The sequence below is a fragment of the Dipteris shenzhenensis genome, chromosome 29 (genome assembly GCF_047967505.1).
Source record: "Dipteris shenzhenensis isolate YYH24624 ecotype China chromosome 29, Dip_SZ_1.0, whole genome shotgun sequence".
Classification (NCBI taxonomy): Eukaryota; Viridiplantae; Streptophyta; class Polypodiopsida; order Gleicheniales; family Dipteridaceae; genus Dipteris; species Dipteris shenzhenensis.
Window position 1 is genome coordinate 9,713,214 of NC_141624.1, and position 72,089 is coordinate 9,785,302.

At 41.7% G+C, this 72,089-nt stretch overlaps 1 protein-coding gene across 2 annotated transcripts; it reads left to right on the top strand.

The window, feature by feature from the left end:
- The first annotated feature begins 11,955 nt into the window (after nucleotides 1–11,955).
- LOC147882411 (uncharacterized) lies at nucleotides 11,956–48,087 on the top strand. Of its 2 annotated transcripts, XM_087400853.1 has the most exons (15): nucleotides 11,956–12,340; nucleotides 12,866–12,964; nucleotides 13,100–13,158; nucleotides 14,147–14,208; nucleotides 14,408–14,463; nucleotides 15,104–15,175; nucleotides 15,347–15,412; nucleotides 15,592–15,656; nucleotides 18,725–18,760; nucleotides 19,476–19,552; nucleotides 32,985–33,043; nucleotides 33,210–33,280; nucleotides 46,425–46,521; nucleotides 46,899–46,996; nucleotides 47,503–48,087. In XM_087400853.1, the coding sequence occupies exons 1-15, from the start codon at nucleotides 12,275–12,277 to the stop codon at nucleotides 47,654–47,656; spliced, it is 1,137 nt and encodes a 378-aa protein (XP_087256979.1). In that variant the 5' UTR covers nucleotides 11,956–12,274; the 3' UTR covers nucleotides 47,657–48,087. The 2 variants fall into 2 exon arrangements, with proteins under 2 accessions (XP_087256979.1, XP_087256980.1); XM_087400854.1 differs by lacking the exon at nucleotides 19,476–19,552 and having other exon boundaries at nucleotides 18,725–18,765.
- The last annotated feature ends 24,002 nt before the right edge of the window (nucleotides 48,088–72,089 follow it).

Genomic DNA, 72,089 nt, shown 5'->3' on the forward strand with positions numbered 1-72,089 from the left:
CTCACATTTGTGATGCTTCAAGAACATTTTTAATTCAGCACAAACCTTGCATTTTGGTATCAATTGCTTTGATGGTGTTTTCACATTACCAAATTGTCTACCCTAAATTTTATATAAATAATAAAATAGAACTTGAATATTTTCTTTCTTCTCCATCTTGTGGAGTTCTATGAACATTCTCTAGCACAACCCTCTTTGTCATTCCTAGAGAAAGATAACATTGGCACATGATATTTTCATTTATCATTGTTTGTTAAAGATGAAATCATGCTAGTGCATTATTATCTTCAAATATTTAAAGTCATGAATTCATTCATGGTGCTTCTTTGTCCTTTTAACATGCATACATTTCCATGAACTTTATAACTCACTTGTCTTTAACCCTGCCCAAATTGCACTAGTAGGTACCAACAATAATCTAGTTACTCTGATATCCTTGGTTACAAATGGCTATCCCATTGACCATTGGTATCAACCATTAACCATTGGTATCAATTGACTTTGCATGGTACTATCTTTCAATTATCTTAATTCTTGAGATTGTTAAAGGAATCAAGAAAAAACTTGAAGAAGGTGATTATGTCTATTTGGACCTATCTTGCTCCAAATACCCACATGTGTAGCCTCACAAATCATCTTTTTTTTAACACTTCTAATGCAAGGTTTCTTTAAAAAAAGTTCATGATAGTTTATTATATGATATGTTCTAAATAGCATTACATGCCACTTTGGTTTGGAATTTGGTTCCATAATTCATTGCCTCTTAACACTTGCACACTTTCTTTTTTAGCATAGTAGTTGGATGAAAGCATGGTTAGGTGGTTCGAAAAGCAGTGTCATTGACATTCCTTTGTCAAGTGCTAACAAGTAGTGGTAAAGGTAATAATGAGCTAGTAAGAAAGAATGTTATGAATTTGGAATAAAGGATTAAGTAGATTTATGGCCAAACACTTATCATAAAATTAACATTGTTGTTGGGGACCATTATTTTAAACTCTCCTTCCTACTCCCTTTGTTATTTTACCATGCAAAGTTGTTATTATCTTGCAATCATGGAGATTTATTGTCATAAACTCATCCACTTCTCTCTACTCATATACAAAATAGTGCTGAAGGCCCGAGCAAGAAGTGGATGTATGGTTAGAGGACCAAGTGCTAAGCCAATTGGTTATCGATCGGCTTTGTGCACGGGCTTGGCTTTTGTTGGTGGTTCTTGATCCGGTTCCTGATCCACTGTGTCCTCGCTATCGTTTTCCTTTGCATTGGAGGTACCCTTCACTTTCTCCCTCTCCTTGGGGGTGCCCTTCTTGCTATTTTCCCCCTCATCATTTTTCTCGGAGGTGCCCTCATCACCATTCCCCTCTAGATTGTTGTTGAGATATCGAGCTCCACTTGTGATATGCCAGGGTGACCATTGTGCATTTATGTCACCAACTTGTTAGCTGCAGATTCGGTTGGTACACCGCCCATGAATAATAGCTGGATGATAGTTATCTTTATGTACTCTAGTTAGTGGCTCACTTAGTATGCCACCTAGGTTAGCTGAGTTTAGTTTGAGACCCACATATAGGGTTCACCTATTCCTTTTGTACTTTGAGAGAGTTCTTTTAGCTTTCACAACTAAGAAGAGAAAAATTGTTTTCAGCCTCCACCTTTGTGTGTATTCCCCCATTGTGTATGTGAGAAAGCTGCAAGTGAGACTCCTTACTTCTCTCCCACTCTCTTCACATGGTATCAGAGCTTGGTTCATGGTAAGGAGCTCAAGAAAGAAAACCAAGTTCATGGTGTCTTGGTAAGAGGATCAGTGTTGCTTTCCTTTTTTGAGTTTGGGAGCAAATCTCTACAGGTAGCACAATCGGAAAGTGCAAGAGTGCACTGAGATTGGGAAGCCCTTCGTGGTGTGGCGAGAGGGTAGTATATGCTGCAGGACAGGGCAAAGCCCTAGGTGACATTATTTTTTTGATTCGAGGCCATTTCAAGGCCCATTTTGGTGGCGGAAGTTTTCTGCAGGCACTCAAAAAAGTCCCTTGTTTTTGTTGTGCGACCATTGTTCCGCAAGTTGGTGAAAAGTTGTTGCAGAAATTGCATCATATGCATGTGCGCAGAGATATTGGGAGTGACAAAATCATTCTTATTGCCTGTTGATGCAAAATTGTCACTGGAAAGTGACTGTGTGGTCAAATACCAATTTCGTCAGTTTTGCAGATTTGCCCTTGTAAGGCAGAAGTTGTGTTTTTTGCAGTGACATAATATTTTTGCAGTGTTCTATAATGGCATCTGATGCTCTTTTATAGATAGTCACTGAAAAGCTTGACAAGAACAACTTCCAAGCATGGAAGTTTAGAATGATGAATTTCCTTAAGGGAAAAGGCTATTGGGAGTTCATTACTGGAGCTGAACAAGAACTAGTTATTCCTAATGTTCCTAATCAATAGGAGTTACAGGCATTTAAAGGATGGCATGCGAGAGCCAGAAAAGTTATGTAATGGCTGTCTATCAGTATTTCAGATTCTATGATTATGCATATTCAGGATGCAAGCACGCTGAAGGAGGCATGGGATATTTTGACAAAAATGTACAGCACAAATATGCAAGCCAGGAAAATGTAGCTCAAGCAGGAGTTGCATAATGTGCAGAGAGAAAATATGAGCATCAATGAATACCACATGAAGGTGAAGAAGATTTCAAATGCACTTGCTTCCATTGGGTCACCAGTGGAAGATGATGATTTAGTTTCTGTGACCTTGAATGGTCTAGGAAAGGATTATGCACAATTCCGGACATCCATTGCCATTCGTGAAAAATTTCTTGATTTTGAGGAGTTTATTGCTCTTCTAATTTCTGAAGAGCAGAGAAATGGTGGTGCATCTTCTTCAGGAGGAACTTTAAAAGAAATTTCTTCTACTCAAATGCTAGAAGAGGTAGAGGCCAAGGTAGAGTAGGCCGATCTGGAGGCCGTGGCAGAAATCAGAATATGTAGCAAATTCAAGAAAACCAGTCCTATGGAGGAGGACGTGGTAACTTTAGAGGCAGGTGGAGCCAAAGAGGTCGTGGTGGATGGCAGAGAGGCCAAAATGCAAACATCAATGTTGAATGCACTCTTCTTGAGTCCGATGATTTCGGACAAAAATCTACAAGTCATCTTGAAGCCTTCATCCTTCAATTTATTAATGAGATAGCCTTGTGAAGATGAGTAACTCCTGCCTCCTCAAAGAACACATCATAGCGTTTAGCATCTACTATCTTCTTGGGGTCGGGCTGTTGCTTCATCCGAAATGCCTTTTAGAGGAGCTTAGAGATAATCTAGACATGAATGTCATTAATGACGAGGTTATGGCCATCCTCGTTATACAAATCTAAAACTTCTTCAGCCAACTCCTCATCGTAGATGTCTGATTTGATGCAAGAACTCCGATAAGACATCGTTTGAGAAGTCTTCGATGGGGTGTAGAGGAGAAATGCATGAGCTGCACTTCCTCTTTTGGTAAGCTTGGCAATCCTCCATCATAAGGAAGTTGACAAGGCTAGATATAGAGATAGAAGGCTATGAGGAATACTATAGACGTAATTGTTGGAGACAATGAAGATGATAACAATTGCGTGTACTGAATTTGCAAATGGTGGATCTTTTGATCAACTGTAATCATTCAAAATTCATGACTGTAGCCCCCATCAAATCAATAGTTGCATGGACCTCCCTTACTTTAGCATGATGTCTCAACATTAATACGCCCTAACGTTAATCATGCCATGTGGTGACACACGATGCACTTGGTCCACCACAATCAAATAGCTAGCTAGCATGCTGGCCTGCGAAAAATTCACCAAGGCATTGTCAACTGAGTGATTTACTTCCAAGTTTCCTATGTGTGATGAACTCGCTACTTGGTATGGATTAACTTTGCTTCCATTGAACAACTCAAGAAACACATTACCTTCCAAGCCTGTGTGTTGCATTGTTCCATTATCAAGAACTTCTACCAATCGATAGTGTCCATTCCACTCCAACTTAAAATTGGTTTGGATAGGCCGCAACTTAGTAGTATAGAGTAACATGAGCATTCCCTTCTTTAAATTCTTAGGCACACTATGTCAATTGTTATAGGCTTTCCTTCTGCACTGTATCACCATCTGTGACCATGCAACTGGTGGAGATGTATCTCATCCGCGGGTGGCCAATCATCCTTGATTGCTTCTAGCTCACCCGAATGATGCTTCATAGAGCTACTCGATGGCTCAAAACCTCAAATTCTAAGGGAACAACTGGTTCTATGCCAAAAGCCATACGAAAAGGTGTGTGGCTGGTAAGTACCTTGTAACCCATTCTATAAGCCCACAAAGCTGAGTATAAGTTGATGTCCCATTCACCTTTATTAGATTGCATTATCTTTGTGAGGATGAGCTTCAAGGTCTTGTTGGTTGACTCGACTTCACCATTATCACAACTATAATACCATTCACACAACACACACACACACACACACACACATGCACACATGTACTCATGGACTCTTACACATATACATGTTTGATTCTATTATGAATATGAAAGAATTAGATATTTACTTAAAACAATAAATACACATTTGATTCCACCATGAATACGAAAGACTTTTACTTAAAATAATAAATATACATCTACTCCAAATTTTGGCTTTACATGTCTTGGGTTTTGCATCTGTTGCTCTAGACTCCTGCATTTGGGTTCACCTATGTCAAATGTGGGTCCTAAGGTCTAGACTTAGTTATTGAAGATCCACGACCTCTTGCTCTAGATTCTCAAATTATGGTTCATTCTTTTGAGCTAAAATATTCTGGGATTAAGTATCCACATCTAAAGAACACTTTGTCTAATTAGTGAGTGATCACATACAAAGATTACTTTGTCTAATCAGTGAGTGATTTAGTTAAGGACCCAAGTCCAAATATTTTGGTTTGAAGGTTTTAGGTTCATTCATCCCAAAAAACCACTTTCATATTCCAATATAAACTTGTTCCAAATCCCAACACTGCTTATCCTCCTGGGGTAAAGTCAATTTTGTGTTCCATACTCACCTCGTTTGGGCTTGAAATAAACCATGTTATGAACCACTAGCATCACTATACAAGGATCATAGGCTCCAAGTTTGTCCAACTTCATAGTTTACTTCCTTTAAGATTATTATTGGGTCTTGAAATTCATGTCCCAATTTTGGGGCTTTTATCATATCACGTAGATGATTTACTCTAAGGAATCCTAATTTGAATACACTCTTGATGCAATAAGCAATTTATGATTAGTAGAGACTAGTTGTTATGGGGAAGGATAGTCAAATCAAGCAATTGAAACTGATAAATTGGCAACTCTAGTAGAGTAAGACAAGTATATTGAGGAGACAACCAGACTCTTTTGGAGTTTGAGACAAAATCAACTTTTGTAATGAAGAGCCTATATTCTACTGATGCACACATGCATAGGAAAATTACCTTTTAAAAGGAAGAGCATATATTTTCCTTATGCTCACATATGTGCACATGCATGTGCTTGTGCAAATGCACAAGTACGCATGTGTGTACACATGCCCACACACAAGGATGCACTTTCATGCACGTGCACATGCACATGCACATGCACATGCACATGCATACAAAGATTTCACCATGCACCCCACCCAAAGTGTATGTTCCATATCAAAGGTTGCAATGTCAAAAATTATGTTCCACATAGGGTATGGGACCCCCATCTATGAGAACACATAATGGTCTTGTTTGAAATTTCATTTGTATCCTAAAAGGTTGATTTAATGGTGGAACATAATTTTTGACATTGCAACCCCTGTTGTGGAACATACAACTTGGGTGGGCTGCATGGTGAAATATTTGTATGCATGTGCATGTGCATGAAAGTGTGTGTGCATGTGTCCATCAGTGCATGCTTGTGTGTGTGCATGTGTACACACATGCGTGCTTGTGTGTGCACGAGCACTCCATGTACACATACATAAGCATAAGAAAAATATGCGCTCTTCCTTTCAAAAGGTAATTTTCCTATGCATGTGTGCATAAGTAGAATATATGGTCTTCATTATACAAAAGGTGAATTTATCTCAAACTCCAAAAGAGTCTGGTTGTCTCCTCAATATACATGTCTTACTCTACTAGAGTTGCCAATTTATCATTTTCAATTGCTTGATTTAGATTATCCTTCCCCATAACAACTATTCTACACTAATCATAAAATGCTTTTTGCATCAAGAGTGTCTATTTAAATTACGAGTACTCAGAGTAAATAATCTAAATGATATGATAAAAGCCCCAAAATTGGGACATGAATTTCAAGACTCAATACCAATGAATCCAATCTCTAATAATCTTAAAGGAAGTAAACTATGAATTTGGACAAACTTAGAGCCTATGATCCTTGTACATTGATGCTAGTGATTTATAACATGGTTTATTTCAAGCCTAAAAGAGGGGAGTATGGAACACAAAATTCAGTACTTGTACCCCAGGAGGATAGGTGGTGTTGGAATTTGGAACAAGTTTACATTGGAATATGAAAGTGGTTTTTGGACTTGGGTCCTTAAATAAATCACTCATTGATTAGACAAAGTAATCTTTGGATGTGATCACTCACTAATTAGACAAAGTGATCTTTTGATGTGGATACCGAATCCCATAATATTTTAGCTCAAAATAATGAACCATAATTTGAGAATCTAGAGCAAGAGGTCGTGGATCTTCAATAACTAAGTCTAGGCCTTAGGAACCATATTTGACATAGGTGAACCCAAATGCAGGAGTCCAACACAATAGATGCAAAACCCAAGACATGTAAAGCAGAAATTTGGAGTAGATGTAAATTTTTTATTCAAAGTAAAAGTCTTTCGTATTCATAGTGGAATCAAATGTGTACTTATTTTTTAAAGTAAAAGTCTAAGTCTTTCATATTCATAGTGGAATCAAACGTGCATATGTGTAAGAGTGTATGAGTACATATGTGCATGTGTGTGTGTGTGTGTGTGCATGCATGCACGTGCATGTGAATGCATGCATGGATGCACGCATGCATTGCTAATGACAAAAATAAGCCAATAAACATATAAGTAATAAGTGCGAGTGGTGTGAGAGTGCAAGAAATAAGAGAACTATGTACCCAAGGTCCAATGGTTGAGCTGGTGGGGGTTATCCATGTTCCACCCTTCAAAGTAGTTGGCCCGTGTGTGTGTGTGTGTGTGTGTGCGATGTTTGCATACTACATCCCCTACTAGCTCGGCATTCATCGTAGCTTCTTGGTCATCCAACTTTTGCCAACCTCCTTCTACCTTGCCCAGGTGCTCTTCTCTCTTGGTTGCATATCTTTATTGCCTAATTGAGCATGTTTCCAACATTGTTTAGTTCTTGAGTAATGTAAAGGCATCCTGAGAACAATCCTCAATCCATACACCAGTCGTCAAACAATGCATAGTCTAAGTAAGTTGAATTATCAAGTGATTGCATTTGACCGAGCCTAGAGTTTAGGAAATGCTTTCTTTGTCTTCTTTGTTAGTGAGGTGCTTGCAAATTTTGGACTAGGAAGCAAATGTTGATGCCAATGCTTGAATGTTGGTCCATTTTGTAGCATCTTGATTGATTGATCACCAAACAACCCTTTGTAAGTGCCTTTGATCCAACTTTTACCAAGAATTACTACTACTATTACGGTACCTGCAAGAGTTACAAAAACATTGCAAGGAACAATGTGATTGTCCATGGAAACATTTATAAGCATTAAAGAACAAACAACTCTAATTTTGAGGTACCTCCTATGGATTGGATTTCTGAATCACATACTTCAAGGATCACCTAGCCGAGATGTTTCGATGTTTTCCAAAACATGAGGTTGTTGCATGTTACAGAAATTATATTTCTAATATATATCTTGCTTTGGACATTATTATTTTAGTCAAGTGTGACTATGGCAAAGTACTCCATAGGAGCGCACCGGACGCAGTGGGGGTCCTAGTGGATACTTTGTGTGGTTAGTTGGGGACGCTTGACTAGCTTGTGTTTTGCCATGCTAGATGGTCGGTATTGAGGGTGATTCCGTGTTAATACTGATGTCGCTAGTGTTATTAGTGTTGTGCTTAATTATTGTGCTTTGAGCGCAATTATGTTGGGATCGGTTGATTCGGTGATTTGTTCAATCGATTGTTAATAACTAATGTAATTGGTGGCTTGAGTACAAGTGATGGAACTCATAGCGAGGATTGGAGTTAGTGCGAGGGTACCGATCGAGGTGTTGCACATCGCATTTTAGATGGCCATGGGCCAATTTTGTATTTGCTTTATTATTACAAGTTTGAGAAATATATTTTGTAATGGACATAATTCATTTTTGGGCCCTAAGATGGCTATGTAAAGCAAATCTCTCATTTTGGAAGAGAGGGATAATTTTGGCTCCTTAGTGCTTTTATGAAATATCATAAATACTCTAGATGAGGAAGCGTGAGCCACTCATCTAGGGGGGGAGATTGTACCCAGTCTGCTATCATTTTCGTGGAGTGATTGTGCTATTCTTCTCCAATTGATTAAGTGGTGAATTTGTGTTGAAGATAATTACCTTTTTGTTTCAGTGGTATCAGAGCTTTGGTGACACTCTGGTGAAGGAAGAAAGAAAAGAAAGTCTGAAGCTCCCTCGTGTGGAAATTGAAAGAGAGAGAAGTTTTGTGGAGATTTCTAGAGAACGAGTTCACTTCTATGTAGAATTAGAGTTCGTGGAGAAAGAAACTCCCAAAAAAAAAAAGATTGGCCGTGCGTGTGTTTTGAAGGCCAACAAAGCCTCGTCTGTTGTGCCTTGTATCAAAATTTTCAAGAAACTCGAAAGCTCTACTAAAGGCTAAAGACTTTAACTCTTCTTTCCCCACGTGCCGCGTCATGGGACGCCGACTTGCATGCCTTGTTCCTTGAACTCTGCATGCTCGTGATAGTCGCCTGCAGTCTACAACAACTAAGGAGCCTAGAGCCCTCTACTCTAGAATGTGCAATTGAGCGGCTCTATATCGATTCCCACTGCTTAGCCTACTCCGCAACGTTCAGACTAAACCTCTGAGCCATTGAGCGCCCACGAACTACTGTTATTTGACCAACCAAAGTGCATTGAAGTGCAGTCACCTCTAGATTCAGGAGTTTCTCTCTCTGTGTGCTCGTCTCTATAGACCCACAGTCATTGTAGACCAATATTCCAGCCTTTATATGCGCGTAGTGCAACCCTGAGCCATGCACCCAAGCAGCCCCACTACCCCAACATCAAGGCAGAGTCTCTGGCCCTCTACCATCGCGGACAGCAAACAGCAGTAGCGCAGTCCCATCAGAACTTGAGTATGGCGCCTTAGACCACTCGGCCATCAGCACTTGGTCTTGGTGCTTACTCCTTAAATCCGCGCGCATGCTGTAATGAAGCATTGAGATCTCTCTGCGAGACTCTGGCCTAACACTCTGGTCCTCTGTCTTCGCGCGCAGTGCCACTGTGCATTCAGGCAACACATCAAAGGAGCCATCGATTCCACGAATCCTCATGGTCTAAAGGTACTAAGGTCCATATTTTACTCCTTTAAAAAGAGAGAGAGAGAGAGAGAGAGATTTTTTTATTTTTTAAAAGAGAACTCTAAAGTTCAAAAAAATAAGTTTTCTTTTTGGCGATCTACAACACAAAATGCGAGGCCACTCCACCGACCAACAAAGGCGTTTTTAAAAAAAAGGAAGCAAAGCAAAATCTGAAGAAGCTCGAATTAAAAAGGCGATTGGAACCGCGAAATCACCGAGCAATTAATTGGAGATTGGTTGAGCGCAAAAATGACTACAAGCGACATCATCAGTCACATATCTCCCACTCTAGTCTTTCTACTTCCGATCAAAGAGCGAGATAAGTGATTTCTTTTGCTTTATATTTCATACACTTAGTATCTTATACCATCCATTTCTTACCATACACTCGAGTCACACTTTTTTATCCGTTTAATTTTTCATACACTTAGTATCCTTATTTTTCTCCGCTCCACTCTACTAGTATTTATCGCATTATCATGGCACATCAACCACAACCACCCGCGCTTCAAGAGCAATTAGATGCACTTTAGGCACAGTTGGCCGATGAGCGTGAGCATAGGGAGGGATTGGAAAAGAAAGTCAATGGTAAGAAAAGGAAGAGGCATTCATCTGACGATGATCCTATTATCACGACAGTCAAAGCCGCACTGAGAGCACATAATTCAAGGAAGGAGAGTAAGATAAGTAGAAAAGCTTTCTCATTTCAAAATTTTGATGGAAAGAAAGAAGCACGCACTGTCTTGTCCTTGATTACTCAACTAGATTATTATTTTTCAGGGGAGAAATTCTCTGAAAAAGATCAGATTAAATGTGCTGCAAATCATAGCCTCAGCAACTACATTTTCTTTTCCAGGTTGATATTGAATCATGGGTTGAAAACTCTGTATAAATGATGCCCATTTGATGTCCCTATTGGATATAAGTGGCTGAGTCAATAAATGCTTGATACTTTGCTGATTGGTTTATATAAGAAACTCAGCTCCCATCAACTAGTGTTTCCACATTCATAAGGCATGCACAACAGCGGTTAATTCTTTATCATATGTGCTATAATTGCATTCCACTGGTTTTAATTTTCGGCTCTCATATGCTATTGGATGTCCATCTTGCATAAGTACGACTCCAATTCCATATCCACAGAGCAATGCATGCAAATGCCATCCACTAGTGTTACTCTAGTGACTCCCAGCTTGTTGCGATTGTGAATCCATAAGTAGAAGAAGAGGAAGGGGAGTGGAGAAGGGAGGGGGGGAGAAGAAGGGACGAGGAGAAGAATGAAAGGCACTATGGAGGAACAAGAGACAACTCCATAGAGGAGAAAGAGAGCTTGTATTCCAATGTATGCAATCAACAAAGGAAAGACCAAAGTCAACCATTTGGCGCCACCTTTTAAAGGAAGGGCGAACCCTATTCTCTATATACCACTCTCTTCCCTCATTCTTTATAATCAAATTGGGCCCATTTGGCTCCAAGGCATAATCCTAGCTCCATGGACTCGCCACTATCCACATCAAGTGGCATTAGCAACCGGTGGTGGCACATTGTTATACCAAATTGGTTGACACTTTCATAAAATTGTGAGTGAGCAAAGCCCGTGAGCATATGAGGGGGAGAGGCACTTTTTGGGCCTTTCAAGGCTTGGGGAGGTTCTCATGACAAATAAGATTACAAGGTTGATTGTGATGATAGAATCATTGGCATTGAGACACTTATGAATGTGACAGCATGCCTCATGATCTGCATCCTACCATTACAAAAGGCTTAAAATTAGACAGTAGAGATTGAAACTCCACTGACCCAAGTAGTGTTTGCAAAAAACATTTTTCTCAACAAATCACAAAACTTGGGGTTTCGAATTTTCGAAGGTTTGTGTTGAGAATTTACATAGTTTAAAGCTAAAATATGAGAAAATTTAATGGATTTTGCAAAATCGAGAAAATGTTTTCTACCAGCGGTGAAAATGAAAGTGAGACAGGTAAGTTGCATATGCTTGGAGGTTTTCCGTGAAGACGGACTTGGGAGGGGGAAAAGTTGCAAGGTGAGGATAAATGTGAACATATACGTGGGAGGGGGAAAAGTTGCGAGGCGAGGGTGAATGTGAACATACATAGGAGAGGGGCGGATGCTGCCAGGTGAACAAAGTGAACACACAACAGAGTGAACACAGACACACACAAATATTTTTTTGTGGGTAATTCCACACACACACCCACACACAGGAGAGAGGGGGCAACCTTTGATAAAATGGGAACCAAGGTAAGGTGACAATTTGTGAACTATGGCAGTAAACAAACAAAGAAATAGGAAATGCAATGCAATGTACATACTACAGTTATAAAATGGCAAGGCTTCTCATCTCCCATCTCGTTTTTCCTTTGAAACCCATGCTTTGCAACAGAATTCTTCACCGCGTTGCACGTTCCTGATTTCAACGGCCTTCGGAACAGACATTTTTGCCGACATGCATCTGCGAGCCTCCTCATTCGTCATCTCCACCGTCTCTGTGATTGGAACGGCATCTCTTGGGAGAATCCTCTGCAAACAACGCGTTGCATTCGCGATTTCCAACGCATCTTCCATCTGAAGACCACTTCTTGGAAGAGATTTGGCCAAAGCCATGCCCGCCGGGACTGCATTCTCACAGACGGACCCTTGTTTTCCTGCTTCCCTGCGATTCGAATCGTCTTTCTAGTCAGCTGGTGCTACGATGAGCGAAGAGATTGACAAGCATGTGCTTCGCAAGTATCATGTCTGTCAAAAGCTCGGAAAGGGGGTAATTTCTGCACACAAATGACATTGTCAGTCGAGACGTTGCTTACCTTCATATCCAACCTTGAAAATTTGAAGTTTTGTCGAATTTTCGTTGAAGCTTGAATCCAGGAAACTGGCCTATACAAACCGTGTGTGACGACCGCTTATCTACTTATCTCGTATCACTCTAGCAACTTGTTCTTGTAATCGGATCAAGTATTGTAAATCAAGGTTTCCTGGCTCTACCACGTAAAGAAGTCTGCCCTTTGTGCGCAAGTGTTTTAATCTGCATGGAAAATGTTACCTGCTAGTCTCATCAAATTTGCAGTTTTTCAGCGCAAAATTGTAGTGTGAAAGTCATCTGCGCCATGTAGTACATGCGAAGTTGAGTGCAACAGGTCGACGACGTTCACTACGTATATCTTTCTCACTTCTGTAGAGGTCTCGATATCGAGTCGGTTGAATTCGACACACTAGAATACAAAGTAGTGCGACGCCTTTCCAAATCTTCTACGGCACGAACATTGATCACAAAATAAACATGCAGGCTTACGGCATTGTATGGAAGGCTATCGAAAGGAGGTCAAATGATATAGTAGCTCTGAAGAAGATTTTCGATGCATTTCAGAATTCCACTGATGCTCAGGCAAGTTCTTAGTTTGCTAGCAAAAGCATCCCGTTGAGATTGCCCTTCCCTCATATTGAAGGTTCAACGAACTAGAAATAGTCAAAGTTGAGCAGCTGTTTCATTTATCTAACTTCATGTCTTGGTTTGGCGTAGAGAACTTTTCGAGAGGTGATGTTCTTGCAGGAGCTCAACGATCATGAAAACATAATAAAGTACGTTATGTCTCAAATCCTTTCAAGACGGCAACTCATGGCGACATATCTTTTTGTTGTTATCAAGAGTACTAAAATGCGCTTTGCTTGGTACCTTGAAACATGAAATAACGAAGAACCGGAACTAGCGTAGGGGTCATTGCAGTAAACTGTCTGGGGCATGCAGCTTATAGCTAGCTAGCGCTTGCAAGACAGCTTATCTGACAACTGCCTGTATATACACGTAGTTCTTCCTAAGTTTCCTTCCATCATCATTGCCGTAAAATGCCTAGGACATACATCTTGTAGCTAGTGCTCAAGACACGGTGTATCTGACGCCTGCCTGTATATAAACATAGTTCTTCCTAAGTTGCCGCCAACATCGGGAACTGAGCATCTGCTCATTGACGTGCCGAACATTATCTCTGGATAGGGGTCATTCACAGTTATTGCATCAAACTGCTCATCTAGCTATCACAACCTTAGGGTGTTGAATGGCCATGCATATCTACGTGAATTGGCAGTATCCCATACCCAGGCTTGGGCCTAGTTAACCAGCGACATGGGTGCCCATTTCAATGCGGGTTTCATGGATGCTTCCACCAAACTCCTTTAGCTAGACCAAGTGGTCACCTTCAGCACACCTTCCCATTGTGGGAAAATGGAAAGGGAAAAGGAGAGTGGCACGGGAAGGGGTGTCGGGGAGAAATTAAAAAAATCCTTCTCCAGTTCTGTCCATGTTATGTTTTCGAAGCATTCAGGTCCTCTGGAGGAAAATGTATCCACTTTCTACAACAATGGTGGGTCTATCTTTTTTGACATCATTCTCCTCTCTGGACCTTAAAGCACATATGTGTTCCCTCTTTTGTTTTCCCCTCCTAGCATGGTGTTAACTAGAATGCTTGTCTAAATTCTAGCTGTGACTCTGTTCTGGACATACATGCATGTGTGTGCTGATCATTCCTATACTGTGTAAGATTATGAGACTAATGTGTCTTTTGTTTTGCAGGTTGCTAAATGTTTTAAAAGCGGAAAATGACCGTGACCTCTACCTCGTATTTGAATACATGGGTCAGTCTGTGCTGGCTTTCCATAACAGAAATTCCATACAGCTATCATTGTAGTTAAGATAGGAAAGGTAATCAGCAGATGCTTTGCTAGAAGTTCATCCACATCAATCAGTCTGCACGTGGTTATGTGGTGCCAACTTAATTCTAGCAGTTTATTTTATCAAAGGTTCTGAGACTAGTCTATTTACATAAAATTGTAGAGACCGATTTGCATGCTGTTATCAGGGCCAACATTCTTGAGGAAGTTCACAAGCAGGTGAAATCTCATGGCAAATGATGTGTTTCTTTGTGCATTTCCCATACTTCAGAAAAAATATTGATCTTTCTTTTGAGGGCAGGGGCATGGTACTGGGGTTCTATCATATTGTGAAGGACTGCAAATGTTTAGTAAAAGTCTGTCCTGGGTGGATAATGTTGCATGCTTTTCTTTGAATTATAGTACTGCCCCATCACACCTCCTGCAAGTAAAAGGGAGGAATGGTGAGTGATGAGTGCATGGATTTTTTAATAGGAAAGAATTGTCTGTACATCCTACAGAAAGTGTCCAGTACAAAATAGAGACTGTTCAGTGTATCCTGTTGACTTTTACTCAGTACATACTGGTGACCTTTCTTCGGTCTTTTGTGAGTGTCAAGTACAGACTGGCTACTTTTCTTTGGTCTTTTGTGAGTGTCAAGTACAGACTGGCTACTTTTCCTCAGTCTATAATGGTGACTTTTTCTCTGTCCTGTTTATGCTGGTCAATCTTCCTCTAGAGTACATTAGTTCTCAGAATCCGATTTCAATCTCCCAACTTGTTATTCAGTGGCATGTTTCTTGAGAATAGAATTTGAAGGAATTTTCATGAAAAGACAATGTTTTTAAAGAAAGATGACTCAATTTTATTTCTTTGGCAGTTCATCATGTACCAGCTATTTAAATCTCTGAAGTACTTGCACTCTGCTGAGTTATTACACCGAGACATAAAGGTAAATTGACCTCTTGATGAATGGGGCATGTCTTTAGAACTTTATTTGATAAAGAATTTGCATTAAAGTTTCAAGCTGTAAAATTAGAAACAGTACTATGACTTGTTACATCACCCTTTTCTTCTTAACAGGATTGATTCATATATAAATCCTCATTTTTGAACATTTCAGCCAAGCAATCTGTTGCTGGATTCTGACTGCCAAGTTAAGCTTGCAGACTTTGGCTTGGCGCGCTCTGTAAGCCCTTCACTTGATTTATGAAGCCTCTTACTTGTTCGTCTGATATTATGCTGGAGGTCGTTAGGTTGTTCAATGTAGCAGTCATTACAAATTGTGTAATCAAAACATTTTCTTGAAGATTATAATTTCTCACCTTGAGTGAATAAATTAGTGGATTGGCATGGCAATGAGTGTAGATAGCTCAGTTGAAAGATGACACAGGCCAAAGCCCAATTTTGACTGATTATGTGGCAACTCGTTGGTAAGTGCTTAGTTAACAATTTTCAGCAATAATTCTTCCATTGACATGCTAAGAATGTAATTTCAGGAATCTCATTTTGTGAAATTATATGACCTTGGATTAGATGTTATAAAAGACATAGTAGTTCGAAAGTTTCCTTCAAATGTTGCTGAAAATCTTGAAGCCTATGGACCCACTTCAAACCTCTCACCGCTATTCCGCCAAATTGTGTTAAAAGATGACAAGAATACACAGGCTGAAACATTCATTCGCATTTCATAATTCAAGGATACGTGCAATTCATGAATTCCCACCATTGAAGAATGAAAAGATACAACGTGAAAAGGTAGTTTGAGGAGTTGGGAACCATGAAGGTCCACACCCCTTCACATCTCATATGTGAATAGACTTTAAGATTGACCACTCTCAACCTTAGAGTGAGTGCACATTTGCACAGTATTTTGGGGCATATTTAGGTCCATTTTTGGCCGGTTAGCACCTGGCCCTCTTGATGGATAGGAATTTGGACTAAATTCTTGGACCTGAACCCACCATATTATTTTATTCAATCTAATGGAAATTAGTAGACCCTCTTCATGATGCAACATCTCATCAATCCGAGACCATGCGGTTAATAGGTTGAAGAGCTTGGTGCAGTACCAAGGTCCAAACTACTCCCATACATAGCTGTCTATAAAACCACAAGAAAGAAATTATTATGCACTAAAGAAAAACTAATTTATAGTGCATGTCATAACCATGTGAGTGGAAATACATTGCTACCATGTTATGGCTACATGTCAAGGATGGGAACCTATAAGATAAAAATGCATCCATGCTATGCAGAACCATGCATGAATAATCAAATTTGTACTCCATGTGCACGGATAGAAATATGTGCATGAAGATATGTTCTTGTAGACAGTTGCAACTGAACCATATGTCGATGAAGCAATATGAAATAAATTCTTAAAATAGGGCAATAAAAGCATCAAGAACTTTTGAATAGCTGAATCTTGTACATTCTTCTTTGGTTCCAACACTTCACTTTTCTGAAAATTTTGATCCTCCTCCGAGATCCCATCATATGTCATATCATCAAGATACTCATCATGAACATGAAATAAAGCATCAAAATATATGCTGAGCATTGATAAAACATAAAGGATATATCAACAACAGCAACCGCTTGATGTCCTTTAGATTTGACCTTGATCACTTCATGCTTAGTTGCCTAAATATCCAAGTTGACTTCTTGCATTTGTTTAAGGCTGGATTCTTGACTTCTCAAATTGATGAAAGGCATGTCAAATCCAAAGTTCTGATTATAGGCTGAAGCAAGCAAGACTGCTTGAACATATGAAAAGTTGGAGATCATTTGAACATGTATTGACCATGAACATCTAACACACCACAAATTCAATTTGCTGATTAAGATTACTGGTTCAACAGCATATAATCCACAAACATGATTAAGAATTCATCCATGACCAAAGCATCACTTTCCAATGCATAACTATTAGTTTTGGCATGCTGAAAATTGTTTTTCTGGCCCAAAAGACGCCTTCGGATCAGTAGGTTAGACATATCCAAATCAAAAACTGTTTTGGGTGGATAATAGCCACATATAGGAATTCCTTTTTGCCATATCACATCATCATCCATATCAGTCCATTTGACCCGCTTTTGAAGCTCCTCAAAATTGGCAACCGGCAGATTGCAGTGTTACTCCCAACCAGGCTTGCATTTTGGCATAGATTGAAACACACCCAAATTATATTCAAAATAAGATCCAAGTTATGAGATTGCTGTCTATACATTTGTCTTGGAATATTCAAGCCCACTTGAAGAAACTCCATCAAGAAACATCTAAATCAGCCTCCTGATATAGGTACCGGCTGCAAATTGCTTGCTTATGGCATATGGCTCAATGATAATGAGGGCTAAACTTGATTAGATACATCATCTTCATCCTCAAGAGAAAGTAGATATTGCTTCACCATGTCATGTTCATCAGATATATGCTTATTATGCAAGCATAATGCTCCAAAATAACCTCCTCCTCCACATTATTTATCAATATTGGATACTTGACATCCACATAGCCTGCCTTGATTCCTTGATTATCTTTTTGCTGATTTGCAGCTCCCATAAACAAAGTAAATGCAATATGGAGCATTTCCAAGAAACGTACTAACCTCTTTTGTATGAGATGTTGATCTCTAATCTTGGCTGCAACTCAATGGGACTGATTTGCATGTGGTACAAGGATAGTAAGGGCGCCTCTTGACTCTCTTGGCTCTCGAGCTGCTCCTTCAAGCTTCCTCCTATATCCATCATCACAATTTTGTCTCCATTTGGTTGTCTTTGGAACTTAGCATCTTCTTGCCTTACAAATCTATCCACATCTACATCATTTTTTGGATCCTTGCTTAAGATATTACAAAAACAGTTAGGAACATAAGCATTATGCCTAATCAGATTTTTCACTAGAGAAAGACTTGAAGTCCACAAATGACATGCTAAACGTCCTCACTTGGGTCGTAAAGAGAATGTGGAGAAGGATAAGGGCCAAGATCTATCCTTGCTATCAGAACAAAAATTGAGAAGCATGTTATTGCTCTAACCTCATTGCAGCTCTATCACAAAAAACAGCAAGAAAATTTCTTTCATAAATCCATATGGTTGCAAAATACAATACATGGAAACCCATTATTCAAAATGATGACTAGACAAACTCGTTGTGGCTGCTTTTCTGATATAACAAGTACTCAGATTATTGATGGGATTTGGGAAAGAGTCTAGGTGTGCATCCTTGTGTATTGATGAGATTTTCAAAAGAGATTAGGTTTAACATCCTAGTATTTCCTATGTGGATGAGTTAAGATATTCAAGGGATGCATTCTCAAATTCTTTGCAAGCTCCTTTATGATCAAATCGTTAAATTTAAATGCAGATAAATCAATATTATATTTGATTCTATGCATAAGAAGAATGTAATCTTTTGGTGCGGTTTTGAATTGCAAGTTTTGTAAAAAGGAAATCTCCAATGAGTAAATTGAATATTTGGTGGCTTGATCCAAATTCAGGTACAGGGCCCCTGAAATTCTTCTTGGCTCAACAAAGTATGGTAATCTGCACCTCATTGCAACTTGATATATCTGATATGACTTTACATACAAACATACATGCATGTGTCTGTAGTTTTGTGTGTGTGTGTGTAGCGAGTAATGGTTGTTTTTTATCTGTTCGTCACTTGGGTTTGCTAGTGGGCAATCTGGACTCTATGAAAGGATAGAAATCATAGAGTCTTTTTTCATCCTACTTTCTCTTTTTTTAGGTGATCCTTGCAACATCCCTCTTGATTGTCTACAAAATCATTGCATAGACTCTGATGTATACTTGTCATATAGTGAGATCTTCCGCTGATGTACTTTGGCACATCCCTTTTTGGGATAGCTACTCAATAATATAACGTCTAAAAAATTTTCACTAAAAAAAAAGTGTGGAGAGAGTAGTAGCTGTCTCACTTTGGGACAGCTATGAATGTACATTCTTCTTAATGAAAGGTTCTTTTACAAAAAAAAGAAAGTGTGTGTGTGTGTGTGTGGAGAGAGAGAGAGAGAGAGAGGTACATATACATATATACCTACATGCATACATATATCGATGTATGTATTTATTTGCATGTACATCTATATAGATGTATGTATGCAGACACAAAAAAACAGTATACTCTGACCACCTTTTCCCATAACATAATATGTTTTTTTATATTAAAGGAAAAAATGAACAACAGATTAGAACGATTAATATGTGCATGTGTTATGATTACAATAGATATACATTTGGAGTTGACATGTGGTCAAGTGGCTGTATTTTGGGTGAGCTTCTAAATGGAAAGCCTATATTTCCAGGTATTGGATGATTACATCTAATCTTTCCATCTCTTAATATTTTGTGTGATTTATGATTGTTGTCACTGAAGGAAAATCAAATTACAAAATCATAATCATACAAACACATACACTTGTTTTCTTGTACTAGGCATTAGATGTTTGAAAGTTAGGAAATGCTAGGAAGAGAAAACGACATCCTGCTTTCTCCCTAAGATGTAATATGCTCTGTCTCATATTATTGATGCTAAGAGGAAGAAGGGTTAAAGTGCTATCCCATCCTGATCTAATATTCAGGAAAAAGAAAGAGGATAGCTGGTAACTCTATCGAAACCCTTGTAACTTGTACTATTTGGGAAAGGAATGAGGGTAGCTTGTAACCCTACCGAAACTTTTCTAAGCTGCCTGGAAGATGGATGCAAAGAAGTCAAGGACGTGGTAGGAGGGGATAATTTCTTTCCAAGATTTTACCTATATGTTGCTACCATGTGGTATGAAGAGTAATGGATGGGTCTTTCTTCATGCCAGAGGTTTTAGGCTTTGTTTCACTAGATAGGTCATAGAATTTAGTGACCTTGACGCTCCACACCCTTCTCATACTAGACTTCCATTGACGGTATGTGGGCCAATGTATTATCGATCATCTTGTGGATTTCTATAATTTTGGAGGCACTAAGCTGAGTTACGTCCATGCAATCATTGTAAAATGTAAGTTTGGATGGACAGATGTGGCCTACTGTGTGCAACACTCTTATTTTCATTTAGGGTTTCCATCTAATTAGTGGAGATTGCCTTGATCTTAGGTGGCACGGACATGTTTCTTTGCATATACTTTTGGGTCTGAAAAGCAGCTCATGATTATTTACACAGTGCGACGAGCGATGTAGGTTTGGCCTGCATGGGATACACCACGCTTGCTAGACTTGAGCGGTAGTGCTTTCACTTCATTTCTAGATCCCCACAGCAAGTCTCTCCTCTTTGGCTCTTTGGTCCGCCCAGCAAGTATGTATGGTAGCCCTTGTTGGGGACCAGATCTATCAGAGATAGATTGGGCTTGAGTGGAGAGGCTTTTGGTTCTCTTCTTTCACAAATGGTCTGCGGTAAGCCTTCGGTCCCACATCAGATAGTAGTATTATAGCTGGATGTAGCATTCCAAGTTATCACGTGCCTCTACCACATCAGGGATTATGCTTGCACTACAGGCTACGATGGTTGGCCCTATCTTGATCCATGGCTTTCATGGCTTTGGTTGCTGAGAGTGACCAAAGGCTTTGCTATGCATGTTCATGCAGATGGTTTGAGAGTCTGGGGCTCCATAGATAGAATTTCCCCCTTTCAACATAGCATTGAGTCCCCCTCTGTCCGGGCACATATCTGAGCCAAGTTATCCAGCAGAATCTCTTATACACATTCAGGACGTGGTTGGCATCTGGCAAGCTTCTTGTGACATTCAGCTTCTACAAAGACCACTGCTTGCAGATTTCAAAGGAGGGCTTCATTGACCCACTAGGATACACATCGATCCATCTCCCTCACTCCTTGAGGATATTGATTGGGCAATTCCATGTCTCATCACATCAACTCTGCATTGAGATTGGATGGGCTGAGGTTATACCTAGAGAGGGTTGCATATGTCCTTATGGTGATGGCAGGAGATTGAGTTAGAGGAGGAATTCACTTTCAAATGCCCTGTATACTATGAGATACGAGCTTGTTATCACTGTCTCTTTAGGGATGGCTTTAGACCCCTATCTAGGTTCTTGTCGTACCCAAATCAAAGATGGCGACTTTCAATTCATGAGGTCATCCGACACAAGGAGCATTTGCTCAGGACACATAGACAAGATCAGGTGTATAGCGAGACTCCACTCAGAGCATGATCACTGAGTTTTTCAGCCAAACAACATGGAGCAACAAGCCTCAAGGAGATGCAGATCTAAGGACCAAAGTGAGAGACATGATAGACTCACCAATGGGCTAAGACATAGATCGAACTAGGGGACCTTCCCTCCATGCTCACCAGATCAAAGGCATGGTTGACAGGGGTGACTGTGGCACTTGTCTGGCACAGGGCCATAGCTAGGAGACCACAATGGTGGACCATTCATATCGGTCATTGCCAATGCTCTATCACAGGCTTTATGCCACTGCCGTAGCCTCATACATCGTGGGCTCTATCTTAGATTGACCCCTCCGCCAACTTCCAGATGATCATCACGGTGCTGCCACATCACAAAGGTTTTTGAGAAGCAAGGGTGTCCGAATAATTGCCGTTCTAGAAGGATTCCTTTTGACTTCACACTCCTCCACATGCCTTCCATACGCTTGGCATCATACGCTTGGCATGTGGCCTCTCTTATATTATTGGAACACATGGACATGAGCCCACCTCTTTATATGACTCACTCTTCCTATTTTCTAAAAAACTCCATAATATCCCATACAGAAATAACTCTCACCCTATACCAAGGTATTTATAATTCATACCTATGGTATTTACAATGAGCCATTCCACTCATTCTCTCAATCCCATACAATATCATAGAAAATAGAAATAAGTGAGAGCCGTTAGGCTATCACTTGATACTCAAACTCTTATCAAACATAGAGGAAAAACAATACCAATGCCAAATTAAAAATATTAATTTTTGGCGTCTCATCTTTCCCCCCTCAGCAGATCCTCTCTAGTACAGAGAGGGTCTGCTGGCCCTCAAGGTGGTTGAGCATAGAAGAATCTAAGGCGATACTCATTGGTGCGTCCGGGTATCACTATGCCATCAACATCCTCAAGCTGATAGGTTCCATTCGTGATATTCATATACATCCTTATGGAGGCGTGGCCAAAGGTAACCAATCTCTGCTTCTGTTGTGGAGTTAACCCTCGAGGAAACATGCCTTCTTCCACATATTTGTGAACATCTTGTAGTTTTGGCCATCCAGTGTCTACCCAAGAAACCACCCCCCGGTCTTGTACTACAATGGCTTAAGTAGCTAACTCATCTGCCCTTTGATTTTCTTTTCTGTTTATATGAACAAACTTGCAAAAATCAAACTGACTACATAGTGCCATAGCCTTTTGATTAAGCTCCTTTAAATGAGGACTTCTTGTCTTGTAATGCCCTTGCATTTGCTTTATAATAAGCTGAGAATCTCCTCTTACTTCCAATTCTTTAACTTGACTTTGAAGACAACCCTCCAAACCAAGAATCAAAGCATTATACTCAGCTGCATTGTTAGTTATGATACCTGGAAGTTCTTGTCCTCTTGCCCATACCTCTTGACCTTCAGGATTCATCAAGACTATCCCCCCGGCTCCTTGTTGGCATGAAGGACTAAAGCCCCATCAAAATACAAAACAAAAGTTGTTGGTGGTGTATCCCTTTCATCTTTAATGTTCTCCTTACATTTCTTTTCTTCTCCTAGATCCTCCCGTCCTGTGAGCAAATCTTGTTTCCACCTCTGTAAGCTGTCAGCTAGCATAATAGATGGGTTGCATTCTACCTGTCTCTCCTTTTTGTAGCAATATAGCACCAACTGAATACAAAGATATACTTGGATTTACATAAAAGTCTTGAGACCAATCAGGGGGCTTCAATATTGGGCCCTTACTCATGGCCTCCTTAAGTTGCTGGAAAGACTCTTGTTGCTCCACACCCCATTGGAAAGAAACTCCTTTTCTTGTCAGCAAGTTCATGGGATGCACTATCTCTGTGAAATCATCACAAAAGCGTTGATAATACTTGCTCTCCTAGAATTCTGCGAACACCAGTGATACTCTCAGGACTTGGCAATGCCATGATTGCTTGAACCTTGTTAGGATTCATTTGCAAGCCTTCTTCAGACAAATATGCCCCAACAAGACTACTTTTGTTTGAGCCAAATGACACTTGCTAGGATTTAGATACCCTTTTGCTTCATCAATCCTAGCTAAGGCCATCTTTAACTTCTCCATGTGATCTATGCACCGAGAATAAATGCAAAATTCATCCAAAAACACCCGTATGAACTTTCCCAAGTAAGGCTCCAGGACTTGACTCGTGAACCTTTGAAATGTAGCTGGTGCATTGGTCAACCCAAAAGGCATCACTCTATAAGCAAAAACTCCCCAAGGTGTGACAAATGATGTTTTCTTTTGATCTTCCTCCCGAATACGAATTTGAAAGTACCCAGAATACCCATCACATACAGAATACATCTCATGCCCTGCTACTTGGTCTAGTATTTCATCTTGGAATGGCAAAGGAAAATGATCCCTCTTAGTGCATGTATTCAAAGGACGGAAGTCCACACAAACTCGCCACTTATTTCCTTTCTTTGGTGTAACAACTACAGGAGATATCCATTCTGAATCATCAACAGGAAAGATGAATCCCACCTCAAGTAGTTGTGTTACCTCTTTCTTTAGTGCCTCAGCGTGGATCACCCCCAATCGCCTTAAGCATTGCACAACTGGCTTGCTTTCTAGCTTTAACTCAATCTTGTGCTCCACAAGAGAGACTGGTCGAACCTGTAAATAGCTTATTGCAAAGAGACATGGAAAATCATCTAGCATATCCAAGTACTGGAGCTTCTCACTACCTGATAGAGAATCACCAAGAAGCTCTTTATTGCATTGGCGTCGTTTAGTGTGCTCCACATCCTCCACATGAAGTGTCTCTACAGGATCTTCTTACACCACCACCTTGTTCCTTCCTGACTCATCCCGATTAGCACCAAGACAAAGACCAAAGGCCACTCCTTTCACCTCACCCTCTGAGTTGGACTTCTCAGAGCTACACCCTGTCTCTTCTTCTTCATCGGTTAAGTCAAAGCTTGAACTCTCTGATGTTGAAGACTTCTCCTTGACAACTTCCTTTTTGTGGTGCATCAGCAAACTCTGCCATCGATTGGGAGATATTATGATCTAACTCAGAGGACTTTGGTATCTGAGGAGTGCCCATTATCTCCACCTTAGAAGTTGAAGCTGTTGAAGACACAAAAGAGGATTCGATTTTTAGAGAAGTTTCTTTCTTGGTTGCAATGCGAAGTGCCTCCATGTATGTTGTTGGATCTTTACTCATTACTTTTGAGCGAAGACGAGGCTCCAAAGCCATAACAAATTTGCTCATCTTTAAGTGCTCCATCCCTGAGAGACTTTGAGGGGCCGATGATGCAGATGTCAGAGCTCGCAAAGCTTCCTTTTCATACTTTGTCCATAGAGTTTCATATCGGATTGCCAACGCAAAGACCAACTCACCCTCTCCTTGATAGAACCAGTCCAACTGCAACATCAAAGCATTTGGCGACTCCACTACCCCAAATCTCTGCTTCATTGCTGCCACCACTTGGTCCCAGTGCTCCTTGGTAGAGTGCGGCACGGTCTCATGCCAACTCAATGCTACACCTTTAAGAAAATCAGGCAAAATCTCCGCCCGATCCTTCATGGACCATCCAAAAAGCCGGCATCCTCGAACAAAATCCCAAAGATAAGACTCCGGGTCTTTCCCTTGGGTCCCTCGAAACACTGGAATCTTTACCATGATGAAATACTGAAAGGAAACACCAAGATCCAAATAATATCCCAAACAAGATCCGAACAAGATCCCACAGAGCCTTAGTATACCAAGACCAACTTATTATGCATAACCACTTGTTGAAAACCCTCCACAATGTGATCCTCAACAAAATCTTCAAAAATAAGTGACCAACCAGCACCATGAAAACATTGTGTATACATGCATACTAGAATCACTCTTCTCACAATAGGAAGTGCACATAAAAGCTTCAAGATATTGTACTCTTCATCATTTGCATAGCAAAAGAAGTTGAAAGCATTAAGAATCACCACTCCACTGTTATAGTCGAAAACTACCCAAAGACTCAACTCTTCTTCATACCAAGTTGCCAGTGCATGGAACAATCCCCAATCTATCATTGTGCCTGCTGCCAGCGTTGTCGATTCACCAACATATTCAACAGTGCAAACATAAAGAATATGATCATGGTGACTGTGCGAATAGCTTGAGCATCACCTTCACAATCTTCAAGTTCTCTTAAACGGGTTGCAATCTCTTCTAACGGAGTTCTTCCATGCATCTTCTTTATCTCATCAAAACACATGCCTCTTCTAAGCATAACATGCAATCAAGTACACCCGAGACCGTTTAGTAAGGTGGGATGAATCCAATACCAAACGTACCCGGCGTCTCCACCAAAAGATGTGAACATGAAGTTGGGGGTAATAAACTTCATGCACCTCTTCACTTCCTGCTACTTTCGAACTGACTGCCAAAGATATTTATCATTGAGAATGGGACATTAGAAAGAAGCTTTTATGCCAAGATACCACACCATACTTTCCTCCCTCAGATGAGAATGAAGATGGTAACATCCCAAGTGATGTTGTAATCAAGCATAGGGAGAAGGAAAGGATCAGCAGAGGCCATAATCTCAGTGAGCCGGTTTGCGCCAAAGAGAAGAGCGATACATTCCGGTTTGCGCCAAAGAGAAGAGCGATACGTTGTTGAAAGAAGATCTTGCGGCTCAACATGACATGAACTGATATATATCGAGGAGTTTGAAGGGGCTGATTGGGTCGGATGGGTAGATTCCGAGGAAACATTGCACCTCCTTCATAGACACCTTTATACTTAGCTCAAAACACTCTACAAACCGTCATTAGACACAGAGGCCTATAACTTTCAGTAGAGACATGATATCAAAGATTCAATCACACAAAGAGATGCGCCTTCGCGCTGATATAAGTTTCATTGAAAATAGACAGACGGTTGAAGAGACATGGACAGTTTACTGGAAGGGGGTAAAAACTGTCATGAAAATAGACAGTCAGACACAGAGACTCATAACATTTTGCAGCAGTATCTGATTCAAGATCTAAGCACCTAGAGCCATGCGCCTCAAAGAAAGCTTCGCGCTGATATATGTTTCATAAGAAACAGAGAAGCGGTTAAAAAGTTATGGACAGTTTACTAGACGGGGGTAAAAAACTGTCATAAAAACAAACTGTCAGACACAGAGAATCATAACTTTTTGCAGTAGTATCTGATTCAAGATCTAATCACATACAAACATGCGCCTTAAAGAGAGCTTCGTGCTGATATAAATTTCATTACAATCGGACTACCGAGCAGAAAGTTATGAGCAAGACACTAACAGGGGGTCAAACTGTCATGAAAACTGCCCTCCACCCAGGCTAATTTCGCCTGAGCAAGATACTCCCTCAAGACTCCACCTTCATCAACGATCCACCTCTCATGGATTTCGCCTAGAAGAGGGTAAGAAGCTTGCATGGTGGCTCGGGAAACAGACTGTCAGACACAGACTGTCAGACACAGAGAATCATAAAAACAGACTGTCAGACACAGAGAATCATAACTTTTTGCAGTAGTATCTAATTCAAGATCTAATCACATACAAACATGCGTACTAAAGAGAGCTTCGTGCTGATATAAATTTCATTACAATCGGACTACCGAGCAGAAAGTTATGAGCAAAACACTAACAGGGGGTCAAACTGTCATGAAAACTGCCCTCCACCCAGGCTAATTTCGCCTGAGCAAGATACTCCCTCAAGACTCCACCTTCATCAATGATCCACCCCTCATGGATTTTGCCTAGAAGAGGGTAAGAAGCTTGCATGGTGGCTCGGGAAACAGATGGACCATGTATGCACAGTGAGCGGCCGAATAGAAAGAACTTTCAAGGCTTTAAAAGAGAAAAGGGACGAGACACTCAAGAGAGAGAGAACCTGAAGTGACCTTCATTACAAATAGAGTGAGAATCCACTCCAACACTATAAACACAAGGGAGAAGAAGAGGTTTCATACATACAAGAGGGAGCGGGAGCTCCAAGACTACTCATAGAGAGAGAATAAACTAGAGAGAGATGGACTCAAGAGTCTACATAAGAGAATATCTACAAGAGGGAGAGAAAGCTCATGGAAGAGGCTTGAGGAGACTAGAGCTACAACAACATGAGGCCTAATGGTGGAAGAGATTGATGAACAAGGGAGAGGAGGGCTCCTTTTATAGAGATTTTGTTACCCTCCTTCATCCATTTATAATTGCTGCCTGTAGATTCCTTTCCCCATCAATCACATAAGCACGTATATCACCATCCATGTCCTTTTTGGCTACTCTTGCCATGTGTCCTATCAAAAGATCTCAAGACTCTTAAAATATTAAGAAAGTGAAGATTCTCCTCACATGGAGCCCATAGGGACCCTCTCTTTTCCACATGTCCACATCCTCCTTATTTCACATAGGAGATCTAGAAGGATTCCTCTTGACTTCACACTCCTCCACATGCCTTCCATACGCTTGGCATGTGGCCTCTCTTATATTATTGGAACACATGGACATGAGCCCACCTCTTTATATGACTCACTCTTCCTATTTTCTAAAAAACTCCATAATATCCCATACACAAATAACCCTCACCCCATACCAAGGTATTTATAATTCATACCTATGGTATTTACAATGAGCCATTCCACTCATCCTCTCAATCCCATACAATATCATAGAAAATAGAAATAAGTGAGAGCCGCTAGGCTATCACTGATACTCAAACTCTTATCAAACATAGAGGAAAAACAATACCAATGCCAAATTAAAAATATCAATTTTTGGCGTCACACCACCCAAAGTGTATGTTCCATAACAAGGGTTGCAATGTCAAAAATTATGTTCCACATAGGGTATGGGACCCCCATCTATGAGAACACATAATGGTCTTGTTTAAATTTTCATTTGTATCCTAAAAGGTTGATTTAATGGTGGATAATAATTTTTGACATTGCAACCCCTATTGTGGAACATACAATTTGGGTGGGGTGCATGGTGAAATATTTGTATGCATGTGCATGTGCATGAAAGTGTGTCAATTAGTGCATGCTTGTGTGCGTGCATGTGTACACACATGCGTGCTTGTGTGTGCACGAGCACTCCATGTACACATACGTGAGCATAAGAAAAATACGCGCTCTTTCTTTCAAAAGGTAATTTTCCTATGCATGTGTGCATAAGTAGAATATATGCTCTTTGTTACAAAAGGTGAATTTATCTCAAACTCCACTGGTTGTCTCCTCAATATACTTGTCTTACTCTACTAGAGTTGCCAATTTATCAGTTTCAATTGCTTGATTTAGATTATTCTTCCCCATAACAACTATTCTACACTAATAATAAAATGCTTATTGTGTCAAGAGTGTCTATTCAAATTACGACTACTCAGAGTAAATAATCTAAATGATATGATAAAAGCCCCAAAATTGGGACATGAATTTCAAGACCCAATACCAGTGAATCCAATCTTTAATAATCTTAAAGGAAGTAAACTATGAACTAATAATCTTAAAGGAAGTAAACTATGAATTATGACAAACTTAGAGCCTATGATCCTTGTATAGTGATGCTAGTGATTCATAACATGGTTTATTTCAAGCCTAAAAGAGGAGAGTATGGAATACAAAATTCAGTACTTGCACCCCAGGAGGATAGGTGGTGTTGGAATTCGGAACAAGTTTATATTGGAATATGAAAGTGGTTTTTTGGTATGAATCAATCTAAAACCTTCAAACTAAAATATTTGGACTTGGGCTCTTAAATAAATCACTCATTGATTAGACAAAGTAATCTTTGGATGTGATCACTCACTAATTAGACAAAGTGATCTTTTGATGTGGATACCGAATCCCATAATATTTTAGCTCAAAACAAGGAACATAATTTGAGAATCTAGAGCAAGAGGTCGTGGATCTTCAATAACTAAATCTAGACCTTAGGTGCTCTTCTCTTTTGGTTGCATATCTTTATTGCCTAATTGAGCATGTTTCCAACATTGTTTAGTTCTTGAATAATGTAAAGGCATCCTGAGAACAATCCTCAATCCATACACCAGTCGTCAAACAATGCATAGTCTAAGTAAGTTGAATTATTGGGTGATTGCATTTGAGCGAGCCTAGAGTTCAGGAAATGCCTTCTTTGTCTTCTTTGTTAGTGAGGTGCTTGCAAATTTTGGATTAGGAAGCGGATGTTGATGCCAATGCTTGAATGTTGGTCCATTTGGTAGCATCTTGATGGGTTGATTGATCACCAAACAACCCTTTGGAAGTGCCTTTGATCCAACTTTACCAAGAATTGCTACTACTATTACGGTACCTGCAAGAGTTACAAAAACGTTGCAAGGAACAATGTGATTGTCCATGGAAACATTTAGCATTAAAGAACAAACAACTCTAATTGAGGTACCTGCTGTGGAATGGATTTCCGAATCACACACGTCAAGGATCACCTAGCTGAGATGTTTCGATGTTTTCCAAGACATGAGGTTGTTGCAGATCCAATGGTCTGCATGGTTGTTAAGACACTCGTGTCTAATGTTAAGACACTTTAGACATGTACTCTCCTATAATACACCTTAAGAGTGAAATACTTTAAAAACCCTAAATTTCTTACTTTGGAAATTGGACTTTGAGCTGATCAAGCCATCTTCTGCACACGTGTGGCACACCGTAGTGCTACTTTGTTCCAAACCCGACACCACATTGGTTGCTAACCGACAAATCTCAACTCTCAACTTTTAGGTCTTGAGTCTTGACTCTTAACTACAATGCTAATGCTAAGTGTGCTTCTAGCAGCTCGCTATGCTAGTAAGGTCCAAAGCTATATACTTGTATACTTTTAGAAGGTTTTAAGATTAAATATGTATTATTATAAATAAAATGATGTGTCTTAAGTATCTTACCTTTAAGACACTTAAGACACCCATGTCTGAAGCGTGTCTAGCGTGTCTCTACAACCATGCCAGTGGGCCAGTCAATTGCAATTGTGTGGGCCAATCCAATATCTAGAATCCACTATTCTTGCACTAATTTCTTGCCATGCTAGAGCCACAGTCTCCAAGCTGTAGTAGATGAATATCAGCGATTCTCCTGCTGAGGAAGGATGGATTGTGATGTATGACAACAGCTAATTATGAATAATGTGATGGGAGCAACAAGCTGTTCAGGCAAGTCTTTCTGTAACAGGCACATGAGCTAACTATTTTCTTATGAGCATGTAAAGACCATCTCATCAAAGCAGAAGTGTAAACTGAACTGAAAGAGAATAATCTCATGTGCTTGCATACTTGTGAATGAGGGTGCAAGAGAGCATCATTGGGTGCAATTGCCTCCAGTCAGGGCATGTTTGTTGTATTAGAATGCCAAATGTTGGAAGTTTGAGTGAAGGCTTGAATCTTTCTGAAGGATGAAGTGGAGAGGGAAGACTGCTTTTCCTCTCCTACAAGGCGTCAATGCAGCTTGCTGACATGGGCTGCTATGCAGCAGCCTGTGCCTGTCCTGCTGCTCTATTGCTGTCCTTCCGTCTGCCCTCTGTTGTTGTACTTGTGTGTCTGCTGCGTGCGTGGGTGATGTGGCAGTCTGTGGCTGCTAATTGCCTGTGTGCTGTTGACTGATGCTGTGGCTTCCCTACAGCTGCTGTCCAGAAGTCTGCTGCTCCTACTATTAGGTAGGCAGCATGTCCACGGGCTGGAGCATGCCCATCACCACTTTAGAATCCGAAAACTGAAAAGATGAGCTCGCCGATCTAACCAAAGAAGATGTCTGGATTGGCTGTTAACTTAACTATGACTGCTCTAGTTGCTGATGTTTCTCTCCTAAGGGAAACCATTTCTGGCTTATTGATTATGCAAACAATATGGGGGCTTTTTTCAAGGCCATAAAGTAGAATCTAAATCGGGTCATCACTCTCCATTGTTCAAAAATCAATGAGGACAGCTATACGAAATGGGTTTGAAAAAGCATCAATTACTTTTACCACTTCAACTCATCGAGGGCATGGCACAGGGGCATTGAAACCTCCTGCATTGTGAATGGTCATTCCAATGTCTGTTAGCTTTTATCCTGAACTTTGAAGTAATTAGTCCCTGGTTCAATCTCTCCCCTGTGAAACCTTGATTATAAATACAAAGTATCATGTAAAAGCTTCTGGAAAGCCTTGGGATCCCACCTGGTGTTGTCTAGCAATCTTCCCTTTTTTTTTTTGGCAAGAAAAGGACTTCTATTAAGTATGGGAGACCCTCCCTAAGAAAACTCAAAGGAGAACAGCATCATGCGGTACATGAAATACACCCTAGAAGGGTAAAAAATAGAATCCTGAACAGAGCAATGAAACAACCATGGTTGAGCCTGAAAATGCCATCTCAACCTTGTAGGTGACTCTGAGAATCTATAGATCTCCCTGACCATTTCAAGAACCCTTATCCCATTTTGAATCCTAGGTGTGCCAGCTACTGAGGTAGCCTTGCTTAGTCTATAAGCCAATATTGTCCATGGGCTGTAGCCCTGATCTCCCCTCTATTGAAACATAGCTAACTGTCTAAGATCATGGATTAGGGGCATGGAACCTCTGGAGCCTTTTTGGGAATATGATAGCCTGATAAAGAGATCTCCCTTGCTGGAACATCTGATGATGGCACATAAAGCTTTGCCTTCTTTGAAAAATTAAGTGGTTTGAGGGAAAGTAGTAGCTACAGCATCTGCCCGGTGTCCTGGGTGGAAAGTTTTAGATCCTCTCAATCCTTAATGAAAGCTCCTTGTATTATTAATCTGGTTTCCATCTGAGTCATTTCCTGCATGGCATGTGGGACTTTGTCAAGCCAACTCCTAGGCTGCTCAAGACCAGGCTGATGTTCGTTAGGATCCATTGGAATTGAGAGTCGTGCAACCAATGGTTCCTGGTTTGCTCAGGCTGTATAAGGATGATTATATACTCAAAGGGAATGACAACAGCTCCTCCACGAACTCCTGGATGGGCAAGATTCTGTGATCTGGTCTCTAAGCAATGGGACATTGCATGTCACAAAGAAAATAAAGAGATTTTCTAGTTTACTCTCCTTCATGCTAGGCATCTTTCAGATCACCTACACTTTGAGCAAAATCGGGAAACGACAACCTGAAATGGCTCTCAGGAAGTCCTTTCTATACAAATAAACTCAATTCTTCTCAAAATCATGTATTTGCAAGTCTGATATGGATCTCTCAAGTTACAAAAGAGAACTCTGTGAAGCTCAAGCTTGCTCTTGATGGCCCCTCCTGTGTCTCAAGTTACTCTTGACTGCCCCTCCTGTCTCCTTCTCTCTCCTCTTGCTACTGCTTCTCCTGCTCAATTTCTTTCACCTCACAAGCTTGATGCATCCTCTGTCCAGGAGACCCCGTAGACAGCCTTGGATATTTAGACATCACCATACTTCATTGCCAAAAGCACAATGATGAGGAGAAGTTCCTCCTAGATAATGAAAGGAACAATGAAACAATATATACTTGAAGATGCCTTTTTTATCCTTTTTAAAAACCTGTTTAAAGCGGTTTTTCGCTTCTTGTAATTTCAAGTATTTTTCTCTGAGAAGGGCATCTTCTATGAGGAAACTTATTTCCTTTGAATATTTCAGGAACATCTACAATGAACCAGATCGAAAGAGTTCTGGACTTGCTTGGGAAACCTGATCCGGTATTCATCTACTTCTTCTTGAAACTCTACATCTGAAATGTGGAATGAAGTTCTAAATAAAGTTTTTGTAAGGCCTTGAATAATTTTTTGATGGTGGCTGAAGGTGTTTTCCTGATGATGCTAAAGTACTGTTTGCTTTTTTAATGGTTTTGATAATGGGACAAAGGAAGACATAGCAGCATTGGAGTCTCCTTTTGCAGCAACAATGCTCGAGAACATGAATTGTGGCAGTGCAAGGTATATTTTCTGGGTATCCCACATATCAAGGTGAAAATGTATCTCTTTAATGCTTAGTTCAACAATGTCGAAAGTGATAATATAATCTTGCTTCATTATTTTTATGAGGAAACCCAACTGATTAAGTTTCTATAAGGTTGTAGTTTAGCAAGTTCCAGCTCTCTTTGAAACACCTCCAACCAAGTCAAGTGATGTTTGATATAGGTGAGGTACGAACTCAAAGGTTTGTGTCATCTGCAAACTCTAAGTCCAAAAGCTCCTCCTCCTTCATCTGCAAACTCTAAGTCCAAAAGCTCCTCCTCCTGCCGAATCGAGAGCCTCATTCCTGTGAGTCCCGCCGACCGAGACCTCAAAAAATACCCTAGGGCCTCGGCCACAAAGAGGAATAAGAAAGGGGCAAGGGGGCATCCCTACCGAACCGAGCGGGAAAGCGAAAAGGCCTCCCCCGTGTAGCCACCAATAAGTATCTAGCTCGAACTACCTGCATAAAGGGCTGAGACACCCCTGATCCAGCGATCCGAAAAGCCAAGCCTCTGCATGGTGCCCTCCAAGAAAGACTACTCCACTCTGTCATAGGCCTTCTCAAAATCCAAAAGCAAAATCGCGAGAGGCTGAGACTCCTCTCTGGCCCAATCCAATGCCTCCCAGAAAGTAAAGATGTTGTCTAGGATGCTACGCTTCTGGACAAAACTTGTTTGTGTGTCATGGATGATGTCCACTAGGTGAGGGCGAAGCCACAAGCTCAAGACCTTGGCCAAGATCTTGTACACAATGTCCAAGAGAGTGATTGGTCTCCACTATCTCAGGTCCGAGTGATCCCCCCCCCTTTGGGACTAGGCATATCCAGCCACGACTCAGGGTCGAAGGGAGAGAGCCCGAGTCAAAGATCTCCTAAAAAGCCAAGTGGAGGGGGGTATGAATGCACTCCCAGAAGCACCTAAAGAAAGTCGGGGACAGCCCATCCTCCCTGGGGCACTTCTGGGATGAAAGAGTTTGAAGGGCCGAGAAAATGAACTGCTCCCAAGTACTTCTTTCCGAAGCCGGCATCCCAAAATAAGAAGCACCCCCGTACTTGTCCTCCTCAAACTCGAGATTGTTGAAGTCACTCCCAACAATCCACAAGTCCACATCTGGGAGGGACTCCGTCAACCGCCTCCAAAAGGCGGGTCGCTGCTGTCTACAAGCTAGGGCATACACATTGAGAACCCTACTCCTGGAATCCCTAACCCTCAAACCCATCCATAGTACTCTGCCTGGGATCAGCTCGCCCTGATCGTACACATCCGCTCCAATGGATTGGGACACCAAAATGCAGACCCCCCCACTCTTGTCATACCTCAAGGCCTCTCCTTGGAAGGAAGTGCTGTCTACGTCGAACATTTGCGGCTGAAAACATATGCTTCTGGACCAAGAGGAAGCCCTCTGCAACTCCTGTCGAAGACAAGTACAACACTATATAGTATGCCACTAGACTCTAGAAAGTCACAATGTCTATGGGATATCTCCCAATATGACACATGGCATGTCTAGGACTCACTAGACTATAAAACCACTCCTAGACCACCTAGAACACTCATTTTAGACTCACTTTGGCTTCATATTCCAACACCCCCCCATGAAGGCAAGGTGAGAGACTACTGGAATGGAACTAAGAACAGAACATGACAATGACGGTCTAAGGTGAGGGACTATTGGAATGGAACCAAGAACAGAACATGACAATGACGGTCATCAAACTGTGCACCCTATGTAACTCAGAGGCTAAAGTCTGAGCGTGTTTAGAGATTGATCCAAGCACTCTCATGGCTTGAGACTCAACATGCTCAGAGGCTCACGTTATAGCATGGCTACATGACCAGCTCATAGGTCTAGGAATACACCAACATCTTGGAACTCGGCCAGGCCCGATAACGAGACCTATCAAAGCCAAGGCTCCCACAATACATCCCCTTTAAACCTATGCCAATACATGTGTGCACATCCCTGCGAGTCGATGACGATGTTAATGAAGCACTAGGCATGGATGCCCCAAAATGTGTCGGTGAAGTCCATGGGGTAGCTACATGGAGCAATTACATGATGACTCTCAAAATGTCGGAAGGAGAGTCACCAATGTCGAAGTAGAGGCCTCAAGTACCACGACCAATTGGGAAGTCAATCAATGCGAAGTACCTCAGGCACCAATCAAATAAGCAATGTTGAAGAAGTCAATTGTTGACGTAGAGTTGTCTACATCAAGCTCGGGAGGTTTTCACCAATGTTGGAGTAGTTACGTGAAGGAGTCACCGCAATGTAACGTCAAGAGCTCACATCAAGTGACGGGCAGAGAAGATAGAGGCAGCCTGGACAACAAGTGAGAGCAGAGCTACGTGGGCAACAGCAGCAGCGTGGGCTGCTAGATGGTGGGCAAAGAGCAGAGCTACGTGGGCAGCAAGAGCTGCGTGGGTTGCTAGATGGCGGGCAGAGAGCACAGACGAACTATTTGCAAAAGATGGCGGGCCTTTTGCTGAGCAAAAAGGGCAGATGGATTAGCAAAGCATGGGCATCTCAGCTTCGCTTCATGGACACCAACTAGAGCAACAAAAGATGGAGGTGGAGATCAAGATAGTGACAGCAGGCTGGAAACTATCATCCCGTGAGCTCAAGAACAAAATTCGCGTGCAGGAATAAATTTTGTCACTTTTTGCAGGAGCTATATCTTTTCATAGAAAACTCGGATTGCAATGATGTAAAAACGAAAATTGTAGTACTCAACGTTCTCTACAACTTTCCTGAAGACACAAAGTCGTGATTTTGCTTCCAGATCTAGATAGAAGCATCACATCGTCCGTAGGTCACAGAGAGGGCGACAGAAACAGCACCACTCCAAGACGTCTTTGTAGCTGAAGGAAGGAGAAGAGCTCACCAAGGAAAGAGAAGAGAGGTGGCAAAAGCTCAAGTTGGAGAAGACAACGTTGGAGGAGAATCAGCTAGGAGCTACAGTCACATTAGACGAAGGCATGCTCTTCAAGAGCGAGAGAGCACTGCGTCATGATCTAGCTTCAATGGAGAGACTCAAAGATCAAGATCCAAGCTCCTAGTGGCTCAATGACTGGTATGAGAGTGTGTGGCTTGACTTGTAGGCCATAGGCTTGAGTTCTCGTACCACTCGTCTCGAGCCAGATGGGCACAACAAGGGTAGGATGACCATGTAGTTGCTCTAGACCACTGGGCCACGGTTAGCGACTCAACTTTAGCGGTTTTGCGGGACATGCAGGGGCAGATGCACACGGACCCTTAGGGGATCCTTGAGTTAACCATAGAGTTCTATCGGTAGTTGTTTCAGTCTGAGGAGGAGTCGCCTACGACTCTGATAGCCCGAGTAGCAGGTCGGGAAAATTTTTTTTTTCTGTAGTCCACTATCCCACAGAGCTTGAGTAGACGGCTAGAGGCTCCTTTCGCAAACAAGGAGCTCTGGGAGGGAGCCCCAGGCCTACAGTGGCAGCAGTCCCACAGGTGGGCTTTTTCAGAGGCTCCCCACTCATGAGGAGTCTTTTTAGGGTTTTGCAGCATTTGGCGGGGGGACTCATTCGGGCTAGCCCCTCTTGCAAGGAGGAGTTCGGGAGATAGCCGATCACATAGCATCCAGAGGTCCGAGATCGGAGGGACGTATGCTAGGACAGAGGGCGCACATTGGATGGGCGTTATGGGATAGTGGTCCAGCCAAGTCTTTTTGGGTTTGAAGATAGCTCCCGAGATGCAGAGGACAGAGCGCGGGCTCTCTCACACCTGAGAGGGGCATGCATCTGGAGGGCATAGGTCGATGCAGCGATCCTCGCTTCTTGGTGGGAAGGGTTACGTAGTCCTTGGACCCCTCAGTGCTAGTCTAGGCAGTTCTTGCAGACAAGAGTGCCTATTAGGGTTCCATTTTTTTAAGAGTCCCTTGAGTCCTTTCATCATAGCTTCTACAGGGTGGGGCCAGGAGGACTTTGTAGGCTAAGGTAGAGAGGGACGGCGGAGATGAGGCAGCCCTGGATGGTTTGGAGTGGTAGCGGATCAGGATAGTGGACTACCTGGGCAAGGTTTTGCACATGAGGCAGTCTTATCAGTCCTAGAGAAAGCACTCTGGCACCTGTGACTCTGGGAGGGCTGACTTCTTCGTGATATTCAGTGGCACCCGAGAGAGTGGTCCTGGCGAGCTCGAGTAGGACACTTGGACAAGGTAGAGGAGGTGCCCTTTTTCTCGTACACAACTCGCATTGAACAGTGCCTTCAGCGGGAGACAGCAACTTGGATCCCCTCGAGGGAGCCCCACTGGGTTGAGAGCAAGATGTCCCTTGGGAGGTCTCTCCCACTCCTAGCCTCGTCTTTGGTCTAGCTTGAGACCACACAAGATTTCTTACTTCTTTTTTTTTTCAAGAAAGAGACTTCTATTAAGTAAGAGAAAAAACCCGCGAGAGCAAGCTCAAAGCGGAATACATCATGAAACCATGAGGATAAATAAACCCCTTCAAAATGAGGTGGAAAACAACCAAGGCTGAGGCTGAAAGTGCCACCTCAACCCTGTAAGAGTCTCAGAGAAGAAAGGAGAATCCTTCCATTCCCTGAAGAAAGAAGCCCTCCTAGCTGAGGTTGCACGGAAGTCTCCTTGCATACTCGTCCATACGGCCATCAAAGTATGTATGGTGTCTGTCCAGATACTAGCCAATGTGTGCGAGGGATAAACCTGAGTTCCCTCCAATGCCTCTGTGCATCTGGCTCTTCAAATATGCCAGGCTGCTATGCTCGCCAGTATCTCCCAAGAGGTATCCACAGAGGCATGTACAGCTGCAAAAGGAAGGTGTGGCACCACATCCAAAGAACAGGGCTCAACCTGAAGACGTTGAATTGACTCCATATAAAAGATACTTTATCTGAGGTTTATCTGAGGTCAGATGAGTCAATGGCGATACTATTTCGGAATATCCTTTGATATGCCTTTGATAAAATTGGACAAATCCCAAGAATGACCGCAAAGCGGTCAAACTCTGAGGAATAGGCCAAGTCAGTATCGTAGCCACTTTCTTTGGATCCATTTCTATCCCCTCAGGAGTAATAATGAATCCTAAATATTTAAGTCTTACCATACACAGTATAGTTTTCTTTTTATTTACATAAAGACTGGCTTTCCTCAAAGTATTGAACACTATTCTTAAGTGTTTGTGATGCTCAGCAATACTTTTGCTGAACACAAGAATAACGTTAATAAAATGCACTACAAACTTCCCGATATACAGACGTAGTAAATCGTTCATAAGCATGATGAATGTAGCTAGAGCATTGGTAAGTCCAAACAGCATTACCAAAAACTCATAATGTCCAAACCTGCTTCTAAAAGCGGTTTCATATCCTCGGCTCTAATATGGATCTGATGGTAGCCATATTTAAGATCTATCTTACTTAAAATTACGGCCCCATGTAATGCATCTAGCAAATCATCGATCCGAGCCATCGGATACCTGTGCTTAGTAGTGATATTATTTAATGCTTTGTAATCTATACAGAGGCGAAAAGTATCATCTTTTTTTTTTTTTAATCACTGGCGAAGCAAAAGGTGTGAAACTGGGTTGAATTTGTCCCAGCTTGAGGTATTCTTCCAGTTGTCATCGTACCTCTGCTTCTTCGGTTAAACTTAACCTATAGGGTGGTCTATTTACAGGTTCTGCCCCCGGGATTAGTTTAATCTTATGCTGAACATTCTGCTCTGGAGATAACCCATAAGGTAGCTCATCCCTAAAACAATCAGAGAACTCCTCTACTATTTGATCAGCCAACTTGGCCATCTCTCCATTTTGGGTAACATTAGTGCTAGCCGAAGGACCATCAATCGGCTCTATCGATGCTGTACAAAGAAACAGAAACTCTTCTTGAGCTTTTCGAACTTCCATCACGGAAACCAACGGTCTTGGAGCTATATCTTTTTCACCTCGTAAGACATACAGCACATCATTCATCTTGAATTGATAAATGTGCTTTTTCCAATCTATGGCTGGATTCTTCCTAGAATGCCAAGCCTTACCCAGGGCTATGTCAGCGTGAGCAAGCTTGTCATTTCAAAATCAAGCTTCTCAGTATAGTCCTGAATTCGAAGTTCCAATTGGATAACCCTTTGGTCTCATACTTCAGTTGAACTTCCATCTGCCATTCTGACTGTATATGCATAGTCAGATGGGCTAGTCTTTAATTTCAGCCTCTTTAAAAGCTTGGAGTTAATTACATTGTGTGTTGACGTTGAGTCAAATAACACAATGACATCATGATTGGCTACTTGTCCTTTCATCTTAATTAACTCCGTATCATTAAAGGCTATATACCCCGTGGTTGCGGGCTTTGATAGGACATTATCAGGTGCACTATTTACTAGCTTAGCAACAGACACACATAACAAAACAGGTACTGACCTTTGAGAAGATCCCGTTAGCTGAATCTGCATCTGTTCTGCTTTGGGACTTTCCTCCATTTCCACGTCGCATTCTGAGATCACCATCTCAACCATCCGACGATCCTTGTTTTGTGGACAATCTTTCCACTGATGAGGTTGAAGGAATCCAAAACACAAGCCTTCTCTCCTCGCTTTTTCTCTTTGCTCTGGATTCAAAGAAGACTTCGACCAAGCCCGGGCTGCCATTGGTGTTACTTTTCTTTTCGTTCCAATGGTGATACTTGGTTTAGGAGTCTTAACTGGCTTCGCTTGCTTGGCTTGACCACTAGGCTGTGAGGCACTGCCTTTGCTAATCCACTTCTTCTTAAACCCAGTTTTCTTCGGGTACTCATACCGAGTCCCAACCTGCATAAACCCACTTGGTCTGTTCCCTTTGGCATCTTCATAGTTCAGGGCTATAGCAATTGCTTCATCTAGCGTGTTCGCATACTTAGCCCGAACTTCCATCTTGATTCGATCATTCAGTCCAAAGATAAAATCTTTTACCTGGATTGACTGAGGTAGAGGTTCATAAACTTTCATTACACTTTCTCTGAACTTATCAGTGTATTCCGCCACTGATAAATTTCTCTGACGAAGGTTTCGATACTGATCCCAAGCTCGGGATGCTTCGTCAGGAGGTAAGAAGTGTTTTCTAAATTCTTTTTTAAACCCCTCCCAAGTAGTGGATGCCACACCATCTTTCTGTTGTTTTATCCACCACCTATCCGCTGCCTCATTAAACATATGGGTGGCCTCTCGGATTTTCTTCATATCATTCATGATTTCACAAATGGTGAAATCCTCGTCCCATCTGTGTAACCAGATCTCTATGATATCGGAACTACGGTCAGACATCCGACCAGAATACTTTTCTAGCCTATAATAGGCAATATTAGGCACCTTAGCCCTCCTAGGCTCGACCGTATGAACACTAGATTCTGGTTCTGGCTCCATTGGAGCTTCACCTTTCTCTTCACGAGATGGTCTAGTAGACATACTATGAACCATTTTCCTGAGCTCAAATTGCCCTACATTTGCTTGTAATTGTTGCGCTAAAATCTGTTGCAAGGCATCCTCCAATAATGCAATTCTACCAGATAGTGTATGGCTTGCTGGACGCAACACCTGTGGGGTCGGCTGGACTCCCGACTCTACAGTATCTACCCTAGAAGCTTCTTCTTCAACTTCCATTTAGGTTGATGGAGTTTTTTTTTAATTTATAAAAATAACAAATAAAACACCACCTAAAACTGTATTTACAAACTGCTTTTCAATCTCATAACCACAAAAGGTGTCTAAACAGGCGTAACTATCAACTAAAAATAGCTGAGAACCAAGATGAAAATCTTTTCCCTATACTAAGGAAATATCTGCAATCTCAAATAACTCAAACACCGAGGGCAAATAACTAGCATATACCACAACAAAATTTAATAGGTATAGAAAGCTCCCTGGTCATATTTCTACTGCATGAAGAGATCAACTAGTCCCTGTAAGCCACTCTCAATCTGTATTTATAATCTGTCTTGCAACCACCCCAGAAACAGCAACGATGCCTAGACCATCAGGCCCAAATCCTGCCTCTAATTCCTTCGATATGTCAACATTCTTATCCTCAAGATCAAAGTAGCTGATAGATACAACGCTTGACGTGATGGGACGAGGATCATCAATCATGGATACTATGCGAAGGCGGGGGGAGAACCCACATGCAGCGATCTTGTATGGCAAACAGTGAGCCAGCTGCTATTGATGAGGGGTTTTCAGCATCCAGAGAGACGAAGAGCTGAAGCTAAGTCTATTGCACATAGCTCTGCAGACTACCAGGCCCAATAGCCGAGCCCACAACTAGCAAAGCCAGTTGGTCTGCACGACGCCATCTAATAGACTGTGTGCTCCCGCGATCTTGCCTAATGACCGCTGTTAACCCATAGGTCACATCGATTGAATTACCAGATAGAATTATATGAACTGCTCACGGACTCTCTCTAGCACTGTACAAAGGCAAGAATCGTTAGCGCACCGCTTACCACCAAACTGCCGTACGTAAGTACTAGCCCCGACTACCAACGGAATCACGATACATACAATTGCAAATCTAGCCTGTGCTTACAGGCTCCTGTAATCTCGTCTTCAACTCCTTCAAATCAATGATGAAAGATAACACTAAATTTCTCCAATCTCAATTCATCGTTAGTCTGTCAACTCGACGTGCAGCTCCAAACCACGACAATCACCAAACACTGTGCTCTGATACCAAAATATAATGATCACTATCTTTAACTCGCTTCACATCATCAGTTTAACAGTCTATCATGGGGCAGGCACACAGAATTTTCTCCCAGCCAACCTTGGTGGTAGCAAAAACTCCAGAATAGTCAACAACGTGAAGGCTCAAGCTTGCAAATTCCACCAAGCCCCAATTCATGTATGCCACATGTCTACATTTGAGGGCATCTCCTCAATGCATCATTTACCCCTCTCTTGGGATAACATTGAAATCATTTGCCCCTTGGCACATTTAATGCATTTAGACCCCTTAGCCTTAGATCCACCAAGTCTTGTGCCATGTCACCCTCACCAAGGACCTTGACCTTGATTCCTTTTTTATCATTTACGTGAAGCCCAAACAAATATAATACAAACATTGATCCTCTAAAGAAAAATGTCGACTGACCCTTCCGAGGTCATGTTACCTCAACTTGAGCATAACATCTCTAGCCTATAGGATTCATGGACAGAAAGAGTCTCGGATGGAAATATATGACGCATTGCCGCCTTCCCTTGCACGCTCGACGTTTTCGCCAAAAGGCAGCGTTTGAGAGACGGTGTCCGGCATCACTGCTTGGAACATCGATGGATGGCCAACAAGTCCCTCCGATGGCTACCATGGTCATCTGGCAGGACATCATCTTTACTATGGGCACTATCTGGGGGCACGGTACTCTAGGTTCAAGAGCGGCCATCGAAAAGCAGGAGCGTTTGTGCAAGGCTTGGCCTGTAGGTGTCTTTTACACCCTTTTTGCGAGAGGTATTTGCTGGGTGTATGGACCACCACCCTAGTTATTAGCCCCTATTCTGGAGATTCCCTAGGCAGTGAGCTGGGTTCTCCAATAACAGGTTGGTCCTTTTTGGACAGCCAATTTTCTCACTGTCCTACCATCCTTAGCTCCCTTTAGAAGCTGGTTTGTATGGTGTTTTTTTAAGCAATAATAGAAGGTCCTTTTTTTGGGAGAAAAGAAAAGACTATTGCGGGAAGCTAGCCAACCTCAAGGTCAAAACATGCATCCCATAACACATGCTCCTTCCTCTAGCTGCCACTCCCAAGCCAATGGGTTTATATCCACAGGAGATTCTTACTCCCCGGACTCCAAATACTTAGCCCCTGACTCATACTTATGGGCCTAGCTCTAGCAATTAGCCCTACCTTTTCTAAGATCATAGGTTAGCGCAGCCTTGACCCCAGTTTGGCCCTAGCTAGCACAATTTACGGACATAACACTCATTATCAAGAAGACTGAATATATTTTAACATAAAAGCATAGACTTGAAAGTTTAACAACAAATCCTTTACTTTTATGAATGTATTTTGAAAGAGCCTTTGTCTTCTTTTTGTTGGACAAACTATGGGTCTTTAGATGTGTAGATTGTCTATCGTAACTACAATGATGATATTAGAAAGTACACGTTCGTGATGTTTATGTTCTAAAACAAATCCATATGGACAGTACCTAACTTGAAGTCCTAAAGTATGATGATCGGGATGGCTATCATGAAACATATAGTGCGAGGTTAAGCAGCTGGTCATTCTCCATCAAAGATAGGCGATGGACTTATAAAAAGACTCAGCCGTCTCTATGTAAGGGATGAGGCCATGCAAAGATCAGGGATTGCACGAACCCTAGCAGGGCGATTATGATCATTGCCCTATTGTTTTTAAATTGCAGAAGATTTACAAAAGACGGCCACTTTGAAGGATCTAGACCACTGATGTATACTATCAGGAGGAGGAGTTGGCGGAAATCGTCATTGAGATTTGGACCTAAGAGGGGCACCTTGTGGATGGTTGGGCCGTGTATGTTATTGAAGACCTGTATAGCTTATTAGAAGTATGTGCTTTGCCACAGAGAAAAGAGTTCCCAAAGAGGGAGAGTGGTTCAGAAGCTTTAGGTAGCCTCAGCATGGCTTTCCCACGGGTCTCCATGCTTGAATCTTAGGCAGGTAGAGTAGACAGGCCAAATGGGAATGATGAATGCTACCGAACGATCTATGTTATGCGTATCTTTTGGGGCGGCTCTGCTCCCTTCACCTGTACAAGTTCAAGCTATGTCAAAGGGAAGGCCTATGCTCGATGTGCCTGGGGTTGTCTTAGAGAGACCAAGTCCATGCTCTGAAATGCTAAAGCAACAACAGTGCCTGGCGTATATCCATCGGAGTGGTTTGTGAAGGGCCTGCATGTGATTGGCTGCACAGCCTATGCACATATGCCTAGTCAGTTGAGAATCAAGCTGGATGATAAGGCCATTAAGTGCATTTTTGTTGGCTTCACCAGTGAGAGCAACGCTTGCCATCTCCACAATCCTTAGAGTAGAAGGATTTTTGTCACTAGAGGTGTGGTTTTTGTAGAAAACTCGGATCAGTCCATGATTGAGTTCGATAGACAACTGGATATAGGTTCTCAGATTGTGTATGAAGGTTTACTTCCACTGGCAATTGAAGCCACCTCATAGCAGCCAATAGAAGATCAGGCACATGCTGATGCACATCAGTCTGTGGACCCTCCCAATCAGGTCCAGGATCAGCCTATCATACATGATGGTGTGGAGGAGGTTGTTAGAGAGGAGAGAGCTACTTCACAGAAAGCTATAATATTTCCCAGGTGGCTGTTACAAATTTTGCAGGACAGCAGACTTTCATCCCCTCTCTAGTAGCAGAAGGGCTGGTTCAAGAGAGATCAGGAGGAGCAAACTACGTTGATAGAGCTAGATGAGTTCATTGTGTAATACAGATGAGTCTTAACAGTTTTGGGGATGCTCGAGATATTGAGCACCGGGATGAGAACCCTAGGTCAGAGTTGGATTCTATTATAAAAGGCAATACATGGGATCTTGTGGATTTGCCCATTGGAAATAGAGGTATTGGGACAAATTGGGTGTATGAGATAAAGAGAAAATCAGATCGTACCATTGACTGGTACAAGGCAAGGTTGGTTGCCAAAGACTATTCTCAGCAAAAGGGGATAGATATGATGAGACCTTTTTCCCTTAGTTTCTGATGCGTGGTCAGGAAGACCAAGTATGCAAGCCGCATAATGCACTTTCAAGGGCTGAACCAAGCCCGACAGGCTTGGTATGAGAAGATACATACATATTTGACCAGTGAGGGTCTACAGTATGGTTCAACTGAGAGTACCCTTTATGTCGAAAAGGAAAAGGACAAGAGGGATATGTTGATTGTCATCTTGTATGTGGACGATGTGCTGCTCATGGCACAACTGAAGAGACAATTGCAGCTTCATTTGAGAAGGTTGATTTGGGGCTGTTATAGCAGTATTGAGGCATTCAGTTACTGCAGTTAGATGAAGGCATTGTCTTCATATGTATATATATGTGTGTGTGTGTGTATCAGCAATCAAAATATATTCACACTCTATTACAAAGGTTCAATTTTCAGGAGCAATCCCATTTCTACTCCCATGGAGCTAGGGCTAAGGCTGTCCATGCATTATGCAGGTGAACCTTTTGATGCTGGTACATACCGTGACTCAGGTGAGGCTGTTGGATGCCTCATTTATCTCTGCAATAGCAGGTACATGCACAGCCCAAAGAACAGCATTGGAGTGTTGTAAAGCGTGTTTTCAGGTATTTGCAGGGTACTCGGTCTTTATATGCCAAGGGGGGTGCTTTGACCTGTATGCATTCAGTGATTCAGATTAGACTGGGGACTATGATACTAGATACTCCACCAGTGGTAATTGTTTCTTTACTGGAAATTCATGCATTTCTTGGTCGAACAAGAAATAATCCACTATGGCAACATGTGAAGTGGTGTACAGCGCAGTCTTTTGCTACTACAATAAAATGTGTGTGGCTCAGAGATTGATGGTCATTGTGGTTTGCAGCCACCTACTCCCATTCTCACTGATAGTGCTATTGCAATGGCACGAAATCCTTGTCTTGTGATCGCATGGAACACGTTGAGATACATTATCACTACGTCGGGAGAGATTGTATGCAAGAGAGATCAGTTTGATCTACTGTCCTACACATTGGAATGCTGGAGATCTTTTTACGAACCTTTTATCCAGAGAATAGTTAACTTTCCGCAAAGCTTTGGGCCTACTTGTGTTTGGTAAATGAGATCACATCTTGTATGCTAGTTTGTTTTTCCCTAGGTTTTGGCATGTTCACAATGTTAGCCTTTGAATATGGCATGGTTTTGCCCTAGAAATAAATGATTTGCATGGTTTGATGGGAGTTCATGTCATGTTTAAAGCTCTAACAAGCTTTAGAAAGGGGTAAACTGTAAGTTGAGCTTGTTGACTCTTATTCTGGGGCCCCTGTTTCACATTATTTGGGAGCTTCAGGGGGAGGCAAAATGGGACAATTGGTGATTAACATATCTTGTTTCATCTGAAGGCAAACAGAATTCTTCCTCTCTCCTGATCTGAGAATTGTCTCAAATCACAATGTTCTATTTCAGGTCGTTCCGGAAAGCGTTCCCAACTGCTTCCCCTGAAGCTGAAGACTTATTGCGCAGATTACTCCATTTTAACCCTCACAAGAGAATCACAGCAGAGGTTCTTCGTTATACATATCTTGACATCCTTCGCAATCATAGTTTTTAGACAAAAGCAACGCAGCCTTGACATTTAAAAGCTGGGACATCCAGCTAGAAAAGTAGAAGTTGAGTATTGTTTTAATTAATTTTAAAAGAATGGTGTTGGAATCCAAAAAAGTGTCTTTTCTGTGCATAAGGGCCATAAGAGGGAGGTATTTGTGCCGTGGTAGGGTCATAGTAAATACAATATTTTATGCAAACACGAATGTTTTGTATATTTTTTGCATTGTGAAAAACTGCTTCAACGGACATTCTCGAAATTGGACAAAAAGCTTTTGTTGACATGGTTTTTGAACTTCAGCACAATATATTAACTTTTTTCCTGAATAAGTGCAGCAAGCATTGCAACATCCTTATGTTGCTCAGTTTCACAATCCTGTGGATGAGCCAGTCTGCAATCGGGTAATCAGAATACCAATAGATGACAATACAAAGTGAGTTCTTACTTTGAAGCTCCAGATAAATTCTGAGTAGTGAAGCTCAGCACCATCATTGTACTTGAATGCCTTCCACTCTGTTCAGGACTTTCACAATTTTGTAAAGGCTTAGGTTTAGGAGGCCTGTAGTTCAGAGGAGCAATATCAGAAATGTTTATGGTCTTATCAAGTTCTTCTTTCAACACGTGAAGTTGATATTGTGTTGGGGAAGGGGCTTGAATTTTTATTCCAATGTCAAAATTTGGAAGTTGATATTGTGTTGGAGAAGGGGTTTGAATTTTTATTCCATTTTATTAAGAGCAAATGTCAAACTTTGGTAGTTTTTTCGTCTTTTTATGCTTAGTTGTGTCATGAAATCTGTGTTTTCTTGTCCATTGTTTTATTTTGAGAATGTGGGATTGATGGCCCTTCTTTGTAAATTTTCACATTTTGAGTTGCTTTTATTTCTCCAAACATCTGCTGTTATGGTTCTTTCTCAAAGCAAAAAGTTTATGCCTCTACAGGTTTACCATACAAGAGTATCGTGAGCGATTGTATTCTGAAATTGTCCGTCGAAAGAAGGAGATACGCAGGAAATTGAGGGAAAAGGAACGCCTTGAAAGGGACTCATCCAGACAGTCTCGGCGATCAAAGAGCCGTTCCAGTGGGAATTCCTAATGTTGAGACCATGTTACTTCGTAATAATGACTACGGATCAACACTAATGCGTACTCATGTTTTATTGTATTTCAACTTGAATCCAACATAACAGTGTATCATGATCTGAGTGGGACTTATGGTGATAAGAGGGCCCTTTGTATTGGTTCCTTCTAAATTATGTCAGGGATTGACTTCTGGACTCTCTGGTTAAATTGGATTTGTGACCAAGGCGAATGGCATTCCTCTGTTGGGTTTTTCAAAGTCATGCTAGATATGCTCTTCTCCAGATCTCCAATGCAAGGCTTTTCCCACTTAGAAGGAAAATTTTCGCAGACAGTTCAGATAGTTTTGAGCCACCATGCAGGGTTCCAGAAGTCATGAATATCCTTCTACTGGCTCGTTTGCAAATGTATCCTGGGTACTGTAATTTTTCCATTGTCATTGTTTGAGAGAAGAGATATTCACACAAAGAAAATTGTATTTAAACCTTGGATGATGGTATCTCATAATTTATCATTCAGAAACAGGAAACCCTTTTTTTCTAAGGCTGCAGTTGCTGGTAACATGAACATTGAAAAAATGTTGCAGGACATTAACAAGCTCTTTTATGAACAATAATCTCAAATAAATGAGGTCGTCTTAAGAGTATTGGGAAAGTAAAAATGACAAATATGATCTTTTCCTCGAACCTTGATGATGTTGAAAGTTTGGTAATGGTGTGCAGAGGGTGACATGTGAACATGCTTTAATTGATCTTTTTCTTGGCTCGTATTGAAAAGAACTCGCAGTCACACCCTTTGAGTCTTGTGGTTTCCAAAATATGAATAGCATCAAGGGCGAATGTTGTGATCTCATCAATGTCAAGTCCTCTACAATCAATAATACAAGATAAAAACTTTTCAAAGAGTATGTGCAATCTCTGTTGCCAGATGATATAAAGTCAAAGCCAATTGCACCTCGGGAGATTGCTGGGGCCTCACATTAGGTCTTTGCTTGCTTCAACTTTTCACCATCTATGTTGGGGTGTTGGTTCCCACCACTCCTCTTCCCCCCATCAGGGATATAGGGAAGAAGGTTTAAAACCTCCTCAAGAAGCATGTGCAATGTATGCTGCCACATGATTTCATCAATGTCAAAGCCTTTATTATCAATAACACAAGCTGCATTCTTCCCTATGATGCCTTGGTAACTACATGGTGTTAGACCTGATTAACATCATTAATGCAAACAGACTCACTTGATCCAAAGCCTCCTCAAGCGGTATGCACGATGTTTGTTGCCAAATGATCTCACAAATGTCAAATAAGACTCTACTCTCCATATAGCTGCTTTTTGAGATTGTTGAAAGTCTGCATTAGGGATTTTCTCACTTCAGCATTCTTTTATGTTGCTTCTTATTGTGGTCTTTCCTTGCCCCTCCCTTGTTGGGAGGTGTATGAAAATATCTTAGTGATGTAGGTTAGTGAATTGGGTTTTGACTTGCTAGGAGTAGTATTTCCTCTTTCTGTGTTTATGTTAAGGGTGTACTTTTTATCTCTTGAGCCAATAAATTTTGTGTTTTTGATGATAAAGGTGTGATTTCATCCCTTACATGAGTACTTTTTGTGTTATGACAGGTGAGCAATTTCCTCCTATGCGGGTGATTCCCACGTGATTCCATCCATTGGGTTCCCTTATTTATTTTATATATCTTGAAAAATAGTGTTTGGAAACCCTTTTCCTCTCCTAACTCTACTTTAGACCCAATTTGTTTAGCTGTTCTTCCCTTCCCCTTTTGTGTTCCCCTGCCTCCCCCTTGTGGGTGCTCTTTCCCCCTCTTCCAAAGCCCTCCTTTTCCCTTCCTTTTGTTGCCTAGTCTATCCCCCGATCAGAGCGAGTATGTATGTGCTTTGTAAAGTGGAAAGCATAAAGTTAATCTATCAAATTGAGTTTTAAGTCCAAGATCCATAACACAACCTTTTAAAGAGTTAATAATGCCAAGGGGAGACCTAGAATCATAAAATTAGATTTGCTAGCCAAAGCTAAACCCTTTTGTACTATATAAATATTGGGATACTACTACTAGATTTTACAAGACTAGAGGTATAAAAGGTATCAATGAGGTTCTCAATATGACCAATCAAGCTTGTATTGAGCCAAGACAATCGTGTAGATAATGGTTTTCTATTGAGGAAGTCAATTTGTTTTTAAGAAAAGTTGTGAAATTAGTCATCCTCTCAACTTCTTGATCCTTAATTTGATTAGCAAAACCAGCTGGGACTAGCCCTCTTACAACTCCTTGAGAGCTACTTCAACATTAAAGGACTTGGGAGGGATATGTTTAAGACATTTAGAATATAGGTTGTTAGGGATAATTTCTACTTTGGTAGTCCAGGCATGCACTCCAAAGTGATCAAACCACTTTATAGATTTTATAAATTTGATCATGCAAACAAATTAATCACCAAAGATGAGTGAGACAGCTTTACAAATAATGCTTTTGGGAAAGCACAATGACAACAACTTTTACTAAAAGAAATGGAGTATCTCTTGGTTGCCACATAATATGTAACAAAATGTGTTGAAGCAATGCAATTAGTGGTAAAATAGTGTAAATTTTGATTTTTGAAAGGGTTTGCATTTGTAATACCCATGAAGAGGTAAGGGGGCTGCCTTGTTCTAGATGAAGGTAAAGAAACAGTGATAGAAGGCCCATCTAGATTCACAAATCCAAAATGGTTATAATTGAATTTTCAAAGAAGGTGACTTGGTACAATACTTTGATGAACGCACTTCTTTGTACTTTCTAGTGCCTTTAAGTTGTAACACTTGCACTACATGTGCTTGTTTTTCTTGAGGTTTATTGGGGCTTTAGCTCCCATCTTTTTACTTTGCGAGAAGTTCCATGGAATGATCTTTGCCTAGATATTTAAGGCAAATATTTCATTGCTTAGCTATTTCATAATCCTCTTTTTTCAAAAGTGGTTTGGAGTTTCTTAGACTGTGTCTAGGAAACTTTCTTTTCTTTTCAAATTAAGAAACTTGTTGAAGCTAGGAACAAACTACTTTGTTCCACAATTCCACTTTTAGATTTTACCTCATAAATTTGGGCATATTTGATTGCTTCTTCAAAGGATTTGGGAGAATTTTGTCTTACTACCTTGTAATTGTCTTTTAAACCCTCAAAGAACCTCTTATTTCTTGAAACTCACCAATAGTTTTTAGCTTAAGGACTTCCTTCCTATAATTAGCTACATATTGAACTACTTCTATGTAATTAGCTATATGACAAGCTCGAGAGTTTTTATTCATACTACACCTATTCAGAGATTCCCATGTCCTTTCAAGCTTTTCACATAAGAATTTCCTTAGGAATGCTTTTTCAAACTTGGATCTTGTGAGTCTCTCTAAGGCTCATCCACCATTTATATGCTTTCTTCAACTTGATTTTTACGATGTGTGTTTCCAAGTTTGAGAAAATCTGGCCATTACTTTAAGAATAGATTAATAGCATCCTTATTTCTCGCTTTTCTTTCCCACTTTAAACTTAATTTAGGGCTTTTAAGATCTTTGAGGTTTCTCTAAGTTAGGGTAGACGCAGTTGGTTTGGGTCTTTAGAGATATTTGAGGTTTCTCCAAGTTGAGATGTAGATGCTTCAATGTGATGTGTAGCAGTTGGCGATATTCCAACAGGAGTTATAGATTGAGAAGCTAATAAGTTAGAGTTTTTAAATCGATGTTTCCTGCAGAGTGTCTTAAACTCCTAGACCACGAAGAGGGAAATGTTATTTTCCCATATAGCATGATTGAGAAACATCTCTTTGAAAACATATTTGTGGAAGTCCTTAGACCATATTGTACCCATTTATCCATATTTGTGGAGCTCATCGATCATCTTGAACCCCCTTTAGCAAAATCAAGTTCCCAAATTTGAGGTTTCTAATTCTCTTATGCTACAATGTGCTAACTATGCATCTTAAATTTGATGATTAGCAACCACATGACAAGAGTGAAAAGTCATTGACGTCTTCTTTTTGTTGAGGCCTCCAAGGGTAAGTATTGCAGTAGTGACCATAAACCCACAATGCATTTAGAAGCAAAATATGAAAACCAACAATTATACAATAGGAGGGAAACTTCATTTAAGAAAGACATAAGGGGAAAGCTCTACATTGGAGATGACGTAGCTCTCCAGATGACCTACAACCATACACAAGAAAGAAGATGAGGCCATGTTAACATAGTTGGAGACTTTGTTATTCAAAAGAAGAAAAGCCATGTCATAACCTCCTTTTTACCTCTCTCCCCTTCATACAAAAGTAACCAAAGGTCCATAATTCCTCCTTTCCCTAATAGAGAGATCTATGAAAGAGTTTGGAAAATAACCTAGGCATAAGCATAAATTCATGTATCAAATAAAGAGCAATTTCAACTTCAAGTTCCAATTCCAAGACTTAGATGGAGTCCATTACTGAATAATACATTTCATGGTTTAGCATTTAAGACACATTTTCAAACAGTGATTCAAATATCTGGGGATGTGTTTTGAAGAAACTTTATATTCCATCTCTTTCATAGGATAACTTGGATAACATTTCTTGAAACAAAATGTTAAATTGAGTAGTTTGCTCTAGGTTTAGAGGTTCAATAATTCTCCACATTTTTAATTTTTTAATTTTAAAATCTATTGTAAGTACAACCGTGTATATAGCCCAATTAAAAAAACCCTTCTTACGAATGCAATTGCTATCTATGAGGTACCAAGTCACAGAAATCATGGGTTCACACAATTCAAAATTGGAAAAAAATACAATTTCTATATCCCAAAGTAGATCGTTTACAAGAAGTAACAATTCTGGAAGGAAGAGAGAACTACCACCTTCAAAATTGGAAAAAAATACAATTTCTATATCCCAAAGCAGATCGTTTACAAGAAGTAACAATTCTGGAAGGAAGAGAGAACTACCACCTTGCCATCCATCGTTGTACTCTAGCTCTTGACAAGCTGAAACGGAATGCCCTCCTCCAAGAACCCAAGAGAGTAAGATGTGGGTTTGGATCCAGGTGCCACTATGAATCCTTGCCTTGCTCCACAAACCCTATGATCTTGACAAGCTGAAACGGAATGCCCAGGAGAATATTATTTGAAGATCTAGAGAGCCTGCCATTTGACTGACATAAAAGACCAAAGCATCCTCGTGTGCTCTTCAAAAGGCTACGACCTAAAGTAGAATGCATGTCCTTGAAAAAGCCCCCATCCAAGTAGAACAATCAATCGTCTTGTCATCTATATCCACCCAATCCTAGAGTACTATAGTGCCACAAAATCAAAAGAGAAAGTTGAACATCTAAGGAAAGAGGAGCTTGAGAAACTTGAAGAAGGAAAGTCTCCTTGCAACAAAATCACAATCTCAATCTTGAAATCTATGCCTTGTAACCTTGATCTCGATACCACTCAGATTCTTCTATTTGGATCCCTTTCAATGTGCCTCTAAATCCATGCATCAATCTTTCTTTTAAAAGAAGGGGGTGAGAAAATTGTTCTTCTTTCCAAAATGGGCCATGTTTTCCAAGCGTGAATCAGCTTTTTCTCATAAATCTTCAAGGTAAAAGAATAAAGCATTATCTATATTTCACAATCTTTGCCAATTAGTAGACATCATAAAAGCTCAACATGATTGTTTTCCAAAACATGTAGAAGAGTAAATGTTTAGCTACAAGAATATCGTCGTTGACTTGATCTTGTTCTTGTACGAGTCGTGGCTTCGTGAGAGTAGTGTTTGGTGATGCATATTGTGATGGCCATAACTTGAATATTTCACAGCACCTAGCTCTTTTAGCTCTAGCAAGGCTTTGGTTTCACGTCTTTGTCTTCTCTTTGCAAGGATGAGTTGTAACTCCTGCTGCTTACTCTCCCATTTGCTGCTCTTTTTCTGCTCCCCGTACTTAAGGTAAGTGGTCCTCTCCTCTTTCACAGGTATTAACCCGCATGGTAGACTGCTGCTGCGCCACCTTCGAAGCTCTCTTATGGCCGAGGTGATTGTTTCGCCCGTTTTTTACAGTCCAGCGTACTGTTTGGTCCCTTCTCTTCTCGCCTAGTCTACTTCCCAGCGATGGCTCCTCCAATTTCCTATAGCTTTGGCTTTACCTTCTAGTGGGTCTCCTTCGCCACCTCTTCTTACGGCTCTTCTACCAAATTCCAAATTCAGTATGACAGCGGGTCTGGCTCCTAGAACGATGCAGCCACGCCAAGGTGGAAGTAGCTGGAAGTCGGCCCATCCTCTTCGTCTCACGATTCTGGTGGGAGGTAGAGAGTGTTCCGTCTGGGCCTCCTCGTCTGACGATTCTGGTGGGATGTAGATAGTATTCCGTCCAGTGGGACCTTCTCTATTCTCTTCTTTTGGCCTTACCGGTTGTGGACTTGGAGGCGTGATTCCCTGCTGGAGTTCCATCGGAGAGATTTCGTGAAATCGGTAAGACAGACCTGCAGCTCCTGTCAAAGAACGTGTTCATCACCTCCTACTGGAAGGACGTTTTCTGTGCCGTTCTCAATTAATGTAGGATTATCCTCCTCTTAATTCATTGGGTAATCTTCTTTATGAGGATGCTGAGTTGATACCAAGGCAGAGCAGCTGGAGCGTCCTGGGCGACCTCATGCAGAAGGAGAAGCGATTAAGAATCACAATTAAACAAGTCGACATTTTTTTAAAATGTTTTTTGGCGTGCTCAACTTAAGGAAACCTGCTGCGAATGTTTGGTAAATCTTTTGTGATGATTGGTGTCCATCCTCGTATGGAGAGAACATTTTTCGTTGCTTATAAAATCGTGAGAAGGGTCCTCTCTTTGGCACTCGAATCTCTGATTCGAACAGTCTGTGGAGAGCTCACATATGGATGCTTCGAACGACTTTATGGATATCGACTCTGGTGCTTTCGAGAAGGGTGAAAACGTCTTCTGCCTTCTATCGACTTCGTTTTATATCGAGCTTCATTACTTCTTCTTGCACTTTTTTTGCTGACAACCCTTGTTGTGTTTCATGCAGGACTTGCCAAAGCATGTCCGCAGTTGTTGAAGTCTCCCGTGACTCCAAGTTCTGAGAAATTACACGCTATGGAGAAAAGAAAAGAATCTTCCAAGAAAGCACTCGAATTTGTAGACAGTATATTGAATGAAGTCTATGTTTGCAATTTGAATTTCTTCTTGAAGAAACTTACCTATTGATATGCTAAATGGACGCATGTTAGGTAAAGCACAGTTTGTTTCTACGCCGTTCTTTCTACACCATTTTTTTAATTTGGTGACGTTTCCTTTTACAATCGTCCGTGTCCTTTACTCGAAGTGCCCGTCTATTCGATCTGAGCGGCTAAAATATCCTACCCGTCACCCATGTGAAGGTTCTGTTGGTTCTGTAAGATCCATCCCTTAGTTTGAACGGTTGATATACCCTGTCCACCGCCCATTTCTTGCCTGTAATTTGCGTTGAGATTGTCTCAGTTATTTCCTCTATCGTTCTGTGTCCTTTGCGTTGGACCTACGACAGACTTGAGATCGCTGTTCAACTGGTACATATGTCAACCTGCTTTGTCTTTCTTTCTTCTGTGCGTATTTTATTGTTGGATAGATAGAAGCTAGTTCAAGGTCTTTCATATTGGTGCTTTATTGGATTACGGTTTCCTGGCACAACGTATTCAGACTGCATTGGCTTGCCCCATGTTTGATTTTGTAGTAAACGTGGGTGCATTCGATCATTGCCATCGGAGCGAAGAACACAAGCCGTAGTGTCACGATTGGTGGGAGCATTCGAGATAGCAACATCAGGCCATTCAGGTGATTACCAGTCTCGAGTCTTCACAAGCTTTAGCTTGCATCCTAAAGTTCGTAGAGTGGCAACCCTACCAACACCTCGGGAGATGCATGTCCAAGAGGCGATGCTCTCTAACCTGAGAAATGGCCTATAGAAAGTGAAATGGGTGCACAACTTAGATCAACTAGCTGCAAAGAGAGCGACATTAGCTATGTTGGTGTCCCATGAAACAAAGGAGAAACGGCTTGGGCACACAATGTCAATCAGAAGAACCAACATGGCTCTAGCGGGCGGTTGAACGTAGAGCAGAAGCAATGCATGATCATCCCAATCCGAGAAGTCTGTGGGCTTCAACAGAATGCAAGAAAAGAAGAGACAACCTAAGTGCGGAAGTCATTGCTACAGTAATGACGTTTTGGCACGAAAATGTGAGAGTCTCTCCAAATAGAAAGGACATCTATAAGAAGCGGACGGGACGAAAGGTGTTTGAGGAGCACATCATACACATGCTAGATACAACGTAGATCAGTGGCGCCTAAGCCAACCCGGTGGTTATTTGTGATTGAGCTTTGGGATAGTTTACTTGTTTCTTTTCTTAAACTAGGCTTGGACTAAATGTGATTGTCCTAAACTAGCCTGATGGTTGGAACATCATGCAAACGTAGGCTGGTTCAGCTCAATTGCCAGTGATGTGATTGTCCTGAACCAGCATGGTTGAACATACATTAGTTGTGTCCAGCCCGGTGGCATGGTTGAGTAGAAATTAACAGCAATATATTTTGTAATATATTGTTATTTTACTAAACTAGCCCGATGGTTCGAACATCATGCAACTGTGGCTGCTTCAGCTCAATCACCAGTTATGTGATTATCCTGAACCAACATTTTTGAACAGACATTAGTTATTGACCAGTCCGGTGGTTGAAATTATTGTGTTTCTTAGTACTTAAATTCGTTAAATTTAATTTCCTGCTATTCGCGTCATATACCACTGTTAAATTGTGGAATTCAAAAATGAAAAGCAATATATTGTTATATTCTAATCATGAAATTCATAAATGAAAAGAAATATACTTGTGTTATTGTCTAATATGTGAAGTTAAGACCGTCAGGCTAAACCATCCCGGTGGTTGAAACTGTGAGTGTCCTAAAGGTGTCCTAAACCAGCCCGGTGATTGAAATTGTCACTGTCCTAAACCAACACAGTGGTTGAAAATTATTTTGCTTCATTATATACTTTAATTAGACTGTGTTTTGTATTCTTTTAGTAGTAGCAAAAAGGGGGCTCATTGTTCTGTTGTTCCAGCATGTTGGGTCAGCAGACGGAGTTGTATCTCAAGTTTGTGGATCAGAATCCTGACATTTCAATTAGGTAGAGGAGCTTTGAGCATTGTAAGCCCTAGTACGTCAAGAAACTCAAAGACAGGAATGTTTGTTGTTGCAAAACACACATAGACTTTAACGTGGCCCGGCAAGCTATGAATGACTTGAGATCTGATCGTGTTGGAGCATTGTATCTCTCAAATGAGTTTGCAAGGTTCCTGCAGGAGCATGGGATAAAGCATCAATATTCATGCAGTCATACCCCACAACAAAATGGACTTGCAGATGCCCATGTCTCCCCAATGAATGCGCAGTCTGTAGGCCACCTGGATCCTCATCATGTGTTGCAAGGAAGGGCAGGTTTTGTAGCCTGAGGTCTCTATGGGAGCTAGTGGTTTGTCCAAAGGGAGACCGTGAGTGGCACATGATTGAATGCATTCGCAGCACATGCAAGCATTGCAGTTTGAAGCTGAAGAAGAAGACATTCAATGTCTATCCAAATGAAATGAGGGAAGACAACCACGTTGCTCTAAAATGGAGGAGATTTGAAAATGTCAATATTGAAGGATCCGATAAAAAGAGATGGCTACTGTCATATAAGAGCACCCATCCAAGGGAGCTTGTAGGTCACGTGGTTCAATCCATCCCAAAATATGTGCTTCACAATTTCACGGCCAGCTAGCAGGATAAGCAGTTCAGGACATGCCTTGCCAATTTTCCGCGTGACACTATTGTATTTGTCATAGATTTTGTAAAAAATTATTCTTTTCAAGAACAAGATGAGATACAAAGTGCTCCATTGGTACAACAAGCAGATAACAATTCTTGTGCATATCACGTATAGTCATTTGCTTGATTCTTCCATGCTTGATGCCAATCCGCTTGATGACTCATAGGAGTCCAGGTCAGTGCAATGCACTTACCATTTCTACATTTCAGATGATATGAAACATGACACCCTATTTGTGCATCATGCTTTTCTACTGCGTTGGGAATGGTTGAAAAAGGAAAATGCCCATGCAAAAAATACAAGACAACATTGGGTGTGGTCAGATGGTGTTGCCTCTCAATTTAAATAAGCACGTGGATTCTACTTCGTCTCAAGGTTTAAATCCTTGATCGGTCTAAACATAATGTGGAATTTCTTTAGGTCTAGCCATGGCAAGGGTGAACATGATGGATGTGGTGCTGTTATTAAGCAAGCTCTGTTTAAACAACAATTAGCATGCCCTCAAGAAAAACTCAATGATGCCCATGATGCTGTAAGATGGCTTATAGCCAACCTCTCCATAGGAGCGTATTCAACATACATACTGTAGTATGCAGAGTGTTCCATGAAGTGAAAGTGGATGAAGTGCAAAGGAGAAGCCGAAACAATTGCGACAAAATTAAAGGAGTTCATGGTCTACACAGCATATGGGGCTTTTCAAACAACCAACTAATTAAAGCGAGAAAACTTTCTTGTTTCTGCAGTGCATGCATCATAGGGAATCATGACGATTGTGAGAACATTGCAATTGCGAAGACATGGGATCAAGTTCAAGTTTTTCCTCTACGTTCATATGGAGTCTCAAACAATGGAGAGACAAATGACTCGCCACAGTTTGGGGAGACTTTCGATGACCTCACTGACTATCTGGAAGAGGGGGATAACTTTGTAGTTGTCGTAGATTCTGGGAAGAACGAGGAAGATGACCCATACTTTCTGTTGCAGTGCACAAAACCTAAGTACAAGGTTGAGGAAACATTTAAGGACAATTAGGGAACCACCTATGAGAAGTGGGATGTAGTAGTCGGAGCTTTTTGGTATCCAAGAGAGGCCGCAATTACGAACTGCTACATAAGAGTCCACAAACATGAGTGTACTCTTATCTAGTAAGAGCTATTAAGTTCTAGATGCAACCTGTGCCACAACGAAAGAAGGGCAAGAGTGTCTTCAAATTGGCTTTAGACACGCATGAGCACATCTTGGGGTGTCTTGGAGCGGTGGACGAGGACGACTGAGATAGCACTAAGAAAATGTATGTAGTCTCATTGCAAGGAAACAATATGTCCACTTGTCCTACAAAATGGAATTTGTATTGAGACTGCTTCTTATATCCCAAACAACTACCGTGTTGGTTTTATTAAATTATTTTTGTAAATCCCAAACAGTAAAACCTATGCTTATTTTTAATATATCCCAACAACCACCGTGCTGGTTTCCCATAACAAATCCACACATCCTACAAATCCATTCATCTTGTGATAATAGAAGCAAACCACCGCACCAGTGGCTGTTCATATCTTAGTGCAAACCAACCACCGTGTTGGTGGCGATAACTTATCCTGCACTACTACCGTGCTATCCCTACACTACTGCCATGCTATTCTAAAATTTGTTACACAATGCTATACTAAAATAGTGCCCTTTAAATTGTTTATCATTTCGTTAATCGTCAGATTTCATCCCATGCTTGCTTTTAGTATATCCCAACAACTACTGAGCTGGTTTCCTATAACGAATCCATTCATCTTATAATAATAGAAGCAAACCAGCGTGCTAGTGGCTGTTCATATTCTAGTGCAACCAACCATCGCAATGGCGATAACTGATCATGCACTAACCTGCACTGCTACCATGCTATCCCTATACTACTGCCATGCTATCCTAAAATTTGTTGCACAGTGCTAGTGCCTTTTAGACTGGTTATCGTTAATCGTCAAATTTCAACCACCGGGCTACTTAAAACATTTAAGTACTAACATGGAAGCAGGTCGATACAAAATCAGGTATTACGAGCACCATGATAATATCCACAAGTTTCAGAAATGTCTGCAAGATTTTTATTATTTCAAGGAAATTCTAGACTCCCAACTATCTTATCAACCTCTCTATAGCAAGCATCTCCCAGCTCTGGAGGCTGTCTGCTGCACTAGGGCAAACCTCTTCACACACGCGGATCACACATTGCTTGCTTGACTCTGCCAACTTATATGCCCATAGTAACTCCTCCTTTCGCTGGGGGTCCTCTTCATCCTGCTCTTTGCGCTCTATACATCTTCGAGCCTCTTTCATGTCTTGCCAAAAGAAACCTACATCATGAGCTTAACAAGTACCTTAAAGGAGAAAAAAAAACAATAGCCAGGGAAATTAATAATCATTGTTTGTTCTGACTCCAAGTAATACACCCACCACCGAAGCATGTCCTCCTCCTTCTTGGGCCTGTTTCTGCGAGGATGCCATCCAACATTGTTTTTAGATAGAACAAAAGCATTCCAAAGTCTTTTGGGTATGCCATAGATTCGCAGTAGGTGGGTCGGTGTATAGAGTTTGGATTGGTGTATAGAGTTTTGGGGCTAGATTTCCTAATGGGCTCTTACTTGTGTTTGCACTGCACTTAAATAGGGAGAGAGTTCATTGAGCCCGACCTTCTTATTCTTCAGTCTCATGTTAGTTGTCTAATCTAAATCTTTTGTCTCACATTAGTTGTCTAATTGAAATCTTTCGTGGTACAATAGTTCACTAATCGAAATCTTTCAATCTCACATTAGTGATTTAATCGAAATCTTTTGTCTCATTATTATCACCGCGCTGGCATGGATCAAAGGACACTATCTAGTCACTTAGCTAAGAAAACATTGCCCAAGTAAACTCTGGAGAAGATTAACAATTCAATAGATTACACACAGATTACATACATTTATAATCTCAAAGACTCCTTCCCTTCATGCCGCTTTCTCTTTCCTTGATTTGAACTTCCTGGTTGCAGGCTCGGCCCTTTTTGCTCCTTTTCGAAAGGGGGTTGGTTCCTCCCTTCAGGCTCCTTTTCCTTGCAATCAGTTTCGGTCTTGGCCTTCTTCAATTTGAGCTTCTTGTCTTTAAGATCTTTTGCCCAAATGGCAAATTGAGCTGCAGCATCTACTTTCTCATGTCATAGATAGTTGTAGTAGGTAGGCACATTAGATTTGTCCATGACCTGGGCAATGGCAAATGGCATTCTCTACATAGCAATTTTGTATTCACCCACACTCCAAAGCAAAAAACGTGCACAGGGTGGTAGCATGCAAGCCATCGAATACAGTAGTCATCTATGATGGGGGTATGGCAAACCATGCATTTCGGACCCTACTTCATAGCAGCATATGCATCCAATTTAACTATTGCTGTCGTCAATACCATAGTCTTACTCTGTACATGATGAAGTTGCTTCTTGATTCCTTCCTCCCTCATCCTAAGGCTGCGGATGTTCTCCTTCATCTCCTCCACTTTTGCCTCACTCTATGCAACAGCTGCATCAAAATCCCTAAGCATCTGTTGAACTTTCGTAAATTCTTGAAAAACTTCTTCATGGGCAGTTTCCAAGACTTCCACTCTAGTTTGGAAATCCTGCAAGGTGACAGACTGCTTTTCATAACTGTCGAAAGCCACGGCATAAGCTTGTGCAAACATCTATTGTGATCTTCTTGCAGGGTATTATAGGTTGCTCTTTGGACTTCCAATAGTGTTTCATAAAAACAACCCTGGTCTACCCCATCCTTCCTGGCCTCAATGCTCTCTTGCAGTTCCTGCATCACCTTTCTAGTTTCTGCATTCTTCCTTTTCAGCTTCTCCATCATCTGGTCTTTTTCAATGTTTAATGAGTTCTGCATGTTGCAGAGCCGTTTGTAAAGACCCTCCTTTTTGACTCTCTGATCTTCAAGGTCCTTTCGCATCTTTTCTAGCTCCTTGTCTGCCATGTCCCTGTCATTTCTCACTTCTTCGAGCCTATCTCGGAGCTCCTTCCTATGCCTTTCCATGTCGATCAATTTTGTGGCAGCCTCAGCTTGCTCTTGTGCCTCCTCTACCTTGGCTTCTGCACCTTCGTTGAGACTTTTCTCAAGTTGCACTGCCTTTGCTGCATCGGTAGCTTTCTCTTGTAGAAAAGTCACCCTCTAGGACATCTACTTCTCGCATTGCTCAAAAAACCCTTTGAGGGTGGATTCCATCAGGTGCATTGCAACTCTAGTGGACTGAGATGACAATTGGGATTTGCCATCCACACAATTCTTCAGGTTGGTTAATATGGTCTTGGAGATCGCCCTTGAGAAAGATACATCATGTCCTTTCAGTTGCTCTACTGTTGCTTGAACCTGCCAGAACTTGCAAGTTCCTCTCGTATCAGGAAAGAAGTGAATTGTCTTCTTCAATACATCTTGGAGGTCTCTTGGTAAGCTCGAAATCTTGACTCCACCATTTTTACTAATCTGAGCGTTGGGGTATACGTCTAGAATATCATGTCTCTTCCATTGCTTCTTGAAAAAGCATGCTTGTGTACTACTTCCAGAAATTCCTAGAGCCTTTCCAATCATGCTTTCATTGATGGTAATCTTGTGACCTTGATAGACTAGTTGCCCCTCCTTCACGTTCACCTCCTACACCATCCTGGTGAAGTTTTGGAGAGCATCCAAATTGGGCTTTTGAGTAGCAAGAGAGGAGCTCCCATATGTCACGATTTCAAGATGAGGTGAGGAGGGGCTCTGGCACTGTGCTATAGAGTGGGAGGAAAGATTGTGTGAGGAGCTCTCAGACTATGCAGGGTCCATTACGAGAGGGGATAGAAGATGCAGGAAGAGTGCAAGGAAGAAAGAAATGGTCAAGAGGGATAGAAGATGAAGCAGTGAAGGAAATGGAATAGTGGAGGCTTGAGATTGCAAGGGAGAACAAAACGTTTGAGAGGGATATAAGAGGAAACGGTTAAGGGAATGGAATAGCTGACTACATTGTCAAGGTGAGAGCCATTGTGGTGGTTGTAGCCCAACTACTGTCAAGGTGAGAGCCACCGTGGTGGTTGGCTTTTGAATAATTCAAGGTGGCAGTACTAAATTGCATGGTAATGAATGATTAGAGGTGGTGGCATCTAAGATTCCCAGCCACGCCTATGGCGGCGGCTAAGATCCACCAGGTTGTCAGTTAATTACCAGCCACTGTAGTGGCCCGCAATTATTCAGCTTCCAGTTACCACCACCAGGCTTGCATGCATGATTACTACGAGTGCAATAAATTATGGTAATGAGGGATTAGAGGTGATTATGCTTCATGATTTACTTTTGTGGGAATTACTGCCTGATGGTGGTGGCTGTCATCAGCCACGTCTGTCGTGGCTACGATTCCACCGTGCCACTCACGCTTTAACATGCATAATCACTACGAGTGCATCAAAAATTACCAGTCACCGAGATCGCATGCTTAGTAGAGAACTAGAGTGCATGGTAATGAGTGATTAGACATGGTAATGAGAATTACTGCCTTGGGGTGGTGGCTCTGATCAGCCACATCTATCATGGCTAAGTTAATTACCAGCCATCGGAGTGGCACCACATGGTGTCTTCTTCATGATTACCAGCCCATCTGGGGTATTCCACCCCAATGGCTTGCAATCAATATGGATGGAACCCTAGGCTCCAACCACCACGGTGGCTCGAAATGTATATGTATATATATATATAAGATCCGTGGCATATGGCATTTTACTACATTGCTCTGATCCACCCATGGTCTGTTACTTTGCTCCACACCCCTCCTCTATCCTCTATCTCTTTTTTGCCCCTGCTCTACTTTGCTCCACGCTCCCTCCTCCAACTCTTATCATTGCATCTTCTCCCCTGCTCATCTTGTGCTCACCCACTCATCTTCAACATGCCTCGTTGGTCCCCCCCTTGATGCTCTGTGATCCCAATGATATTTGCCTTCTCATATAATGTGATTGCGTTGCACTCACGTGGAATAGAAATTCTTGCACTAATGGAGACTCTTCGTTCCCATAGACGACTCCCCACATATCTGAATGTCATCACCTTGGATAACATGCTCACAGAGGGCCTCTTTATGGCTGTGCTATATGGGTTCCCCCTAGATGTCAACAAAGCCCTCAATATTTTCAGACCAGAGTACTCTTGACTTGCTGGGGGGGTGATTAACTGAGTCCTGGCAATGTGCATGGTCTTCTGCCTCTCCATCATATCCTCCTTTGTCTCCCTAAAATTTTTTATTGCAATAAGCTAGACTGGCAGAAAACTAAGTTGTACAAATTCCCTCTTGCTTAGATGCAGCTTTTAGCAATGGTTGGATGTAATCTTTTGGGCGAGCTCAACGATCATCAGGGGAGAATTGGGGTCTCAAAAGGGCCTCATAAGGAATGGATTAAGAAATGGATTAGTCCTAATGAAAGGGGCAAGGTAGGTCCCAAAAAGTCCTAACCCCCCCTCACCTAGGTGGGTTAAGCCCACAAGTAACCCCACCTCTTACACAACTCTTACTCCTTGGTGGGAACCAAAATTTTCAAAATTCAAAAATTCAAATTTTGAATTCCCTCCCTCCTTCTCTCTCCTCCCTCCCTCCCTCCCTCCCCCTCCTCCCTCCCCCTTCCTCACTCCCCCTCCTCACTCCCTCCTCATCCTCCCCCTCCCTCCCTCCCTCCTCTGCCTCCCCTCTCCTCCCCTCCCCCTCCTCACTCCCTCCTCCCCCTCCTCCTCCCCCTCCCTCCCTCCCTCCTCCACGCCTCCTCCTTCTGCCCTCCCCCTCCCTCCCTCCCCCATGTGTACTCCTCTTGCCCTCCCCCTCCCTCCTCCTCCACTGCTGTTCCTCCTCCCCCCTCCCTCCTCCTCCTCCCTCCTCCCTCCTTCCTCCTCCATGCCTACTCCTCCTCACCCTCCACACCTGCTGGTATGCCCCCCTTTCCTCCTCTTCAACTACTGGTCCTCCCTCCCCCATCCCTGCTCCTCGCCCTCCCTCTTCCTGCATGCTGCTCCTTCAAGCCTACATCTCCACACCTTCTCCTTCTCTATAGTCCTTTAGTCATGGCACCATTTGAGGATGTCTCCAACAAGTACCAGGTTCACTTAGAGTTGGAGGCTGAATATGCAAGCACATGTAGTCTAGGATTGAGGGGAGATTCCAAAATCCACAGTCTTTGTTCGCAAGGAAAGAAGCATCTCGACCTTTGGGTAGAAGGATCCTTGTATCCTTTAGATCGTACTAATCAAAAGATCCCTCCTTTCCTTACAATGCATGAGCTAGTTCAGTTTGTTGGAAATGGACATGCGGGGTTGCTTGGTTATTGCAATCGTTTAAACAATGCTCAATCAATGGCTATGTAAGCAAGCGAGATGCGCAGAGCCCAAGCAGAAATGCTAGCACATTTAGGAAATAGCACCATTGTTGCAATGCATAACTCTATGCATGATCTTCAAAGGGAGAACCATGATCTTTATGATAAAGCCAAAGCATTGGACTTGGAGCGACATAAATTAGAAGAGTCACTCTATAAGCTAGCTAAGTCCAAAAAAGGCTTGGAAAGATCTATATACAATCAAGTATGATGAGCTATAGAGAAGGAATAAGAGAAGGCAGAAGAACGAGTGCAAAAGATGAAAGAAACACCTTTGGGATTTAAGGAGAGGAAAAGAAGGTACTTACATAACATGGATGCATTGGCACCCATTGGTGGCGCTAGAAAGAAGAGAGTTTGGGCTACAAGGTTGGTTATCAAATGTTCCAATGAGATTACACCCTTTTGTGCTACACTGTTTGTGACTAAGTTTTTATTGTGTTCTTTAGGAACTTCATGGAAGATGTGGTGGGAAGAACGGACGGGGATGATATTGACTGTTCATATGCTCTAGCTAGTTTATTGAAGTCAAGCGATGTCATTGGGATACTAAGGGACCCAAGACACAAGCGCCTATGTGTGCAAGTTGTTGAGGAGGTGATGAAGGACTTCAAGGATATTGTGGATACAAAGGAGATGCTTGCAGCTTGTGATACTGCCAGTGTAAGTCGTGAAGCTTACACATCTATTTTCAAAATTTTCAAGTCTACTATTTTGGGAAAGTATAAGAAGTCTACAGTGCCCCTACCCACACCTTGGTCTATGAGATGTGCATGGCGAGAAACAAACCAATGTGCAAGAGAAATGCTTGGAGGGTACCATTGTGTAAGGGGCACAATGACTTGGAAGAGTAAAAAGAAATCTGGATTGCAAACCTTAGAGATGAATGCTTTCAACAATGTCTACTTAGATGTTGAGAAACTGCAACAAGCAATGGTCAAATTCTATGGCATGAGAGAAGATGGTAAGAGGAAATCCATTATAGCATTATACTTTACTTAGTTCATTTCCTATATCATGTTTATCCTAACGATTTTTCTCTTTTGTTGTATAGATTGCAATGGAAAGCTCATATTTGTCATCAAAATGGATGAAGCTCAATTGGTAAAAGAACACAAGTTAGAGAGAGTCAGCATCTACATTATGAATAAAGCCTTAGTCTTTGTTCAAGGGGATGAAGAAGTAGAGCAAGATTTCTCAGTGCAATCAGAGAAAGATATATGGTGGCTTGCAGCATTTGAGACTCCAAAAGAGTGCCATGAGACATTGAAGTGGGTTCTAGATAGAACAGGAATCCCATCGACCATCCGAAGACAAGAGGAAGGAAAAACATTGACAGTTGATGGCCATGGAACCTTTCAAGTTGAATGGCATCTTGGTAGTGATTTGAAAACCCTCAAGTGCTTGCATGGTTGTGATATAGGGGCAAATGCAATGAACACATGCCTTTATTGCATGTGTTCACAACGTAAGCAAAAGGCTAGCTTACAACGGGAGAATGGCATTCTATCTTGCAGCCAAATGCAAGCTCTGAATTGTGACAAGAAGGATCCAAAGTGGGATCCCATCTTTCCCATCCCACTTGAGAGAGTACACATATGTACTTTACAAGTAGAACTACGCGTACTTGATAAGTTGTTGTATTTGCATCTTGTTTATGCTTGGAATTTAATTCCGCAAGAAGTATCTGCATGGTGCATTGCAGAAGTTGAGAAGTTGTTGTCAGAGATGGGATTCCATGGAGGACATGTCAAACTTAAGGAGGATAAGAAAATGTCTAGGGCAACACAGAATCTTCCTACAAAAGTGTCCATGGGTGGAGGGAAGGCAAGGAGATTCCTATTGAACCACAATCTCGACAAAGACAAACATACATTGTCTCAATGTAGTTTGGGTTGGGAATACTGGAAAGCATTGTGTGAATGCATGACCAATAAGGCTTCTCATCCTCAAGTAGCAACTTTGAGAGCTAAAGTATGGACAAAGGTAGATGCATTGATAAAATTGCTTCGCTAGGTTCAAATCGATGAGATGTATTATGAAAGGTTTAGGATGGCTATGAAAGAGTTTATGCAATTAATGGTGAAAGCATGGGGGGAGTCGCACATTACGCATTACATGGTAATCTTGGCACCATCGTAATATTTAGCACTTGCTTTATAAATAGTTTTTGTTGTTGATTTGATTCTCATCCTGTTTGCAGCATATTCTCTATGCACACGGACCATGGTTTGTACAAAATTGGGGTCCTTTGTCGATTTGGAATACACAAGGCATGGAGAAGTCACACTATAGAGCCAAGGCAGCCTACTTCAAGAACTCAAGGCATGGTGGTGGTGTCACTCGCAGCAATGCATTGCATGAGATGTTCGACTGGTTTTTTAGATGTTTACTAGAAGGACTTTGAAGTCTGAAAAGGCAAAGGGATCAGAACTTGCAAAAGCAGTTCAAATTGTATCAAAGAATAGAAGGTATAGTGCTTGGAAAGCATCCATAGGAAGTCAAGGAGTCGCACGTTGGTTGTAAGCTAGAGTGAGAGAAGGGAGCAGATGGGTCCAACCACAAATAGAAGCTATGGTGTAATTGTATACAAATATGAAATAAATATATTGCTTATTTTGACCACAATTTGTGTACTCACTCTTTAATATCTTGCTTATTTGGACCATAATTTTTGTACTCACACAACGTTGGGGAAAGTGGGGACATGGTGAAGAATGGGGAGAGAAGGGAGGGGCATGGGGAGGGGCAAGGGGAGGGGCAAGGGGAGGGGTGGAGTGGTAGCAAGGGTGGGGGGAGGGGGGATGGGGGTATGGGGGAGGGTGATGGGTGTGGGCGGGGCAAGTAGGGGGAGGGCAAGGGGGGGGAGGCCGACGAGGGTTGGGGGGGTTGGAGGGGTTAGGGTGGGGGTAGGGGGCACGATGAAACCCTAAATGTAATTAAAAGGGATGTCAAAACATGATGGGCCCTTATAAAAAAATTTTAAAAACCCTAACTCTCATTATTCAATGGCAAGAGTGAATAACACTACTAGACCCACTGGACACCGCCTCCACCCTTCCTCCTCTAACTCCACCACCTCCATGGCATCCATGCACATGAACCTATCTGGGTCCGATGGCACCTCCCCCGACTCTTGTGAGCCCTTCCCCAACTCCCCCAAGTCCTGTGAGCCCACTCCCTTGTCTCCTGAGCCTTCTTCTCCCCCCAAGTCCTGCGAGCGCACTCCCCAGCTCCAAGAGCATGAGCCTTCCCCTCAGCCTTGTCCCCAGCCTTCCCCTCAGCCTTCCCCTCAGCCTTAGCCTCAGCATGACCCTCAACCTTCCCCTCAGCCTTCTCCTCAGCCTCTGCCTCAGCCTGACCCTCAGCCTTCCCCTCAGCCTTCCCCTCAACCTTCCCCTCGGCCTTCCCCTCCCCATGAGATCCCTCTCCCAATCGAACAAAATGTGTTCGATAACCTCCTGAATATAGAGAGGCTTCCTGAAGGTCAATAGACTGCCAGGAAGAGCACCATCTTCCCTCTCCCAGCAGAGATACAGCCCATGGTAGAGATGACCCCTGTGCCCATGAGGAGGGTAAAGTAGACTCCAAGGAAGCCCCATTCCAAAGAAGGCCAAATCTCCAAACGTCAGCGAGAGGAGGACTCGGAGGAGGACCAATGCAGACAGGAGTAGCGGATCAAGGTAGATAGGAGGCCGTGGGAAGGTGTTCGAGTACCTGTAAGGCCCCCACCAAGAGTCAGGAAGCCGTACCGAGCAAAACTAGGAGCACGGGCCCTAAGGGAGATCATGCAAATGCAAAAGACCACCCACAACTGGATCCCGCGTGCTCCTTTCCAACATGTGGTATGGGAGATCACACATGGATACAAGGATGGTGTGCGCTTCAGCACAGGAGCTATGGGGCGCTTAGGATGCTGCAGAGCAAGTGACCACCACTCTGTTCAAGGACACCAACTTGTGTGCCACCCATGCAAAGCGCATCACGGTCATGGACAAGGACATGGCTTTGGCGAAGTGGCTATGCAGTGACCCAAGTTTGAAGCCCTAGATTCTCTTGTAGCCCACTCTTAGGACTTAGACCACCCCCTGCCCTTGATGGCACTATCTTGTATCTAAGGCCCAAGGGTTGATTTTTTTAAATAAAATATATCGACATTCTCTACACTCTCACATTGTTGTATATTTTCCATTTCAATGCTTGCAGTAAATGATCATTTTAAGTTACGTTTTGAATTTTGTCAAATCTTGAAGGAATTTCACCATCACGTAGAAGGGAAAAGTGTCCGGCACATCGCTAGGACCCCAGAAAGCCCATTCTGGACTTGCCAAAATGCCCAAATTCACACCATGGTGGGTTTTGGGGCTTTCTGAGGTCCTAGCGATGTGCCGGACACTTTTCCCTTCTACACGATGGTGAAATACCTTCAAGATTTGACAGAAATGAACTCTTGATACCGAGAATTGGTGAAAATGATACTAAATTGGCTAGAAATTTATTAAATTAACACAATTAAAATGATGGAGAAAATATATCATCAACAACTTAAACAAAATACAATGCAATTCATGATGAGCAATGATAACTTAAAACAAATAATAAAGACATGTAGTCATGTATCCATTGAAATATCCATTTAAATATATGTTTATATATACAAAAGGCCTCACAGGCTATCTTTCTTATTGGCTAGTTCGAGTACATCGAGAATAGGGGTCTTTGAATCCCCTAGTGGATTCCTATATATAAATCTAGCCGCAACAGCATTAACATCCTCCTCTCCTACTACCAAAGACATAGCCATTGCTGTCAATGCCCTGCCATGAATGTTCGATTCAAAGGCATTGATAGCAGCTAGGCGGTGTACCAAAATGACTTTGTCGGCATTCCGAGTAATGTTGGAGTATTCGATAGCACGCGATAATGCCTTGCACTTCAGCAACTTTGAGGGACCTCGAGGAGAAAATTTGCCGTGAAAGACCACGATATGCTCTACGACTTTGCCAAGGTAATGGGCCAAAGAATGATCTTGCCCAAATGTGCTACAAACATTACCCCATCGAGATGAGAGATCATCAAGCTCGAACGCATCCTGCAACAATTCAACAAACATTAGAAGACCGCGACAAAACAAATTATACTGAAAGAACATCAAAATAAAAAATATTGTTCGAACTTACCACTACAGCATCGTCGGCTTCTATCCCTTCCTCATTTGCAATGTTGATGGAAAAAGGTGCTGTGTGATGTTCCATTTGGGAGGTGGACGCTTTCTCCTAACGTATGTTGGAGGTGGAAGCTTCTGCATGAGAGGGTTGTGCATCGTATATGGACATGTCTGCATCCCTCATTGAAACCAGCATCGTCAAGAGAAAGTCTTCCATTGTCTAGTCTTTAGTACCTAAAACCCCGAGATCTTTGACACTTGTGTCAACATCGAACCCCGATAGGACTCAGAGTGCCTCATCCTCTCGTAGTCCAAAAAGAATCTCTATGTCATGGAGGAATACGTACTCTTCTCCATCGATGATGAGGGGGGACAAGGACCATAATTATGAGTCTGGGTCAACGGTCTCCAATGCAAATTCTTGCTCTACTAGGGGCTCTTGAAGTAGGCTCAATGCTTGAGCTACTTCCATCTCCTCTATTGGATCGTCAAGACTCTTTTCCATATAGATGTTCAAGTCTAGTCTAGGGACGACCAGATCAGCAGTTCTAATAGAGGGGGTGCTAGACGATGAGGCTTCTTCCTCTAAATTTCCTTCTTGGAGAAGGAAGATGAATGTCATCTCCCATGAAAGGAATTTGGTGCCTATATTTCTTGTGATCCCTGTGTCTAGAATGTCTTGAACTTTGACTATCCTAAACCCTTCATCTATAAGGTTGTCACAAAAGCGGGCCAAACGCTTTACAAACTTGGGTTCCTCTACGAACAAATACTTTATGTAATCTATGGGAACCCATCTCTTTGAAGTGTGGTCAAGTGTATAGGCAAAATTTGAGAAATTATGTTGCATGTAAAGGATGAGATCTGAGAAGTCATCCTTGGCTCGCATATATGTGCCTAGGACATCTAAAGTCCTATCAAATACTAAAAATAGCTCTTTCTCATGATCTGCAAATGTAGTTCATGAGATGAAGTCATGGAACGCAGTTCTAGTTGAATCCATGGCAAATAGCAGTTGATGCAGGGAGTAACTTTTGAGGACGCGAGTTTCTATGGCTCTCTAAATGTGAAAGTGAGAATGTGGTGTAAAAAGGGCTCTTACCCCTTAATATATATCAAAACCCTAAAAATTAAAATTAATCATAAAATCCCCAAATTTTTTGAAAAACATTTATCACCATGAACTGAAAGGAGAAAACATTAAAAGAAATAACATTTTAATTTAATTGTCCATCATCTTTTGAAGCAATAACTAGGATTTGACAGACAAAAAATTAAATGATGCACTAGGCAGCTAATCTTACCACCATTTAAGGTAAAGTAGAAGGACTCTGACATGCCATCCTCCATGACCAATAGGTGTTCTCGCACATCCCTTAGAGCCCATTGCAATGTGACATTCACATTCTTAACGTCTCCCTCTTCAACATCAATAGACAAACTTACCCCCGTATTGTCTTCATCATTAGAGTCTAGGGGAAGCCACCAGCCATTTGTTTTCTTCCAGCGCTTGTACTAAAAAGATAAATACAACATTTGGCGTGACAAATGGTGTCTAATAACCATATTGTCTTTACATGTGTGACATTAAAACACATCACCCTTTTGGTCACCTGACCTGGTTCCCCAATTCATCCCAAGTAAATCTTCAAGAGCATTTTCATCTACACGCTTGCAAGACCACATAGTTTTTGTTCTATGCATATGTATATTCTGAAATAAAGAAGCAAAAATGTGCAGAGGCATAAACCAAGATAACCTTGCCCATTTGGATCCAAATGTAAACTTCATGGCCATGCCCACATCCTTTGCAATCTTGTCCTTGTACGATTGCAATGTCCTCGAGTCCACATTGCTGCAATCCATGTCTTGAAGTTGTGGTGGTGCAATGGTTTGCAGACGGCCATGGCTTGATGATGTCGTTGAAGTGATGTATGTTGCATTATACAAATACACATTCTTCATTCGCAAGGAGACCAGCTTCTCCCCTGCATGAACTTGCCTATGAATGATTCAATTGGTTCCCACTCCTCGAGGTCCAAAGGGAAA

Coding starts and splice junctions, on each gene's coding strand:
- LOC147882411 (XM_087400853.1), top strand. CDS start 12,275: ATGAGCGAAGAGATTGACAAGCATGTGCTTCGCAAGTATCATGTCTGT. Junction 14,209..14,407: donor CCTCGTATTTGAATACATGG/GTCAGTCTGTGC, acceptor ATAAAATTGTAG/AGACCGATTTGCATGCTGTT. Junction 46,997..47,502: donor CCAATAGATGACAATACAAA/GTGAGTTCTTAC, acceptor ATGCCTCTACAG/GTTTACCATACAAGAGTATC.